The following is a 72,089-nucleotide window of genomic DNA, read 5'->3' on the forward strand; positions in this document are numbered from 1 at the left end:
TTTTGTGTTATTTAATAAAATAAAATAGATTTTATTATCTTTTGTATCCATCAAAACAATCAATATATATATATATATATGATTAATAATTCTAACTAAAAATTAAAAGAAATAATAATTAAAATTAACATTTTATAACTAAATGAAATAAGCAATCTATCAACTCCAAATTTACATTAAATGATGATTTTAATTCCAAGAAATTTATACAAATAAAATATTAATAATAGAATAATATAAAATTTATAAATTTGTGTGTGATATATAATATAATAGGTTCATATTTATGTATCTTGGGTATCGAGAATTGGATACCCTAAAGTTAAAACCCAAACCCATCCCAAATCCTATAGGTTTTAATCTAAAATCCAAAACCCTATAAGGTTTTGATAAACGGGTCCTATTAAGGTCAAGACAGGTCGGATACCCAAAAATTCCCGTGAAATTGCATCCTAGCCACCAGCACCGTCGGGCAACTCTAAAAGTCTAAATACCTTCTGTTCGGGTCATGGCTGAGTTGGCCTTGCGAGACACGTGGTCGCCCAGTTATCGCCTGGCCACGTTGGCTTAGCTCGGCCGAGCTACGCTATTATGGTGGCCCCCCATCTTCTCCTTTCAGCCACGTCAACTACATGTCACATGGATGAGCACAACTACAGATAAATAGGAATAAAGAAGATGACTCCACTAGGGAATGGGACTCTACCTCGAATACCCCGGTGGCTAATCTCATCCTGACAATCCCAGAAACCCAATTCGACCAGGACATGGATCTTCGGCTATAAAAAGGTACTCCATGCTCGAGGTAAGGGACCCCCAACTTCTAACACTCATACTACTAATTAGCTTGAACAAGCATCCATATAGCTCGGCCCAACCATCCATCAGATTGGTGCCGTCTATGGGAAACGCACAAAAAGCCTTTATCGAAAATCCTTCATTCCTCACCGCGCAATCAAGAAAGCGATCAAGATAACCAAGAACTAGTCCGAACGATCAACAGGCCGATCCCCATCTCGGGAATCTCTTCATCGCAGCCCTCCACATCAAGAAATTCCACAACCTCCATCCGCAGTTGATCCTATATAGTTCTGAGCAATGTAAGAGAGTCGATAAGATCTTCGAGATGATGCAGACACTAGGATGTGCAACACCGCCCAGCCGGGCCGTCCCCCCCCCCCCCCCCCCCGCCCCGACGCGTATGAAGGGCTATCCTCATCTCGAGGACCCCAAAACGCACCGGCTGAAAAGGAGGGGAGCGCGGTCCAAGCGTGAGAAGAAAGACACAGTAAGGTGGTTTGCCTCCATGACCCGCTCCTGCGTTCCCGACAACCACACACACAATCACACTACATAGCTGCGCTACACAATCGCACTACACAACCGCACTACACCGCCGCGCTACACCGCCACACTACACAGTTGCACTACATACCGCCACTCTACACAGCTGCGCTACACCGTTGCACTACACAGCCGACTGACCAACACAAGCACGACACATTGCATTGATTCAGCTAAATCGGCTGACCTACCAGCAGGCATAGCACGAAGCTCGACAGTGTATCACCGATTAAGAAAACCGACTCAACTGACCTATAACGGCTCGAGCCCTTAACGCATAGCTATTAGCTAACTCGGCAGCGTATAGCCGAACATCTGACTCAGTTGATTAATGGCCAGAGCCCAAATCGGAGAAGATCACTCCTACCTCCAAGGCTAGAGGGCGGTCATCATACTCCATACTTCGGCAACAAAACGTCGCAGAGCCAGCTGAACAATGGCTGACCCACGAAGGGCCCCAAAGGCTCCCAAGACTAGAAAATAAGCGTCCCAAAGATGAGACATCAAAATATACTCCAGCCCCACTAGCCAAAGACTGAAGATCTCGGTTAACCTCAGACCTCGACCAAGGTAAGACCGAGGAACCAACTTGTATGTATGCACACAAGTTCAAAACAAAACAGTTTCATTAAGTTAAGCCATTAGTACAACAGGTTAAAGCTTGGCATACCGAGCTATCAAATAAGAAAAAGACAAAAGAAGACAAAATTCTAAGAGCAACCCGCAGCTGTTCAATCCTCACTAGGGCAATCGACAACAATGCCAACCAAGGGAAGCCGCACTACACTTCGGCCGAGCACTCCACCCTTCGACTTTGGAACTGGGGGAGTCGTGTTCGGATTTCGAAACTTAAGCTACAAATTCCTCAACCAAAGAATAGAGAGTCCATCCTCGGTGTAGTATCAGGGGGGCTCGGCCCAACAGCTCAACACCTTCCTCGATGCAGTACTACCGAGCCATAGAGAGACCCAGACTTCGAAGCTCGGAACCCTCCTCGGTGGGGCATCAGAGAGGTGCAGACTTTGAAGCTCGGCACCTTCCTCAGCACTGCACTACCAAGCCTCGGAGAGACCTAGACATCGAAGCTCAACACCTTTCTTGGCGCAACGCTACTGAGCCTCGGAGAGACCAAGATCTCGAAGCTCGACACCTTCCTCGGCGTAGTGCTACCGAGCCTCGAAGAGACCCAAACTTTGAAGCTCGGAACCTTCCTCGGCGCGACGCTACCTGGCTTTGGAGAGGCGCAGACTCCGAAGCTTGGCACCTTCCTCGGCACTACGCTACCGAGCCTTGGAGAGACCTAGACTTCGAAGCTCGACACCTTCATCGACGCAGTGCTACTGAGCCTCGAAGAGGCATAGACTCCGAAGCTCAGCACCTTCCTCGGTGCAACGCTACCTGGCTTCAAAGAAGCGTAGACTCCGAAGCTCGGCACCTTCCTCGGCACTACGCTGCCGAGCCTTGGAGAGACCCAGACTTCGAAACTCAGCACCTTCCTCGGTGGGGCATCGAAGAGGCATAGACTCTGGAGCTCGAAACCTTCCTCGACGCAGCGCTACCGAGCCTCGGAGAGGCGCAAACTCCGAAGCTCAGCACCTTCCTCGATACAACGCTACAGAGCCTTAGAGAGACCCTGATTTCGAAGCTCAACACCTTCCTCAGCGCAGCGCTACCGAGCCTCAGAGAGGCGTAGACTCCGAAGCTTGGCACCTTCCTCGTCACTGCACTACATAGCATCGGAGAGATCCAGACTTCGAAGCTCGACACCTTCCTCGGTGCGATGCTACATGGCTTCAAAGAGGTGCAGACTCCGAAGCTTGGCACCCTCCTCGACACTGTGCTATAGAGCCTCGGAGAGACCCAGACTTCAAAGCTCAACACCTTCCTCAGCGGGGCATCGGAGAGGCGTAGACTCCGAAGCTCGACACCCTCCTCGGCACTACGCTACGAGCCTCAGGGAGACCTAGATTTCAAAGCTCAACACCTTCCTCGGCGGGGCGTCGGAGAGGCACAGACTCCAAAGCTCGGCACCTGCAAAGCCCTCAGCTTCGAAGATCGGCAAGCCACAACCGAACATCACAACAAGCTCAACACCTGTAGGCCCTCGAATATCACAATAGCTCACCACCTGGGGGCCCTCAGCTTCAGAGCTCGGCAAGTCATAGCCGAGCATCGCAATGGCCTCAGTTCCACAGCTCGGCACCCCTAAGGGCTCTGTCTCCATAGTTCGACGCCCCGTGGTCAGGCATCACAACGTCAATTCTGAAGCTCGGCCTTTGGCCGACAACAAAAAGCCTTTCCTCAGCATACGACCAAGCTAAGCCCCAACTTTGGAAGCTTGGCACATCATAGTCGAGCATTACAACAGCCTCAACTCCGAAATTCGGACCCAACTCCAAAGCTCGACGCACCACTAGGAGGACGGACCTGGAAGCTCAGTTCGACACCTCGGCACTCTATTGAGCTACACAACCAGGACAGACCTTGAAGCGCGGTCTTGTCCTTGTAACTCGGCCCCACCCTGTTTGCAATGACTATCTGGTTGCTTTCTTTAATTCATGCACAACCTAGGATTGAGCAACATCACCTTCTAACAGATTCATTCCTTATTCTTTCCTCATTGTATTGCGATATGGGCCTCTTGAGAAACCAAAGTTACCGAATTGAGTGTAGGAATTTGTTTTACGATGTAGACGTCTCGACGGTCCCGTTAAGTCGAAATAGAGAGACAGAGACAAAGAACTTTATAAGGTTTTGCGATCGGTTATTATGGAGTTCCCACAGGCGGGGCTTACTCACAGCCCAACGACCAGAGGTTTTCCGAATATGTGCTTGATGGAAATAATGGAATTAACCTCCAATGTCCATTATCGTACATGTTATCGACATGCCACGTGTATCAAAATCATCCTTTGAAGTTGGAGGATTAAGTTGATCTTAGGCTGTGTTTGGAGGGGATGAAATGCAGCCGATAGATGGCACTGCATTGGAGTGATGTAAGTGGTGCAATCCAGGTTGCTGAGCTCTTACTCCAGTGAGACAATGCTACTGATTTGTATGGTTATCAGGCCTGTAGAATTGGCAAACAAACTAATAGTCTTTTGAAAATACATTATAGGAACTTAGGAATGTAGAGATTGGAACCGGTGATGATACTGTAATACTTGTGTCGCCGGTGATGTTAAAGCTTGACTGTGAAGATAACTGATGTGATTAAGGTTGTTCCTGGTTACAATAGTGTTGTGGCAAGAGTAAAATCAGTGCAAAGAATAGTTTCTTGGACACTTCTCCGATGATATTTCCTTTTCTAACGTCATTTTCTGCATATTAGAACCAATGTGAAGAACTGGTTAATAAAAAAAATTAGATGACATCTAAAGGGCATTTGTATCTTTTTACATGTCACTTAACAGTTAGTTAACGGTGGGTATTAAGTTGGCACATTTTGAAAGTTTAGGGACTAAAGTGACACTAGGCCCAAACTATAAGGTGCTAATCAAGAATTTTCCCTTAAATTAATTTAAGTCCAAAGTCAACGTTTAAGACTTTGGATTAGGCTTGGATTGATCCTCATCCTAACCCAACCAACCCAAATTGCACATTGTGACATTTGTAATTGGACTAAACCAAATTGAATGCAATCCATGCATGCATTATTTTTTGGGTTCTTTTTTAAATATTTTTAGATAATATTGAAGTTGAAGGAATCATGGGGGATGTTGTGTAGCCCAATGAACAAAAAAAATAAAAGCTTTGGATAATGTATTAACAGCTTTTAAGGTTGCTTGGCCTAGTCCAATCAACAGCTCGAGTGTAATAATATTTGTCTAGTACATGGACAAGATTGCTCATGTTAATTATAAAACTATGAGTTTTTACAAATCTTTTATAAAAACTATTTTTTGTATGTGTAGTATATTGAACCCATATTTGAATCATAATATTATAAAAACTATCAATTAATATTTTTTGTATTTAAATATCTTATTTTTATTATGTTTATTAAGTTTGATTTTTAAGTGGAATTAAAATATTTTTATTAACATTTTAAGGAAAGCAAAGATAAGTGTATTTTAATTTTTACTAAGTTTTTTTATTAATAGTTTTTATTTTTAAGTGGAAGTTTAGTGGATTTTTAAATTAATGATTTCTTAAAATATATATTTTTTTTCATTTTTGTTGTTTTATGTGTGATTGTTTAACTTCAACTTATTTAGATATTTGATTTATTAATATTCTACTTTATTATGTTGTATTACTATTATCACTCTCATTCTCTATATTTCCTTCTCTTAAATGTAATAATAACATGCATTGAAATAAGAGGCATTGGAAAACCTAAAGCTCTCTCTCTTTAATAGTGTACAACTTTATTAATCCAATCAAAATTGGCAATGATTACTTTTTTTTTTATATTTTTAAAGCAAAAGAAAATAAGAAACACATGCAAAAAAGGAGAAAATAGATAAATACCTATGCTGAAAGGAGAGTGTTGCTGACATGGACTGTCTTATTATATATATATATATATATATATATATACACACATACACACACACACTACAGGGGAATAAGTGCATTTTTACCTGTAGAAGATTGGGTTGAATAGGCCTTAATTTTGTTTAATTATTTTGGGTTGGCTCTATGGGCCTTAAACTTTTTTTTTTTATTTCTTATGTTCTTTAGGTCAGTCGCCTATCTAGGGGTACCCTTGCCATTTTCTGTTTTTTTTTTCTTTTTATTTCAGTATATATATAATGATTAGGGGAGTTTAAGAGGGACGGTTCATCTCTCCTCTTCATCTTTTCTTCTACTTTCTTATTTTTTTCTTGCTATACAATCAAGATATTGTTGGACTGATTTTCTTCTTGGCATTAGAGTAGGTTTCCACTTCCTGCTTTTTCTTCTCTTGGCCCCATACACAATGTGTATGGAGAAGTAAGTTGCTAATTGATTGAAAATTGATGTTGCCCAGTCGGGGGAAATTTCTATAGAAGATCTATCACTTAGGTTGAGGCCCAAGGGAGGTCCCTGGAGGTTTTTCCTAAAAACCCTATCTGATTGGAGAAATCAGACTAAGGGGCTTAGAGACGGTTTGAAACTAGCACTTGGGAATTAAAAGGGAGTTTACTGACCTATATGGAGATCAACTCTAGTTGGAGAAGTTTCTAGAGTTCTTGGTAGGAGTGGCCATAAGTTCTCTCTTTCTCTCATTTTCTCTCATTCTTTCTCATTTTGTTGGGTGTTGTGAAACCCTAGTTTTTTTTTTTTTTTTTTTGCTACAGAGAAGCTCAAGTTAGTGTTTTTTGATTAGTAGCATCTTATTTTTATTTTCATTTTCCTTTGTTTGATCAATAGAGTATACTAGAGGTGAGACAGAATAAAATATCCTACAAAATCCGGATGTGGCTAGGGGTTCGTAAAGAACCTTTGTGAGGCAATGTCTATTATGAAGTTATATGGGGCAAACTATTTGGCATGGTCTCAATTAATAAAAATTCATGTTTGTAGTAGAGGAAAATGAGGGTATGTCATTAGGAGTAAGGCAAAACCGAACGAAGATGATTCTATCTATGAGAAGTGGATGTAGGAAAATTACACTATTGTAGGATGGTGAATTCTATGCAACCTCATATTAATCAACACTACTTTTGGATAGATACTACTAAGAAGGTACAGGATATTGTTAAAGAGACCTACTTATAAAAATTGAATGTTACTAGGACCTATAAATTGAAGAATGATGTGAATAGTTTGAGACAAAGGGAAAAGTCCTTAGCTATATATTTCTCAATATTGAAATCTATGTGATAAGATTGTTCATAAAATATAAAAAACCAATCACATCGGACCAACTCAACTTGAGAGGGTGGGTTCTAAAAGAAACTTGGTCGGTTTCGGATTAAAAAAAAGGGTTATAACCTGGGGGCTCAATTTGGTTGCGGGTTATGTCTTTATAACCCGAAATAAAAACTGACCTAAGCCGATGTATGTATGCAAAAGCCCCAACCTCCACAATGTTTATTGTTTGGTAAATTAAGTTTGTCAGCCCCTAACCTGCCTCCCTATTCTCTAATCTCGTGTTAAACTGTCAGTGTGTCAAGTTGTCTCCCACAAAACGTCACGTAAAAAGCCAAAGAAAGTAAAATTGGTAATGCAAATGAAATGACAAGTTTCTTATTAATTTTCACTAACAAGTATAGATGAGAAAATTTAAGCCACAAATGGTGGGCGCAATGTTATACTTTGACACATAAGGGAAGATGTGTGGTAATGATATAAATCTAGGCCATAAAGTGTACAATTGAACAATTCTTTTTCTAACATTTAGTATGGAAAAAAATAAAAATGCAAATAATTCATTTGTGTCAGGACATGCCATGTCTTTATCATCTCTTTTTAAATTTCCAAGGCTTATAATGGAACCCACATGGTTTAATACCCTTCTATATCTGTTTTTCCATCAAATACTTTTGCTTTGAAATTTTTTCCGATTGAATTAGAACCGATTAAATCAACCAACATTTATGTAAATTAAGAGTTTCAATTTTAATGCAAGTTGATCAGTTTTGGTTTACATGAAAATGAACCCAAAATTTTCGGTTTAGTTGATAAAATCATGTAAAACCGAATCAGTTCAATGGGAATGCACAAAAGATGCTAAAACCCATAGGAAATTAGTGGGGAGGAACTGAGTGTTTAAGTTCCTAACTGGGCTAAGGATAAGATGATTCGTTGTGAGGAAAAATAGGAGATAGGTTCAGATTATCGAGGTTCTACAACACTTTGTTAATGCTGGGACGAAGTAAGAAGGTTGTGTGTGAATACTACAAAAAGCCAAAGCACACCAAAGACACCTGTTGACAATTACATCTAAAGTTTCTACTTCCTAAATTTAATAATAATGATGATGATGATGATGACAAAAGGAATGGGAATGGGAAAGGAGGCAATACTAATGTAGCCATCTCCTTGATGGCAAGAAGGGGCAATGTGATGAGAAGTCGGTGGGGGAACAACTTACAATTTCCAAGGCTGAATATGAGAAGTATGGTTACATCATCAGTCATTTGGAATCTACTTCTTCAACTTCTGCTCCATCCGAATGCGATTCCACCTCTACCTATGCTTATTTAGGTATTCTTGCCACTACGAGTCATACCTCTACCTTAAGTAATCATAGGATCCCCAGGATAATAGATTTTGGTGCTTTTGACCATATGACCAGTGTTTCCATTTTATTCTCTACTTACCAACTTTTATCTAGCCACAACAAAATATCCCTTGCTAACGGATCTCTTGCCCCCATCTCAGGCAAGGGAGACATTAAAACCTCAAACTCCCCTACTTTGCCCTTTGTTTTTCATATACCTAAACTTAATATTAACACACTTTTAGTTAGTAATTTGACTAAATCTCTAAACTATAGTTTTAATCATTTCCCTTCTTACTATGTTTTTCAGGATATGAAATCTTAGAAGTTGATTGGGAGTGGCCATGAGATAAATAGGATATACCTGTTAGACATGTCTGAGTGGAGTTGAGTACAACCTCAAAAAAAAAAAGAAGCTTTTGGATCTACAATTTTAGAGTCAATTAGTCGTATCATCATCTGGGTCATTTTTATTTTTCTTCATTAAAGCTTTTGTTTCCCACATTGTTTGGAGGAGTCATTTCATCAAGTCTACATTGTCTGAAGGAGTCAGTTTATCAAAGCCTGCTAATACTCCTATTGATTTAAATCGCAAGCTAGGTGATTGTATCAAAGACTTGTGGGAAGATTCCTATACTCATCTATGACCAAACTTGATATTGCCTATGTGGTGGGAATTCTGAGCCAATTCATGCATACTTTTAGGGTTGTTCATCTAAAGGCTGTAGAGAGGGTGCTTAGATACCTCAAGAAGTATCAGGAAATCGGGTTATTGTTTGAAAAGAATGGTCACCTAAAGGTTCAAGTTTACACAAATGTTGATTAGGTTGGGACGTAATAAAAGCCCTATCGATGGTATTGCACCTTTATAGGAGGTAAATTGGTCATTTGGAAAAGTAAGAAGTAGAGTGGTGTGGCTAGATCTAGTGCAAAGACTGAGTACAAGGCCATGTTTCATGGAGTTGTAGAAATCTTGTAGACAAAGAACATGTTGGGTGAGTTGAGGTTTGGTGTGGATGCTCCTATATTACTTTATTGTGACAATAAAACTGTCATTAGTATTGTGGTCAATTTAGTACTCCATGATAGAACAAAGCACATAGGAGTGGATAAATACTTTTTTAGGGAAAATCTTGAAAGTGAAGTGTGTACACTACATGTTAAGTCTAAGGAACAACTTGTAGATGTTTCTACAAAGGGACTTCATCACTTGGCACAATGACCTTTGTGATAAGTTGAGCTTGATAGACATATATGCACCAACTTGAAGATGAGTGTTGTATTTCTTACTTTATGTGTCATAAGAGCATAAGTGTCTTTTTACCTTTATTGTAAAATTGCTACATATAAATAAATATAAGAACTAGAGCCACCGGCCCCACCTTTTTTGGCTCTCAATAATTCTTTGATTTTCTTTTTTTTTTTCTTTTTTAGTATGTATCAATCAAGATGAAGGAGAACATACCATCCAACATGTCCACAAACTCTTCTATGTATTCCTCATAATGTTGCAAACAAAAAAGAAAAATAAAAATAAGAGAGAGACTGCTATCAAGAAAAGATAACCATCATTTTTATTTTCTCCAAATCCTATAGAGAACAATGCAAAACATTTTAGCATCTAACCAAACTCAAGTAGAATAAATACTACAAGTACAAAATCCTAACATCTATATTCAAACCTAATAAGGCTACTGAGAAAATATCAAATTTGGCGTTGCTCCAAACCGCACCTTCTCAATTTTCAAGATGTGAGTTAGAACACCATTTTTATGGAGAAACAGTTCCAAACAAACATATGTTTTTTGGAGCACTGTTTTTTCCAACGTAACACTGATGTGTCACCATTTCCTGGAGTAATGGCATCAATGTCAAACAGACGCTAACATTGAACTTCCATATACCAAATCCCAATACAAACTCTTCTATCTGCATTCTTTTATACATTCAGAGAACACGTTTAAAAAATCCAGAAATTAGGTCCATCTCCAACCCACCCCAGCCAAGATCCAATATATTAACACTTGACATTTGATAGTTTTTTCCATTTTTATGGGTCCCTCTTTGAAACGAGGGGACCCGTTTCGAAAAAAAGGGGTCATTTACTAAAACACCCCCTATAGTTTCATTAATTTAATAAAGCCTACCCTATAGTTTGTACTTTATTAAAACATCCCTTACAGTTTGCAATCAATTTACTTAATCGACCTTTTGTTAGATATAAAAAATGACAGTTTTAACCCTAATATCCATTCAAATAAATTTAATCAAAAGAAACTAAAAATAAAAATGCCACTTTTGCCCTAAGTAAAACATGGACAACCACTCTATTTTTCTCTATTTGTTTTTTTTTTTTTATAAAAAGTGTTATGGGTACTTATGGAATAATCAACCATGGATCCATACCCTTGAATATTTTGCACTCAGTTTAGGGGTACTTTTGGAATAAACAACCATGGGTTCCATGCCATTGAACATTTTTCAGTTACTTTTAGATGATCTTGTTACTATTTTCAGATGGCAAAACAAATAGTTCTTAATGAAAGGTCCATTAACTATTTGGGTCCATTGCAAACTATAAGAGGTGTTTTAATAAATTACAAAATATAGGATAGGTTTAAGTAAATCAGTGAAACTATAAAAGGTGTTCTAATAAATGACGCAAAAAAATGAAATACCTATTTGTGCCCATTCCACGTCAATGGGCAAATTTAAAATTTTCATCATATCATGAACCACATATATATTGGTATATTACGAATATTTGTGTGTTGAGTAGATTAAATTGGATCAGTATGGATTTGGGCCAGGTTTTAGACATTGAGTTTCCATTCAATTGGGTCAGGTTAACGGGTTAGATGGATGGCTTGACGTTCAACCCAAACCCAATCCACCAAATTGCCATCCCCTAATCTGTGTAGGTATTTGTCCTGTTACTCTTAGCTTTCACAACCAAACCATGCACAAACCTTGTTCTTGTCCCAACAATCTCAATCTCTTCATGATCATCCTTTGGCTGGGAAGCTCATGCTAGTTGTGGGAGAACCTTATCATATAAGGATTTAGTACCTATTTGGGAGGGCTTTCATATAGTGGCTTTTGGATTTACAAGATGAATCCCATATGAAAAGCTTAGAAGTAATGTTAGGTGAAAACCCCGGAAAGCTCAAATATGTATTATTCTAGTTAAGAAATCGACTTTCCGATGAAGCTAATTTTAATATCAAAATGGCTCAACCAAAACTGAAGCCCTCCTAAATGGGCTCTTAATGAAGGTAGCAAAGCCCAAGAGGAATTGAAATGCTATTTGAAGTCAGTTATTCAAGGCTGAAAGGTGTCCCCATAAGTAGTCTTTTGGGCCCAAAAGATAGTTGCCACATGAGGCAGCCATAACATCATCAACTTTGCATTATTTTAAAAGACTGTCGAGAAAAAAAGAAGGCTTGGCTGTTGTAACCTTAGACTGTACTAGCAAGGCTTAGGCCTTGAGTTGTTTGAGGCTTACCCATTTTGGCCTTCAGCCTTGTAATGTCTACAGCTTGAGACTCAACCATTTAGCAAACTAATCTTGAATATGAAGGTTTATATAAGGGTATAATGGAAATTTAAGACAAAAAAGCGTACATTGTTTTATATATATTGGCATATTAAACAAATAAATATAAATATGACAAATAAATGCATATGATAATAGTTTGTTCTATTGTTCATACTTTATTCTTACCCACTTTTCATTTATCCCGTATTTGATAATTTATTATTTTCTGAAGTATATGCATCGCATAGGTGGTCATTTTTCCTTTTTCTTTTTTGATATCTTTTGAAGGGTTATACAACCCGAGGGGGGGGTGTCCAGGTGCAAGTGAGATTTGATCCTAAATCTATGCTACAACTAGTAGAAGACCTTACCAGTTAGCTGACTGCCACCTTATAAAAGAGGCTGAAATTGAAGTAACATAACTGGTCATTTTTCACTAATGCATATAGGTGCAAAAAACGAAAAAAAAAATGCTTTGCTCTTAAAGCATTGTTGGTTTATATCATTGAACTGAATAGTTAGATTTATATGGTATTGTTCTTATAGCGCTTAGTGATGGTGCGCAATCCGGTCGGTTCTAGCTGCCGGTTACCTCGCTTCCGACGAGATCGAAGGTGCTTGAAACAAGGAAGAAAATGGAGACTTCCGGGGAGGAACCCGATTGGAACACTCCGAAGCTTAAGTTAGTGCTCTTCAGAAGGCAAAGGAAATGAGAAATTCTAAGACCAGAAAGCGCAAGAATCACATACCTTCTTCCCCATGAGATGGGGGCTTTTATAGTCACATTGTATACTTACTCCCGAACCCTTGTCAGTTCGGGTATCATTACCTCTGCCAGATCGGGTCACTTCCTCTGACAGATCAGGTCACTTCCTCTGCCAGATCGGGGGTCATTTCGGGTGTCAACCTCCACTGCCAGTTGCCAGTTCAAGTGTCATAACCTCCACTGCCAGTTGTCAGTTCGGGTGTCATAACCTCCACTGTTCCTTGTCAGGGCCGTCCCTGCCACGTCTGAGATGGTGGTGGCAGGTGGCCGTTGGGGGGCGGCTGTCATGTGTCGGACCCCTAATCAGTCAGGTGCGCCGCCTCCGTGTACGAGCTTCCTGGGCGTTAGGTACGGCTCAGTCAGGTGACTTGGGGCCGAAGTGGTGTGCGAGGTGAAGTCCGTTTGGACAGAAGTATGGTCTGAACTGCCCTTGGGCTGGCAGTTCGGGTCTTTGCCTTTTGTGCCTTTTGTAAGGCTCAGGACCTTGAAGGGAGAGCTCGGGTTCCTCCTTGGGGAGCTCGGGACTCTTCAGCTCAGAGCTCGGGTTGTAGGTTCCCCTTTGGGGGAGCTGACTTTTTCCTCGGAGCTTGGGTTATGGGGCCCGCTGTCGTGCCGAGCTGGCGTTTCTGCCAAGTCACTCTCGGTTGCTTCCACGTGTCGTATGGCCAAGGGGTCGGGTCAAATCTTCCTCCATCAATTGCCCCCCACTCCCCATGCTCGGGGTCCTGACCCAGCGTGGGGAGTTCACGAGATGACAGGTGGATTTTCCTCGGGACACTTTGGCCTCGGTCTGGGACTTCTCCAGTTTGACCTGCTTGTGTTATTGGCTCAACCGAGGTCGACTTGGTTCGACCAGGGGTCGGTCCCAGGCTGCGTGTAGCTTACGCGCGTAAATGATTTCAAATTTTTGAACGTAAACAACGCACACCAAAGTGTCTTTTCCTCGGGAAGTGTACTCCTGATTTCGCGGGGAGCCATTGGATGGTTTCGATCTTGGTCGTTGATGTGCGGGTACCGTGGCTATAAATAGTGGGGGACCCCTTATCACCTTCCTCTGTCATCCTTCAGCATTTGTTCCTTGAGCTCGCGCCCAAGCCTGTTAGCTCGCGTCACTTGTTCGTAGTCCGGTAGCTTTTCCTGGTGAGTCCTCAGCCCTCTTTGTTTCGATGTCTAGCTCGGGTAGTTTAGGTAGTCTCCTGGGGGTTCGATGCTGGTTCTACGAACCGAACCGCTGCCCCCGACAGCCTTAGTGAGTCTGAGGCGGGGCCCGAGGTAGAGCTCGAGGAAGAGCTCGAGTTCGAGCCCGTATACCGAGTCACCTCGGGTAGTTTGGCATCCACCTCTCATTGAGGTCGGGTGCCAGATAAGTTCGGACCTTCCACTATGATGTCCAAAAGGCTTTGGTCCCTTATCGTCCAGTACAACCTGCCCGGGGAGTATACCTACTTTGTACCTTCGGGCGACTTTCCTTGGGAGCACGGTCCAGATGAGATCGTGATATTCCGGGAGCAGCTTGTTGCCGGGCTGCGCCTTCCCTTTCATCCTCTTATCGTCGAAGTCATGAACCACTTCGGCATTACTATAGGTTAGCTCCACCCGAACTCTGTTCGTAACCTTGTTGGGGCTATCTCCCTGTGCTGCGAACATTGCCTTCCTTTAGACTTGGAAGTCTTTCGGCTATCCTCATGCTCAAAAAACAGGTGGGTCCCCTGCCCGGGCGTAGGAGGGCGTACTACTTGTCACTTCGCCCGAGCTTCAAGCTCTTACACGACCTTCCAAACAAGGTCCCGGCATGGAAGCGGGACTACTTCGTGGTTCAAAGTGCTACGGGGTGGCCGTTTCCTACTGAGTCGGGTTTGGCCGCTCCTGACCCCGGTGTCGCATTAGACGAAGACACGGTGAAGGGGATCCAGGACTGGGCCCGGCAAGGGCTCAAATGCGAAGTCTACCTGACGGAGGACAAGCTTATTCAGACCGGTCTGAGTTCGGGTAGGTTTCTTGCTCAGACGAAGGTACTCTTGCTTTTGCTTTTATTCCCGTCTTCTGACGCCAAGCTCCTTTTTGCAGGTGTTGTGGAGGCAGGGAAGACTCGAGGTGCGAACTTGTTCGCTAGCATGAAAAGAAGGAAGCGAGCTGCTAAGCGGGTCCGCGCCGATCCTTCCCGAGTTGCGGAGCTCGAGGCACCGAGAATGGAGCCTCCTAGGGAGATCGAGGTGCCCCCTTCAGTTCAGGAAGCGGCAGGGGCTCCCTATGCCGACACTGCCTATACCCGGGCAGTGCCTTCGAGCTCGGGAAGTCACGAGGAGGTTGGGAGTGTGCTGACGCCGAGCTACGCTCTCCGAAAAAGCAAGAAGGCCACTTGCCCTGAGGAGGTCGCGCAGTGGGCCGATCTTCCTACAAATCTCTTAGGCGCTCATGCTGCAACTCACGCCATGGTGGTAAGTCGAATTAGTTTTTTTTTTTTTACCGAGTTGATTCGTCCTCGTTCTGGTAGGTGAACTCTTCTATCCACGCTTTGGCAATCCAGGCGGAGAGGGGCTTGAAGTGAGCACAAGCTGCCGAAGCGGCTTCCCGTGCTGTGTGAGCTGAGCTGTTGAGGTCTCGGAGGGACACAGAGGCCTTAGGAATGGTGGTGAGGCACATGGCCAACCTGAAGTTGGACCTGGAGCATCAGGTCGAGTACCTTCAGGAAGATATTAGGGAGAAGACTCAGATCTTTTCTTAGGCTGTCGAGGAGGCGAAGGTGAAAGCCGTTGAGGATTATATCGTTTCACCGCGCTTTGACGATATGATGGTGGGCTCGTACAAAAGGGGTTTCAAGTTGAGCCGATGAATGATAAGGAACACGTACCCCGAGCTCGATGTCAGTGCCATAACCAATTCGCGCATCACACAGGAGATGGCTGCCACAGCTGATGACGATGCGGATTCCGAAGACGAAGCGGGTCCTTTGGGTGTTGGTGAAGTCCCTTCTGAAGGCGATGAAGATTGACCTCTGGGCTTGTGAGCTCATTTGTGTTTTTTGTTTGTTTTTGGTTTTTCTTTTTAAACACTGTAAAGCAAACATTTAGCAATGAAGTACTTTTTTTGTTCAAAAGTGTTGTGCAAATATTCTCCTTTTGCCGAAGTGACTATATACCCGAGCTGCTAGACTTAAGCCCCGAGGTGAGTTATCATAGTAAGGCTATGTGCCCGATCTGTTCTCCGCTCGGGTTAGTGAACATAGGCTGGATTGGGCCTTGGGCTATGCACCTCGGGCTCCATACTTGTGCAGATTGCTTTCGTTGATGATGTGCCGAAGTCATCTTTAGCTCGGTATTCTGCCCCTTTCGGTGCCGAGGTCCTTGTTAGCTCGGCATTCAGGGCCTTAGGGTGCCGAGGTCTTTGCTAGCTCGGCATTCTGGCCCTTAGGCTATGGTAGCGGCTCATGGCCTGCTTAGTTATAGGTAAAATCGTCTTAAGTTGACGATGTTCCATGCCCAGGGTATCTGTTTACCTTCCAGGGTCTCGAGCTCGTATGCTCCCCCAAGGACTCTCTTCACTCGGTAGGGTCCTTCCCAGTTCGGCCTGAGTTTGCCAACGCCGGGCTCAGGTACCATGATTTTGCGGAGAACCAGGTCACCGATGCGAAAGTTTCGTTTCTTAACTCTGGCGTTGTAGTACCGAGCTACCCTTTGCTGGTATGCTGCGGTTTTGATGTATGCGAGGTCCCTCACCTCGTCAAGTAGGTCGAGGTTGGTACGTAGTTCGTCGTTATTAGTATTGTCGCTGTATGTTTCCAGCCGAAGTGAGGGGACTTCGATTTCGACTGGGATGACTGCCTCCGTGCCGTAGGTAAGGTTGAAGGGAGTTTCTCCAGTGGCGGTCTTCTCTGTAGTTCGGTATGCCCATAGGACGCTGGGCAGCTTGTCTGCCCATAACCCTTTAGCTCGGTCTAGCCTGGCTTTTAGTCCGCGGAGGATATCTCTGTTCGTGCCTTCTGCCTGACCGTTTGCTTATGGGTGTGCGACCGACGTGAAGTTTTGCCGGATCCCCATACCTTGGCACAACTCTTGGAATTTGATGTCTTTGAACTGCTTGCCGTTATCGGAGATCAGCACCCGAGGTAGCCCGAAGCGGCACACTATGTTCTTCCCGAAGAAGTTCTGAACATTTCGAGCTGTGATGGTTACGAGAGTTTCAACTTCAACCCACTTGGTGAAATAGTCTACTACCACTACTAGGAACTTCCTTCCTCTTGTTGCTGGAGGGAATAGCCCGAGTAGGTCGATACCCCATTGTGCGAAGGGCCATGGGCTGGTGAGGTACTTGAGGTTGGCGGCGGGCTGGTGGTGAATGTTGGCGTGCTTTTGGCACTTCCTGATTAGCCCGACGGCGTCTGCTTTCATTGTTGGCCAATAGTACCTCTGTCGTAGTGCCTTCTGAGCGACGACCCTACCCCCCAAGTGTCCACCACATAGGCCTTCATGAATGTCACGGAGTACGGGCTCGGCTTCGGGAGGTCGCAAGCAGCGTAGGTAGGGGAGCGTGTAGGATCTTCGGTACAGCCATCCGTCTATCATGACGTACTTGGCTGCCTGACGCTCTACCCTCCTGGCAGCGTTGCATTCTGTGGGGAGGGTTCCATGTAGCAAGAAGCTCGCGAGTGAGTCAATCCAGCTCGGTTCTACTTGGGCGACAAGAGCGACCTCCTCTGCCCCCCAGAGAATGCTAGGCCGAGGTAACTTCTCTATGTACACAGTTCTCATGGTGTTGTCACTGGTGTTGGCTAGCCGGGACAGAGCGTCGGCCTCAGTGTTCTCTGACCTCGGGATTTGCTTGATGAAGTGTGATTGGAAGCTAAGCAGTGCCTCTTTTACCTTTGCCAAGTAGGCGATCATAGCTGGCTCGCGGGCTTCGTATTCCCCTGTAACTTGGTTGACCACGAGCTGGGAATCGCTGCAGATAACTATGTGTTTTGCCTTTACCTCTTGCGCTAGAGCTAGCCCTACTATCAATGCCTCATATTCCGCCTCATTGTTGGATGCCGCGAAGTCGAAGCGTAACGCATACTCCAGCTTCATGCCACTCGGTCCGCGAAGAACTACACCGGCTCCGCTGCCCTGCTGATTTGAGGAAACATCTACGTGAAGGATCCAAGGCTCTTCATCCCAATTCGCGCTTGGCCTAACCAGGAGAGATACCAAACTGGGTGCAATCTCACGGAGCTCGGACTCAACCGGCCCGGTGCGATCTCATGGCCTAACCGGGAGCATCGAGCTCACCCGAATTGGGAGCCTCATGCTCAACCGGGCTGAGGACCTCGGAGCTGAACGTGCATTCTACAACAAAATCCGCCAAGGCTTGAGCTTTGATAGCGGTTTGGGGCTTGTATTGGAGATCGTACTCACTGAGTTCGATGACCCACTTCGTCAATCGTCCAGAGACCTCGGGCCTGAGTAATAATTGCCTCAAGGGTTTGTCGGTGAGGACGATGATGGTATGAGCTTGGAAATATAGACGGAGTTTGCGGGCCGCAATGAACAGCGCATAGACTAGCTTTTCTATCTCTGGATACCTTGTTTCAACTCCCTACAATATCTTACTAACATAGTAGATGGGTCATTGAACCCGATCTGCTTCCTTTATCAGTACCGAACTGACCACTTCGTCGCTTGCCGAGAGGTAAAGTTCTAAAACATCGCCCTCTTCGGGCCTGGCCAACACCGGGATGTTGGCGAGGTATTTCTTGAGCTCGTCAAATGCGAGCTGTCAGTTTGGGTTCCACTCGAACCCTTTGCCTTTTATTGCCTTGAAGAAGGGCAGGCAACGGTCTGCCGATTTAGACATGAAACGACTCAGAGCAGCTATCCTGCCGTTTAGCCTCTGAACCTCTTTTACTTTTCGGGGTGGTCTCATATCTAGGATGGCCTTTATTTTGTCTGGGTTGGCCTCAAAACCGTGCCGATTGACGATGTACCCTAGGAACTTGCCCGAGGTGACACCGAAGACACAATTGTTTGGGTTTACTTTCATGCTAAATTGACGCAGAATTTGAAAGACGGAATGCAAGTCTTGTATTAATTCATGCGAAAACTGTGTCTTGACGATCATGTTGTCTACATAACATTCTATCTTCGTGCCAATTAAGGGCTGAAACAGCTTATTCACGAGCCTTTGGATGGTCACCCCAACATTTTTCAGTCCGAAGGGCATAACCTTGTAGCAGTAAAGGCCGAACTCGGTTATGAAGGTGGTTTTTTCCTCGTCGGACAGGTCCGTCCTGATTTGGTTGTAGCCTAAGTAGGAATCCAGGAAGCTTAGCAACTCGTGTCCCGAGATCGCGTCCACTAGGCGGTCGATCCTGGGGAAGGGGAAGCAATCTTTCGGGCAAGATTGGTTCAGGTCAGTGTAGTCGACGCACATGCGCCACTTGCCGTTTGCCTTTTTTACCAGAATTGGGTTGGCTACCCAGCTCGGGTAATGAACTTCCCTTATGAAGTCCGCTGCGAAGAGCTTCTCGACCTCCTAATCGACCACCCTCCTGCGTTCTGGGGCTAAGTTGCGTTTCTTCTGTCTAATGGGTCTGACTACAGGGTCAGTATTGAGCTTGTGAGTTATGAGCATAGGGTCTATGCCGGACATTTCTGCTGCAGACCAAGCGAAAACATCTAAGTTACTGAGTAAGAAGCGTACCAGTTCAGATCGCAGGGGTCCTTCCAGGGATGCTCCGACCTGAAGTAATCTGGCGGGGTCTTCTGCCGAGATAGAGATGGGAACAATTTCCTCTGTTGGTGCAGCTCGCTCCTTGTTCTGTTTCGTAGGTCGCTCCAGTTCAAGGTTGTTGGTTACCTTGGCCTTTCCCTTGAGGGCGGCAACGTAGTACTTGCGGGACTCGAGTTGGTCACCCCGCACTACCCCGATGCCGAAGTCCATTGGGAACTTCATGGCCAAATAGTAAGTGGACACGACAGCTCTTAAGGCGTGGGTGATCGGCCAATCTACTATGGCATTATAGGGGGAGGGGGTCGCGACCACCAAGAAATCGTGACTGAGTTTTACTGTGCTAGGCCACGTGCCGACTTCCACAGGTGCTGTGACCTTTCCCAGGGGTCTGGCCTCTTCTCTGCTGAAACCGACCAGCGGGGTGTTTGCGGGCTTCAAATCACTCTCTCGGAACTGGAGCTTGTCGAAGGCCGCTTTAAAGAGGATGTCTGCCGAACTGCCAGAGTCAATGAGTACCCGTCGGACCTCGAAGTCGTTGATCTTTATCTTTATGACAAGTGCGTCGTTGTGGGGGTAGTGGACCCTGCGCGCATCATCTTCGGTGAAGAATATGGGGTCTTCCGTCCTAGGCCGCTTCGGGGGATTTCGTTCTTCTTTGGCGGCCTCCCGGGTTGATGCGCGAGCTGCTGCCGAGGTGCACCCTGCCACGATCGATCCTCCAACGATCACGTGGATTGTTCCCCGAACTGGTCTTTCCTTCGGGGGCTGCTTCTATGGTTATGCTGGCCGGCTGCTGGACTTGGGAGCGACTTTGCTGTGCTCTCCCTGTCGACCTGGCTTATAACTATTGTTATTATTATTGTGCTATACAAAATTTCGTTGATATCCGCGACGGATAAGTTCCTCTATCTCATCGCGGAGATTATTACAATGTTCGGTGCTATGGTCGTGATCCCTATGGAAACTGCAATACAAGTCCTTGATCGTCATTAAGATCTCGGCCTGCTTCGCGTTTAAGGGTGTGTAGTCCTTCCAAGCTGCTAAGGGAGCTCGGAACGGCTGGCTTGGCTTCGTCTCTCGAGCTGGGTCTTTCCTTCTTTTGTCATCTGGGTTGGAGGGCTCGCCTTCCCTCTTCCTTTTCTCGATCCCGCTTTCAGTCCTTTGGTTGATATCCTCCTCTGTTCTCATGAATTTGTCCGCGAGCTTGAGGAATTCAGCCACGATCGCAGGCTGGTTAACTACCATGTGCCACTTGAACTCCTTGTGTGTCACTCCTCTCTTGGCTGCCGCGAGCTGCACCGCGGGGTCTAGACGCGGTATCTGCAAGCATGCGTCATTGAACCACTTGATGTAGCCCCGGATGGACTCTCCTTCTCTCTGGACTACTCCGAAGATGCTCTCCTCGGTTCGGGGGCACCGTTTATTGGTAACAAAGTTCGCGGTGAAGACCTACACGAACTGGGTCCAGCTTCTTATTGACCCGAGGGCCAGGTTCCTGTACCAGGCCACCCCCCTGAAGGTGGTAGTGAAGGCCACACACATGCAGGATTCACTGGCCCTTGCCAGGTGCATTTGGGACTAGAAGGCATCGACGTGGTCATTGGGGTTGAAGGACCCATCGTACTTGTCTAGAGAGGGGAGTTTGAAATCTCTGGGCATGGGGACTGCAAGGAGTTTTGATGAGAGGGGGGAAGGGACTGAGAGAATAGGGACAGCTTTTACCTCGTCCGAGCTCGTCTCTTCTTTACCTCGGAGCTCAGGCAGGATGCGGGTGGTAGTTCGGCGACTTCGTCGGCGTCTTCGTTGCTGCTTAGAGGGCTTGGTATTGGCGCTGCTAGCCTCGGTGTTGCTGAGCTCGATGGGCCTGGACTATTGGTAGTCTGCCGCTAGGACGCCGAATCGGTTCTCTGTGAGCGGGAGCTCAAACTTGGAGTGCCGAGGTGCTGACTTGACTGGCAAGGAGGTTCCCGATCCGCCGGCGAGCTACGAGGCGGGGGTGATTAGTCTTTCTCTCCTGCCCGGGGATGAGGCCTGGCTCTTGGAGGGGTTCTGAAGTTGGGAGGCTTCTCCTCGGTGAAGGCGTCCGCCCTGAGGGGAGGGCTTAACCGGCTTCGGAGCGGGGTGCCGAGGTGGAAGCTATGGTTGGTTCAGAGGCAGTTGGGGGAACTGCTATTGATAGTGATACTGAGAGATGTGGTGCAGTACTTGCTACTGATGGAGTTGATGTTGCTGGAACTGCTGCATTTGGGCTTGCATTGCTCGCATGCACTACATCAAGTCATCAAACAGGTTTTGGCTAGTCGTCAGAGGGACAGCAGTTGGTTTGGCAAAGGTTGTCTCGACAGGGAGAGGAAGGGGAGGCTTTTTGAGAGAGAGAGAGAGAGAGAGAGGGAGAGTTAAAGGTTAGGGGAGGCTTTTTGAAGTCTTCCCATAGACGGCGCCAAATGATGGTGCGTAATCCGGTCGGTCCTAGCTGTCGGTTACCTCGCTTCCGACGAGATCGGAGGTGCCTAAAACAAGGAAGAAAATAGAGACTTCTGGGGAGGAACCCGGTTGGAACACTCCGAAGCTTAAGTTAGTGCTCTTCAGAAGGCAAGGGAAATGAGAAATTCTAAGACCAGAAAGCGCAAGAATCACATACCTTCTTCCCCATGAGATGGGGGCCTTTATAGTCACCTTGTATACTTACTCCCAAACCCTTGTCAGTTCGGGTATCATTACCTCTGCCAGATCGGGTCACTTCCTCTGACAGATTGGGTCACTTCCTCTGCCAGATCGGGGGTCATTTCGGGTGTCAACCTCCACTGCCAGTTGCCAGTTCGGGTGTCATAACCTCCACTGCCAGTTGCCAGTTCGGGTGTCATAACCTCCACTGTTCCTTGTCAGGACCGTCCCTGCCACGTCTGAGATGGTGGTGGCAGGTGGCCGTTGGGGGGCGGCTGTCATGTGTCGGACCCCTAATCAGTCAGGTGCGTCGCCTCCGTGTACGGGCTTCCTGGGCGTCAGGTACGGTTCAGTCAGGCGACTTGGGGCCGAAGTGGTGTGCGAGGTGAAGTCCGTTTGGATAGAAGTATGGTCCGAACTGCCCTTGGGCTAGCGTTTCGGGTCTTTGCCTTTTGTGCCTTTTGTAAGGCTCAGGACCTTGAAGGGAGAGCTCAGGTTCCTCCTTGGGGAGCTCGGGACTCTTCAGCTCGGAGCTCGGGTTGTAGGGTCCCCTTTGGGGGAGCTGACTTTTTCCTTAAAACTCGGGTTGTAGGGCCCGCTGTCTTGCCAAGCTGGCATTTCTGCCAGGTCACTCTCAATTGCTTCCACGTGTCATATGACCAAGGGGTCAGGTTAAATCTTTCTCCATCACTTACATTTATGAAAAAAATCCAGTGCAAATTAATGCCTAAAATATCAAACCAGTCATAATAAAGTTTCGTATTTTTCATGTCTTTATTATTTGTAGATTATACTTTTTTGCTCAATAATGCTTACACCTCAAAACGCCAGGCCCCTATGTCACCCAACCGCCTCTCCTCCACTTTCCTTTTAGTACTGTTCATCTATCTTTCTATATAGCAACTTTTCTTCCAATAACTCTTTGCCAACTGGCAAGAAAAAAATCACCTCCTTGTCCTTGTTTGCTAAAGATTAAACAAGAATAATTGTAAGGCTATTATTTGCGGGGGAAAAGTGCAATATAGGGCATATATCGAGCTGAAGTGACAAGGACATGATAGAAAAAGGCCCACAATCAAATCAAATCAAATCACGGGTTGCAATCCCCATAAAGAGTAGGTAGAGATGGGGGACTGAGTGTTGGGATCAGAACATTGAATTGGAACATTCGATCCCAGTGATTGGAAGTATGAACTACCACTCTGCAACAATGATTGTGTACCAACCAACCCTTTTGATTTTGAGATAAGATGGTCAAGCCCCAGAGGATTTTCCAGAAGATACACTCAAAATAAATTATTCCAAATTGGTGATTTTTGCATCATGTGCATTCCCTCCAACCTCTAGATACCAAGAAATCTAAAATGTGGCAGCACCTAATGTGATCGCATCTATTTATGAGGCAAGTGTAGCCAAAAGAGCCCCTCAGTTGGCCAGATAAAAGGGTTCTTTTCAATTATTTTCAAAGTAAAAAACAATGAATGAATCATTGAATGGCCTCCATCATTTACAAAAAGACCTCAAATCCAAATAATTCTGACCAGCTGAGGCATGCATGATATGAGCTGGGAAATGAAAACAAATTAAGTGCTTCATCTTGTAGTGTTATCCTTACAGTCTAGAACTAGGAGCCTCATATTTGACACAAATAATTTGAAAAATAAAGTACTTCAGCTTCCCCCCCCAGACCACCTGTGTTGTCTCTCAATCACATGATAATAATGGCTAATCCATACCCATATCAATTTAGGTTATTATTATTGCATTCAGAATAACCACATTAGACCTTTTCACTCAGTATCATTTAGTCCTTTGAAAGCAGATTTGATTTGAAACTATCAGCAAATGATAGGACAGTTGTCTAAGTTTTCAAAAAGGGTTATTTGCATAAACATCTCTCTAATTTCACATATTTACTACAACTTAGAGTAGGAAGTGATGTTTTTGACCCTAATGTGTATTTGACCAAATTAATGAAAAAAAAGGCAACTGATAAGTAATTGTCTCAGCAGTGATTGTTATTATCATCTTTATGATAAAAAGAATTATATGATTACTTAAACTTGTTTGATATAATATTGTACTGATCGCTTAAAAAGAGTAACGGTCCTTATAAAGTATCATCTTTATAGACAGTGATTAATACCAAAAAAATAATAACAAGAGGCATGACCCTTCTAATAATATGGAAGCTATGAGGTAGGTTTGAGTAAATACATGAAATAAAATCGAAAGATTCTCTAATTAAATGACCTTTTTAAAATATAAAAATTTAAGATGGTTTTGGATTTAGGCATGTGGCCCATGATGTGATTCTCTGTGTTTGAGTGTGACACCTTTTTATTTGAACAATTATCTTTCTTAGCATTCTTTGTATTAAATTGGTGAATGAAAAAATACTGATGAATTATTTTTATTTCTAAATGAAATTATATTAGATTTGGTTTCTGGGTTCATAATTCAGATCAAGTAATTATGTTAGGACTTAAAAAAGGGGAGGGAGACTAAACTAAAAAGTTGGTTGTTTTTGTTTAAAAAATGAAACAGTTATGAGGACTGTACTTTTGATCATTCACTTGTTCAATTTCCATCCCGATCACCTGCAAGCCTTGGCAGGATTTTTTTTACCAAAAAATAAGTAGGATTTTTTTTTTTTTGTCCAGACAACAATATTTGATACTTTATAGCAATAGTTGATAGCAAGGGTTCTTTTAAGGTTCCAAGCAGTGTATTAAAAGTTTTAAACCCACCCAGTCTGGAGCTTGAACCGTTTTTACTCTGGCTCAATGTGCCAGTGGTTCAATCGTTTAGTTCAAATACATCAACCCATAATGTTATCAACAAAAAATTCCAAAAAAAAGTCCCAATAACCTGCTGAACCGGTCAAATAGATCAAGGGGTTGTTAATTTTATCGACATTTTCTTTTTGTAAAATAGCTGATTGGAGGTTGACCAACACCGGTATTGTGATCGGATCACCGGTCCTTTGATTCATTTAGAGACTATTATTTATTACTTATTACAGAAAATCTATGATACTGGGAAGACATGATACCAGGAGACATTTGGCTGGCTGTATTTTTTTTCCGAAATTCTATTTTTTTCGGTATCATATTCGAACGCTACTTATCATTATATATTTTAATGAATGATTTTCATCCCACTATTTTTTCCATCAAAATTACTTACGCTCTCCATCAAACCAATTAATCAAGAACCCAGACAACAACATTATTTGACAGACCAGCATAAACTTTTGTCCATGAAGACTTAATCAAAAGAGGACAAACATGATTTTTTTTTTGCAAATACATTAATTGTTTGTTATCGCTTGTCATTTTGTGATTTAAGGGCTCAATGACCACAAAGGCACTACAACCAGTGACTTGGTTCAAACTAGTTGAAAGGACCATCACTTTTGGCCGGTTCCTTTATCTAAATCACACGGAAAATAATCTGTGGATGCCCTTGTCAAACAATTCAATGGGGTACAGGCCAGAAAATGTAGGGCTACAAATCCAATCCAATGGGTGGCTGAAAAAAAGAAGTGTTTCAATATATAGAAGATCACAAACAACATGATTGGGATAATATTTTGTGTAAATACATTCATGTAAGCCCACCTAGGCACCTATAAACCATATAGTTCCCCAACACAGTAAACTTCAGTCCTTAGATTGAGGTGGAGATTGGTTCATTGAGCCTCAGCCCTGCTCAACTTATGCTTTGTAATCTCACATCTATTCTATTGTTGTATAGGCGTTTTTGTCTTTTGGAGTTAGTGCAAAGCCATTGAGTTGAGATGTATATAATTTTTAGGATTATTCTTGAATTTTTCATAAATTTTTATAGAGTCCAATTACGATGCATTTTGTAAGTTTTATTGCACATTACAACAATATTTCAATCAATCATGTTAAAAACGTCACATGGTCTACTTATTTTTCATTAATTTATATTTTACAAAGATGTATTTATCATTAAAGACTTCTACCATATTAAAAATGTTATTGTGATATGCCAATTTATCATGATTTATGTATAGTTTTTGCCATTTTTTAATAATCAAATATCTTTTCAAGGAATTACCAAATTTGCATGTATTTTGCTAGTACTTAATTGAATTGTCAAATTTACCTATACAACCTTTTAAGTTTGTGTTTTATTAAGCCTAACGAATTATAAAAAAACAGTTTTGAATTGTATGTCTTCTTCTTCTTGCAAGAAATCCTGGACACAAAAAAGTGATGACAGAAAGAAGTAGCTGAAAATCACTTCTTTGCCTAAAGTTTTTAAGGGCTCTTAAATATAGCTAAAAGTTGAAAAAAAATCTCAGTTGAAATTCACAACCAAACACTACCTAAGCGGGATTTTGGGAGGAAAAATCTAAAGAATATGAAACCTTCCAAAGAACTCCATGGCATAGGCTATAGAAGAAGATCAGTATATTTGTGCTTAGTGTCCCCAAGAGGTTGTATGAAGTACAATTACTTGAGAGGTTTTCATGATAGGTTTGCAGGTTTTTTACTTATAATTAAGAGTGTTCAAGAAATTTTCTTGCTTCTTAGATTAATCAATGCAATTTTCCAATGTCTTTTTAGATTCTATGCAATTTCTGATTTTCTGTTATAATTCCCTTCTTCGGGTAATTAATAAATAAATAAACAAAGGTAATCCTACATTCTAAATGGATAAACCAAGGGTAGCTTTTGTCTTCTCAACGGACATGCCCCTCTATAAAAAATGGGAAGTGCCCCAATTACTTTTGGCCAGAAAGAGAGAGAGAGTATTAGTAGGGAAGGTGGGGCCCAGATGATCAAAACAAAGGGCACTAAATAGGCCCTTCTCAATACTGTTCAACTCATATGTCAAGAGAGGATCTGCCAATGTTAAGACCCAGTGACCCCAAAACAAATAAAAGGAAGATGAGAAGACAAAACAAAAAAGAAAGAAAAAAAAAAGGAGAAAGAAAGAAAGTTTATAGTCTGTTAGGATTTTATTGGTTACTTCTTTTGTTAGTGAGGCATTTCCTTGTTATTATGTTGTGTATGCTTCCTTGGTACTACCGTCACCATCCTTTATTAGCAATTCTGTACATAATGGTAATCATAAAGCTCTATTGGGACAAGGAGTAGTTACATGAGATTGAAACCCCCCCCCCCCCCCCCCCCCAAAAAAAAAAAAAGGAAATAAGAGAAATAAAAAAATAAATTACATCAAATTAAAAATAAAAATACAAATAAGAGAAAAAAAAAACCTATTTTTGTTTCCATCTTTGGGTACTTTGTTCCACCTGTCCAACCTGTTTTGACCAAGAGAAGTTTTCCTAAAATGGAGACTTGAGTACATCATCTGACCTCATTTTTCTTAAGAAGTGCCCAAGTCTATTTTCAGCCAACCTTGATTTATAAGCTGTCTTTTTATATTCACACCATGTGAACTCTTTGTACAAGCTCTCCTCTCCTTCTTCCATGAGTGCTGCCAAGGGGACTATTCTCTCACTCAGAGGTGGCCCTCCAAAATAAATCATGGAAACCCTAGATTTGAAGCTGTTGGCCAGTACTCTATGTCTCACACTTTTAAACCTTCCATTGGTCATAACCTGCAAAACCCATCAAATCCAAGCAACAGGGAAATTAATGCAAAGAGAGAAATTGGGTACTTGGGTACTGGATGGAGTAGAGTCTCAGAGTACAGAAACAGAGAAGGGCCAGGGGTAGGGGAGACAGACTTGAAAAAATCCATCACAACAGTAGATAGAATCTTAAGGAGAAACCCATTAAAATGCTCAGAAATAATTTAAAGAAAAACCCATTAACAAACTTCGATTCATTAAACTAATAAATATACTGATTGCCACTTGGCAAATAGGCTTAAATTTCCTGTTTGAGAGATGGTGGGAGGAGACTCTGCAAGGAATGAAGTAATAACAGTAAGTGGTTACTGGTTGTACCTGGAGGGAATCACCAACGTTGATGAAGAAGGAAGTCTGATCAGGCGGGACTGAGACCCAGCTCCCATCTTTTAGAGAGATTTGCAGGCCCGACGCGTTGTTGGAGCGTAGAATCGAAATTATATGTGGGTCTGTATGCTCCCCAAATCCAATCAAGTTCTGACCACTCAGTGCTTGAAGCTCTGGACATGGAGGGTAGTGGTTTAATCTGAAAAAGGAGTCACTTTTATCATCCATCAAAAGCCTACTGAACACATTCCTCGGTTGAATCATCAGCCCTTCCGCCAGTAATTCAAGAACTTGGAAAGCCATCTTCCTCACTGCTGAAATATAATCATTGACAGCAGAGCTGAAACAGACAGGGAAGAACAAATTCAGAAATCTCTCCAAGAAAGAAATGCTAAACTGATTAAGAAGAAAATGAAACAAATTATAAGAGTTTGTTTCTCCTGCGTTTCTTACCAGAACATTTCTGGGTTTTCTCTGAAAATGGAAAGAGAGCTCTGATAAATGGTTTCGGGATTGATGTTGAAGAGGAGATATTCAATCCAACCCACATCACCGTTGGATCCAATTCTCCTGTTTCCATACCCAAATGGATCAGGAGGTCCTCTTCTTTCTTTCTCAGATTGGGGTAAAGAGAAGAATTTGACGGCTTCCGATTCCAATCTGGAAACAAAGTCCATTGGAACACCATGGTTGATAACCTTGAAGAACCCAAACTCTTCACAGGCCTTCACCAGGAGGGTCTTTGCGTCTGGCTTCGAGAGGTCTATTACAGGAATCCCAGGGAAGAAGAAAGTTGATTTGCAGGTTTTGATCAGAGGAAACTGGTCGAATGATGGTTTAGACAAGAGCACCATGGCTTCCTTCTGTTGCAGAGGAAACAGGGGAGATTTGCAAAGAAGAGCTGGTCGTAGAGAGAGAGAGATGGAGAGAGAAAAGAGGGGGAGATTGGGTGATAATGCAGATTTGGTCGATGAGGGTGTCATTTAAATGCGCAATGGGTGGGTTGGGAACTTGGGATTGCATGAACAGAGGCGTTACGAACTATAACGCTCATACATCTGGCTTTCGGGTCTGTTTGGCGACTCAACACGAGAAGAGAAAAGAGATAGAGACAGGATTATTATTTTATTAAATTTGTTTCTGGGTTTCTACTTTGTAGTAGGACTTCATTGAAAAGAAGTCAATTGGAGGAAGAAGAATTAAATTAAGGTGACGAATTAAGGAAAAAAAGCAGAAATGAATCCATTTTTATTAGAGTGGTTGAGGAACTTGCTTTGCTTATTAAAATGGGTTGGAATTTCAAAAGTGTCTACGCGTCTTGGTGTGAAATGACAACTGGGATAATGGAGTCCTTGTGTGAAAAGGACCGTAAAAGGGGCTTAACGTGAGAAGGTGTATAGCATGCACAAGGAGTTTGTGACATCACCCTCACCTTGATTTCATTGGTTTGAGATCCGGGTCGGGTTGCCCCATTCCCATTTTCATATTCAGCAACCAGAATCAGTTGATTAGTGATTTTTCTTTTAATTTCTTTTTGATAATTAGTTGATTAGTGATTAGTATAGCAGATCTTGAAACCAAGGATGCAACTTGGGTCGGGTCGGGTCGGGATGAAAATGCGTTAATTTTTAAATGAGCCCAGATTCTATCTCAGTTGAAATTCTTCAAGTTGGGCAGCTCCACTTGTAATCCTAGTGCCAACTTGTTTGCTGGTAAATTTCCATGCTTGTTTTAGGGTTAGGACCTTAGGGGGTAGCCGGGCAGGGCTGTTAACAGACTCCGACAATCAGATACCTGATCCGACATTTGTTTTTAAATAAATCCAATATCTAGTCTGATTATTTGGATTTAGATGTTTAACTGCAGCATGCGGATTTGACCCATTTGATCCATAAAAATCTAAATTGTATTATATTATATAAGTTAAAAAAATTAATATTTTAAATTTTCTTTATTTCAACGGCAATAGAGAATTTGATTAAAGTCTGATATTTCGAGTTTTAGGTCGGATTTGGATGTAATTGAATCCTATTTTGAATCTGACTTGATTATCGCTCTATGAGAGGAGTTAGTTAGGGATGCAACTTGGGGTGGGATTGGGTTGAACATTTTGTTGAATTATATTTTAGATGGGCCCTAGCCTGATATAATTGAAATTCTTTTGATGTATTTGAGCTTAAACTTATGCAACCCGAATTTCTGGCTGTGGGGTTGGACAGTGAAACTCCAGTAAATTCTAAATTTTAAATCACTATTAAATATTAATTTATAGTTGATTTGTTTTAGAGGGTGTTTGCCATTGTATATGATTTTGTTTTTTAAAAATAAAAATAAAAGTGCCACAATAATAAAAAAAGTGATTTTTTTTTCTCAAATTTACAAACTCTAGTAAAGATCCAAAGGATCTATGTTTAAAAGGGGTCATTACTTGGTGTAATAGTAAAATCTTAGGTGGGCAAGCGTGATAATATGGGTTTGAATTCGGGAGAAATCACTTTGTACCAAAAAAATGCCAAACATTAGGACTGTATCTACTCTACTCCTCCCAAGACCCCAGATAGTTAGAACCAACCTTGGATGATGGCCTTTTCTTTTCGTTGTTATTGAATTATTTATAGAGGGTGTTTGCTAATGTGTATATTCTTGTTTTCTAATAATAACTGCCAGATCAGCAAAAATGTGAATTTTGTTACTTACAAGATCTGTGCATCTAGTAATATTTGTAATTTGTAGATGGAATTAACTTATTTCACTAATAACTTGGATCTCAACAGTTACCTAGTGAATGGTTCAAGAGGCAGAGGATCCATACATACACGACTGAACATCCGGATTCGATCTATTGAGGGAGTTGAGATCTTCTGCCAACAAAATATGTTCCGACCCTCCACTAACTTGATCTAATACCACACATCTCACTATGAGACTGGGACCCATCATGCATGAGATGTGGGGTATAAGATCATGTTGATAGAAGGTTGGAACGTGTTTTATTGGCAGGTGATTCGGACTCCTATTCGGGTTGCCTTTGATCTGAATAAACCTTACAGAAAACAAAATAAAGAAAGATAGATGAAGTGGGGAAGAGACAAGGTTTAAAGCATCAGTGTCACAAAATGCATTAATAAGGTTGAAATTGGATATATATGGATGCATGTTGAGATATTCTTTGGATTCAGTGGAAAGATCTGGATATGTGAAACATCAAAAAATCTCATGAATTACATAAATATATTAATAACAATAACTTGAATAAGGAACAAGCATATAATTAACCAAAAATAAATAAATAAAGTTACAAATGCATAGGAAGCACATCAACAGTTTATATAAAAAAAATCACAAAATGCACTAATAATGCACCAACCAAGAATCCAACACACATACTATATAGCATTTTATAAATTATTACATGTATAAAGTCATTAATATGCCATTATTGGTTTGTTAAGTTATTATTTAAAAATAACTAAAATATACAATTAATAAAAATTATATATTAGATCTACAAGAATGTAGAAGATCCATAAATCCAACAGTTCAAGACACACATTATATGTTACTAAAAAATAAGGCAATTTAATCTTAAGTTCCTAATATACATGCTAAATGTAATGGCTATATAAATTCTTAAGATTTATTAGCATAAATAAAGATAATTTTTAAATAATATATTTTTCATTTCTATAAATAATAAATTTGTGGTTATTTAATTATTGTAAATAAAATTATTAATCAATAATTTATAAAAATATATAATCTTAATTAAAATTATATCAGATCCATTATATTTTCTATATTTGTTTCTTGAAATTACCAAAAAAAATGAAAAATCATCTTTTTTGACAAAAAGGATCAATGGATTTGATAGATCATTCACAGATCCATCTTCTACTTCTTTTCCTCCATCAAAACAATTTAATATAAATTATTTTCTTTTTTTGGATTTCCTTACTTTTGGGGGAAAATCCATAGATATGAAAAACATAATAAACCCAATAAAAAATCAAAATATATATCTTTGGATTTCAAACACCAAAATAGATCGATTGAAGGTTTAAAAAATGTGCGCATTCTTCTTCTTCTTCTTAGCTTTCTTCCTTGCTAATGTTAGACCTCAAGTCTTTTTTTAGATAGGAATTGTCTGAAGTGAGAAAACATGCTGGAAAAATGGAACTAGCAAATGTAAATTATTTCGCCGACACATGGTCCATATTAACCTGTATCAGTCCATATCGACCGATACAGGTTGGATATAGCATGATATGAACAATACCAACTGGCACATATGGAATGAAAGGTCACCAGCCCCGTTCTACTTGTGCCATGTTTTAGTTTCTATGGAAATGGATATGATACACCTTGTATCAGGCATATTGTGTCGATATTTTAAACCTTGGGAAGAGAGTTATTAGATGAGAAAATTTTGTTGGGCAAAGAAATAGTTGCCACCTAAAAAGCATTAAAGACTTTGTCCTACTTCCTGCATTTATAGCATACCCTAATTTTGTCCCCAAACATGCCCATGTCCCCCAACTTGTTTAAGAGTGGTAACCTCATGAGCTCTCATTGGATACCCCCTAGGTGTGTATCACTTATTGAGTTGAAAATAGAGAAAGTTCAATTTTGTTTTTGTAAAATATTTGAACGAATGGCTGAAAGGCTGAAGTTTTGTGCTTTTTACTTATTGTTAAAATGAAACTTAGCCTTTTTCAAATTAAATCAAGTAAAAATAATTTTATTTTGTCTTTGTAGAAAGGCACACTAAAAAAAATAAAGCAAATATATTACTTCTTATTTGGTGAAGCTCTCCATAACAATAATAACAACCAATGCAAAAGGCTATTGGATGCCTAAAATGTCATTTTATTAGCACAGCAGAGGTTGAATTTCAAGAAGAGGTTGTTGTTTTTTTCTTTTGACAAGTAGAACAGGACCTAGTTGGCACAAGTTTTCATTAGAAGAAAAACTTATTTTCAAAGAGTTTTACCCCAAATTCTCTAATTGTATTAAAAGCTTAGAGGTGCCCACATCAGTATATTTTCAAGATTTGTGAGGCAATAAATGATAAGAGCTTAGGACATTCATGATTTAAAAAGAGCACATTCATAGGATCATGGCATATTCTTTAATCCTTGTTCATATTTCTCAGTATAATTTCTTCCAATGTTGTCAGATAGGAGCGGTAGAATTGTTGACTTCATCAAACTTATTAAAATTTAATATTTAGGCCCCGTTTGGTTTGTTAGAATAGGGGTTTGGAATCAGAATCAGAATGGGCTATTCTGATTTCAACTGTTTGGCTGGGTGAATCGGAATCCCATTCTCATTTCTGTTGGAATGGCATTCCCCCATTTAAGGGAATGACCATTCCCTGTTCCTCCCTGCTGATTCCAATTTCCATTCCTATTCCTGCTGATTCCAATTTCCATTCCTATTCCTGTTTGAACCAACAGACTATGGGAATAGACCATTCCAATTCCAAATTTGAAAACCAAATGAACTCTTTTTGTTTTAAGATTATTTTGATGTAGAACAGTTTTAAAAGATTATATAAAACTATTTGCCTTTTTGTTATTTTTTATGTAAGTGAACCGGTTATCACACAATGGTCAAAACAATTTTTCATCCAATCCAAGTCTCAACAGTGATTTCTTCTATTTCTTTTTCCCTCTTATGCTAGAAGTCCCAAAGTGAAATCCATCCACTACATGAATTCAAATAAGCCATAGAATTTTCTCTATTTTTCATTTAGGTGGCATTCAGTAGCATGTATATATCGTGGATAGGACCGTTCTGGTCCTATCCACAATAAGATATGACATTCTGCTATGTGTGGACGGTCTCCATCTACAAAATAGTGTGGACATGGACGGGTCACACTCCAATTTATCATCTACAGTATTTTCTCGTGGATGGTCTATACTATGGTGTGGACAGTTTGTTGGGAGGTTTCAGTGTAATGCACATGTGTTACATTGGTCAAATTACTCTCATTTTATTTAATATTTTAATAATTTTAAAATTTTAAAATTTTAATATTTTATCAATAAAATAATAATTTATAATGTTAATTCTAGCACAAGTCCAACGGTTCTCCTTCTGAACTCTTTTTTTTTTCATTATTTAAATAATAAGTTTTAATATTTTTATCAATAAAGTAATATTTAAAATCTTATTTTTTTAATTTTTTAATTATTTAAAAAAATGCAATTGTTGTCTACATATTGATGCTTTTTTTTTTCAATTTATTTATCATATGAAATGCAAAAACTAGACATTTATGATTGACTATGTAGATCTCTCATAAAATGTATATGAGATAAGTGGAATAAAAAAGTGTGATGTGGGCTATTCCACACCACACCTACAGAACACTACCATGGGACTCCGGTCCACACAATCTATCCACAATTTAAAACAACTGTGTACTATGGTGTGGTATGGATTGGTCCTTGCCACAAGGTGTGGTGTGGATCAATCCACACCCATCAATTTGTCATCCACACTACAGAACACCCCCTTAATTTTTGGTAAAGCAGGTATATAACAAAAGATTTTAACTAGCCAATGTGACACTCTTGCATCATCATCATCATCATCATGAGATTCATCATTATCTCAAGCCTGACATTGGCCAGTCTTAAATCCATCATCCTTCAATTAGTTAGTTATGAATCTAATTATCTTCATCAGTTTAAGGGAAATCCAAATTACACCTAACATTTCATTTGTTGGTTAGTCGATTGATGTTGACCTATATTGTATGTCAAGGAGAAGAAGAATAAGAAAGAAAGAAAGACAAACCCTAGTTTGACAATGCGTAAATAAATTAGAACCATAGAAATTAAACAAGATGTCAATCCAGCCCAATTCTTTAATATATAGACATGCTTTGCTTTAGTCTTGTACACAATGTATTTCAATTTATCTCTTTTCAATGGTAGATAACATAGACACATCACCCATGTTATCATATGAATAAAATTGTTATTCTTAGCTAGAAGGTTGAATTAATAATAAAAAAAGACTCTCCTTGTCAAGATTATTTGCACTAATACAAATGCATGAGAATGCAAATGAAAAGACTGCAAATTATAGTTTAGTTTTATTTTCTTTTGCTTCAGTTCTTATTTTACTTTATTTGTACTGTAATCAAACAAAATAAGGTAAAATTTGAAACAAAAGTAAATCATAATTTGCACTATAATAGTTTTGCATCAATGCAAATTTATTTGCATTACAACCAAATGCAACTGAAAGGAAACCAGACTAGCTACAATATTGTTAATTAATACCATGTCATCATCAAATAGTTGTTCACCCTAAAGTAGCCGAGATTAGTAACAGTAACCATTGCATGTTGCATGTTTGGTCAATCATCTAATCTTCAGCTTACTACTCTCTTATTAACTTAGTCAAGGAATACAAATAATTTTCACATTAGCCTATCTCTTACTTGATTCTAGTGAGACTTTTGATGTCTCATTCTTGGCAATACATAGAGTCAATACTTGACTCCAGGTCCATCCCATAATACAAAAATAGTCTCATTTCTCCAAGGGGTATGCTAAAGCTACAACTTTTTTCTTCTAAAAACTGTTCATGATACAGACACCTTTTATGTGAAATCATTCTCATATGGCATAGTGGGCAATTTGGATTACAAAGAAATCTTCAGTGAAAGTGATGAAACAATTATTGGGAAATAGGAATGACAAGGGCAAGCTCCGAATCACAGCTTTATCCTATCTTCCTTTTACTACAAAAGAAAAAAAAAGAAAGAAAGAAAGAAAGAAAGAGCAAAAGTAGATAAACATGGATAGTATAATCTGAGATGTCATATTGTCATATGAAACTCATCTTAGTGATCTACAAAGAAAAGATATAAAGAAGCCATCCCAAGAGACAGATATAGTATGTTTGGATATAACCATAATTTGGACTTTCCGTAAAGAAATAAAATCCCCAAGAGATGCTCTCAAATATGGACCAATCTATATCTAGATCCAAATTTGGTTGGTTAATATTTGGTCTCGAATTGAATCTTATCCATTGGATTTAGTTCGAATTCAGGTTGAATTTATTTTGACTTTTGGATATAGAATTGCATTAATAAATTAAAATGAAAATGATCAAAAGATTATATATTTTAATAAAGTAAACTAAAAATGACTTTGTCATTGTATATCAAACTTAAACATTATGAACCTATATAAATACATAATATCTAAACCAAAATTATTAATATACAAATTTTATATACAAAATTATTAATAGAGAGAGAGAGAGGTAAATCAATCCATGAATCAATCCACTTATATACAAATTGAAAATCATATTGGATTTGAATTTGAAGTTGGAAAAAATAATACCATTTAATTACCTAAAGTTGGAAAATCATATTGGATTTGAAAATCGAATTGTTAATGAGACCAAGGTTTAAAGTATCGATACTCTTTTCATTTTTATTTTTTCGAATCTGGTTCAGAGGGACCAGTTTAAGGCTGGTCTACCCCCTGAACCACTTGTCAACCCGAAACACCTCCTTTAGGGACATATCGGGAAGAATCCGATACGATACGTATCGATATTTTAAACCTTGATCAGACTGCTACCTCAGCTTATCACATGTAAAATCCAATGCTTATTTTGATCCAAATATCATACCTTGCCTCTTGCATAAAAGAAATCTATCTATATCTATATATTCTGAACTTTAAAATGATTGAACGGACCTGGAGTGTTTTTGGACTTTTTCTTGACTGAAACTGCCTTATTTCTGAATTTAGCCTTTTTCTATTTTGAGGGTAGAAAGCTTTATTTGAACTATTACTTTTCATTTCACCATACCTTCTCTCATTAATTTCTATATTTAAGATACTAACTCCCATGGTCCTCTCAAGGAAACATTCAACTTAAAAGCTTAATTTCTATTAGGTGAGGTTGTTGAATAGGTTTTTATTCTCTTACAGGCCCCCTCATGCAAAAATCTATTGGTTTTGAATGATGGACAAGCACAGGCCCACCCATACCTTGTACTGAAATTTAATTAACTATGATGGGGGCAAAGAGGACTGAACACTAGATCACTTGGTCAAATGAGCCCACCCATTTGGGTGGCAGGTCAACGATTAATTGTCTGGGTCAAATGATCCAACTTGTGACATCATAGTTAAATAACAAAGTTTAAAATATAAAATTTACACTAAATACAAATAAGAACTTAGAACATACATATATACATATATACATACATACATACATATACATATTATTATGATAAATAAATATTATTTTTATTAATGACAAAAATGTTAAAAAACAAAAAAAAAATAATATCTAACTTATGACACCGCTTATTAGGTCAAATGATTCAATCAGTTGAATCACTATGTCATTAATTGAGTCAATGATTTTTGTAGGCAAGTAGCTTGGTGGTGATATGAACCTGAAATCCTGATCATTAGTTCAACCATACAGATTAAACGAGGCAAACCTACTGTCATAAATTAGTAATAAAAATCATAAAATTTGTTGAAATTGGACTTATTTCTAATATTTTATGTTCATCATCTTAAACAAAATTATATGCGATAAATTTGCATTATTGTTATTAATGATGGGGACGACTAAAATAATTAAAAAATGAAAAAGAGAATTGACCAAGACAATGTTTTCAACAAAAAAGGTGGTTTTGGGTGAAATAGATAAAAGAAATATAGCCTAATGATAAGTCAACTAGTCCAACTGTTCTAACTATTCAATTCAACTGCAGGTTGAAAATGTTGATATAAACTACAAGTAGAAAGATTTAGAGTTGGGGTTTTAAGTTGATGGACAACAGATTGACCACTGTGCCATGCTTCAATTATCTGTTTTTGTTATTGGGAATTCTAATAATAATAATAATAATAATAACAACAACAACAACAATAATAATAATAATAATAATAATAATAATAATAATAATAATAATAATAATAATAATAATAATAATAATAATATTGATATATTATTATTATTATTATTATTATTATTATTATTATTTGCATATTGGCCAGTACAAGAAAAAAAAATGAAATTTAAGAAGTTGGTAATGAGTTTTAGATATTTGCATTAATACATAGGTGGGTATTATGTTTCATCAGTTATTGCAGAAGAATAAATATTGATGCCCTCCATGTATTATCTTGAAATTAAATGTGTTAGAAATAGCCCAATTGAAAGGTCGTTGATCACTTCTCAAAATTTCTAGGCTCCCATCACCCTTTGCTTACCTACCAAGACATAAACAGTCCTCCCCCTTTTATGGGTCCCAAGCACTATTTGGATTTGGTCAATGTTAAATCACATTAGGGCCCATTAAATAGTACAGTCACAGTCGGCAGTTATGAAGACTGAAATGTCTCACGTGTGGACCAACCATTAAAAAATGGGTAGAAGTAGAACCCCACCATAAAGTCCTGACAATTCACAAATTCAAGAGAGAAAAATCATAGTACTGGACCCCTCACATGAGGAGGTGGTTTTTTTAACCTATGACATCATGGATTATGTGTCAGTAATGGCTTTTTAATTTATCATGCCATGACGAGTCAAAATCATCAGTCTTATTGGTGGATATATATGTATGTATGTATATGTATTTGATTGTCTAATTATGTAAGGTCCCATTCGTTTTTTAAAAATTATTTATTTGGGAAATATATATTTTTTATATTTTTTAGGTAAATAAGGTAATAACCTTTTTAATTATAAAAATTTATTATTAAAAGGGGTATTTTTATTTTATTCAAATGTTAGTGATTTTCTTTTTAAGTGATAAAGTTATTTATTCACCTAGAAGATATGTATCGCTTACCCGAGAAATTTTTTTTTTTTGTTCTCTAGATAAATATGAAAAAAGGATATTAGTTTATTGGTCAATGAGAACTAAAATCCCATTAACCAACTTTCCCCTCTCAAAATCCGAAAAAAAAAATGCCCCACTAAGAAATTTCTTGCATTGCATTCATTTGATAAAGGAATTAAAGAGAGAGGCTCTCACTAGGGATGGCTTTTAAGCATGCATCCTAAATTAATTAAGCTAGAGGGACTTTGTACTATATGGAGTGTGACAGCTCTTTGTACCTTTTGTTGTGATACTTATCTCTTTATATGAAAATAAAGGATATGTTTGATTTGATAGAAAATAAGGGGAAAAACAGTTTCACAATTTTTTTAGGCTGTGTTTTGGTTATTTGCAGTGCAAATATTGATCAGATGGGTGCAAGATTTGTAAATTTTATATTCCAAAAACTGATGCAAAATTTGCACCACCCTTCTAAATACTTTATTTTACTTCCTGCTTTATTTCTCACAAACAAATAAGGTATTACACTCAACCCTTTTACACTCCCATGCATTTACACCAAACGGAAATGAAATTTGTACTTCAAGTCTTCAACCAAACAGTCATAGGAAATTTCCTTCAATTTGCTTATCTCTCACTCTCTCTCTCTCCTGTCAAACCAAAGACGGCCATAATGTCAAAACATCTAGCTATAATATAGTGGAGCCAAAAAAGAAGCTCGTAATAACCCTTATTCTCCTTTTTGTACACTTTGAGGAAGAGTGCAAATACGAAAATGTATTGTATAAAAACTTGTACATGATACTTCTAAACCTCATATTTGCATTGTACATATTTACATTTGTACTATTTTCAAATTGAACCTCATGAGCATATAGCACATGCTATCTAATATTCTTCTTATAGATTGATAATGAGAGGTGTCAAACTGTCAGTTGCTGTAAAGGCCATTACCCTACGTGAGTCCCAGGCTCCTAGCTTGGAAGGAGTAGACTGGATATGGTTAATATAAACATTTTTTTCTTCGCACAAAGTAACCACTCTCAAACTTGAATTCGTATTCTCACACTTTCCGGTCCAAGATTTTACTATTACATCAAGTAATGGCCCTTAAGGGTATTAATTGTTATTTATTCTTTTAATAAGTTGGTTTAAATTCAAATCTATCATAACCTTGTGATTGTCCAATAAAACATAAATATATTTTCATTTAGGTTCAGTTTGGAACGAGTATAAATACAAATTTGTAGAGCGCAAACCCTTATATTTTATATTGTTTTGTAGGCATTTGCACTATATGTTGTATTTATACTCCTTCCAAGCTGAGCCTTAACTTCAATTCAGAAGATGAGGGTGGTTTGCTTTTTGGCTGGATTGTCAGTGCATTGGTTTTTTATTAACGGGCAATCATAGGATTTTACTGCAACCATAATGGCAGCAGATGTAGGCTAATCAATTAGGTAGAGAAAAAGAAAGAAGATATTCATCTGTGGATCTTTCTTGAATCAATCACTAATTCCACAACTGTCAGAGCAATTGCCTTCAGAAAAAGCAATCACAACGTGGATGTAGTGAGTGAATGTGTTAAGTGGGGCATAGGTTTGTACGAACCCCTAATCCCATGGGACAAAACCATGGGACTGTGGGAGATGGAGTCCAAACCAACACACGTGTTGAAATTGCACTTTAAAAGCAGAGGACCCCACCAACTGATCTATGACGTGGTTGATTGTCATTGGTTTTCAGCGTCGGTCATATTAGGGTGGTTTTGTCTTTTGTGATGTAGCTCTGCTGTTACAGGTTGGCCATTAAGCCATCCATAGACCATAGGGATAACAATATTGCATCTTATACGTCTCCTCTTCTCTATATCAATATCACTGCTTATTTGCTTTGCTTTGCTTTGATTCACCGAAAACTTTGCTTTATTTGCTTTGCTTTTCATACCAAACTTTGGCATTCTTGTAAAATTGTGAAGACGAAACTGAGAATTGCAAAGAAAGGGAGGGTTGAGTTACCATCACATTTGTCATTTGTCCTTATGATGTACAGACACAAAATGAATAGGTAAAAGAAGACATAAATGTTTCAAACAGAACTTTCAAATTCAAAAGTCAAAACAGTTTAAGCTTGTCAAAGACAAAAATGTTTCGGTCTAACATGTATATACACACACCCACACCCTACCCTGACTCAGCTAGGCTCGATGTACATGTGCCTGAAAACACCCCCAATTCCCATCATATGTATGTAGAGATATATATTCCTCTCCTCCTATACTCATGATTAAAATTTTGAATCACCCTCCAACAAAAAGTCTAAGATGAACTTGAATTTCCTACCCACAAACTATTCCCACATCCATACCTATGCTACAAGGGCACATTGGAAATAGTTTATAGTTTCTATGGATATGGATATTGGAGCAGTTTGTGGGTGGAAAATGGGGAGTGGTCTAAGACCTATCCCCCTTGACCAGTTTTGATAAAAAAATTAAAAATAAAAAAAAGAAAAGAAAAAGGGTTTTAGGCGGGGTGTATTTATACTTAGAATCTTTCACATTTCTATATCATAACCTTCTCAATACAATTCAACAACTAGTGGAGAGGGGTTTGTATTGGAATTGTCACATTGCTATTTGCTACATCAAAGAAGACAATTTTTTGTTAATAAAAAACTTGCAATTGTAAGTACTCAAGTCTTGAAATTCGTATAAAGACTTAAAAGAAATCATCATGTGCTTGGTTTTTAAATATTGCTTCAGCAAAGCATCTCATATAAAAGAGCACAATCATACAATGTCCGTTTCGCCTAGGAATTGTCTAGGCAATCGGTTCCATTTTACCCCAAACCTGATCCCTAGCAAAAAATCTTTGAATCGATAAACGACCATTGACTCGAGTGGTCGAACCATCGACCCGTCGACCTGTTCAATGATTTTGGCCATTTTTATTTTTAATTATTATTTTTTATTTTTTATTTTTAATTTTTATTGTTAGAACAAGTTGTCCATTCAAACCAGACGGTCGAACCGTCGACCTAGAAACAGTGGTTAGAACAGTTTCATTTTTGGGTCATTTTTTCTAGATGTCAATAATTAGACAAAATAACTTTATAGTCATAGTCATGAGAATGGTGGACATTGCAAGGGATTCCAAAACCTTGAAAAATAAATCCAAAGTGACCTTAAACACAGAAAAAAATGGTAGTAAATCCATCAAACTGGAAAACCCAAGGAAAAAAAATCAGAAAATCGAGTCCAAAGTTCCAATTTGAGACAGAGCTAAACACATATGTAATCAAAGAAAGAGACGGGGCAAATCTCCTTATGGAAAAAAAAAAACATTGCACAAGAAAACCCAAAGAAAAAACAAAAGAGAAGAAATAAAATGGTGGTAAACCCTAGACCGTTTTGGAGGATCTTGAAGAAGAAGACCAAACAAAAAAAAGCAGAAAATGAAAAAAAATGGAACATACCTTCATCAAACTGTACACGCTCGAATAAAGCCCGTAGCAGAAGAAACCTTTGAATAGTGAGAATCCAAAAACATAAAAAAAAACATGGTTTTCGAACTGCCATTGACTCGAACGGTCAGATGTTTGGACCATTCGGCCTAGGAACTATCTAGGCAACCGGTTCCATTTTACCCCAATCCCGGTCCCTAGCCAAAAACTATTGAATCGGTCAACGACCCATTGACCCGGGTGATCGAACCATCGACCTGTCGACTTGTTCAATGGTTTTTGGCCATTTTTTTATTTTTTAATTTTTGCTATCACAACAGACCGCCCGTTCGAACTGAATGATTGAACCATTAACTAAAAAACCGATGGCTAGAACTATTTTAAGATAAGATATAAGATACTATTTCATTTAATAAATAATTATAATTTACCTAAAAAGTTATATTTTAGGCTGATTTTAGTAATCAATTTATTGATTTCTTAAAAATTAGCTTTGATTTATATTATGAATGGAAGTACCAATCCAACCTATCAAAGAGTCCAACCTATTTGATGCTCTTAAATGTTGTCAAAAGTTTTGTTGAAAGTTGGATTTGATCACATTTTAGTGCATGAATTTAGCTTCTTTCATGGGAATAGAGAAAAATTGTCAAGCTGCCTTTAGTGGGTCCTGATTATTTGTGTGGAAAACTTCTCAACAAATCTAATATTATCGAAGTCCACAAATCCCCTGAGACATTACATTCACTAGACCAAAGGTGAGGTTACTCTAGCTAGAGCCATTATAAGAACAACTAAAATTGTTCTGTTCTGCTAATTAAGTCTGAAATGATTGAACTGAGATTTTTAATTTTGAACTGATGGGATGTATATCGATCTTATTGTCGGATAGTTTTGGTTTTAGCATTTTATTTCTTAACTGGAGTCGTACGGATTTTGGCAAGATTCTAGTTAGAGGTGAAACGGAACCAGTTGAATAAAATGATACACTAGTGTGTTTTTGTCAAGAACTCTCTTTATGGGGGTAGATTGGAGTGGGTTACTTTGGATTTGAATATTTGTCTCTACAATTGTTGGTCAACACTTTGGTTAATTAGTTAGAATTGAATACTTGTCTCTATAATTGAAATCCACAAATAATTGGAGTACATTGATTAGACCAAAGTGTGGTTACTTTGGTATAACCATTATAATAGAACACATAAGTATTTTTGAGTGGGTCACTCTGGATTTCAATATTTGTCTCTTAAATTGTTGAACATTTTGGTTAGTAGAATTGAATACTTGTCTCTAAATCCACAATCCATTTAGTACATTGATTAGACCAAGTGATGTTACATTGGTCTAACCATTATAAGGAGGAGAAGGAGAACAACTAAAACTGTCCTCTTGCTAAAACAATTGGGCAGATTTTCAATTTTGGACTGATTGGATGTATATCAATCAATCTTATTGTTCAATATTTTCAGTTTTGGCATTTTATCCTTAGCTGGAATGTCATACAGATTCCGCCCATGTAAAATAGAACACACAAGTATTATTGTCAAGAGTTCTCTTTATAGGGTAGACTAGATAAGGTTACTTTGGATTTGAATATTTCTCTCTGTAATTCTTGGTGAACATTTTGGCTTGTAGAATTGCATATTTCTCTTTAGATTCAAGGCTATATTTGGTTGCAGTGCAAATAAATTTGTACTGATATGAAACTATGGTAGTGCAAATTGCAAATGATTTGGATGCAAATTCTAATTTATTTTTGTTTCTAGTTTTATTTTAATTTATTTGATTGCAGTACAAGTGAAGTAAAATAATACATGGAGCAGAATAAAGTAAAACCCAAAGCAAAATTAAACCAGAATTTGTATTCTTTTTACTTGCACTCCCATGCATTTATACTAATGCAAATAAAATTACACTGCAACCAAATACAGCAAAATATTTGTGAAAAAAAAAATCAATGCAAAATATTTCTTGATTTAGTTTTTTATTTTATAAAGGATAAGTCAAAAAATTTCTAAAATCTCAAAAGAAACTTTTGAATATATATATTTTTTTTGAATAAAACCAACTTCACACTCCAAAGATGAGAGTGAAATTTTGTCATGTGGAAGAAGAATGATGTGGAAGAACACATGGACTCATTTCTTGATGGTTACATCAAATGCCATAAGCAAGCATGTGCATAAACAAAACATTGAATAATGTGTTTGGCATGAAAAATCATCTTTTCTTTGACTTGATTGTTGAATAGGCATTCTTGGTGGTTGATACATGCATCATTGGTGATAATGAGAGTTCAATTTGTCTGCAAAAATATCAGCAATGGACCCAGAAGATCTTTCTTAGGATGGGCTAGGGTAGAGCAACTTCAAAAACCCATTGTGGCTATGTCTTTCAAAGATCACATCTGCTGCAGCAGTGGTCATAGTGCTCCCTTGTGGCTAGACCTGTTCATGGGCTGGGTTTCACTCTGTATTATAGATTTTTCTAAGGCACGAGTTTGAGTCTGGTTTGACCATCGGGCCTACAAATTAGGTCCGAGCCCGGCCCTCATAAAAAGCCTGAAGCCCGGGCTTGGGCTTGAGCCCAAAATTGAGCCCATACTGTTACTACTGTTGAAGTGGCTGAAGAGAGAGAGAGAGAGAAAATTTATAAAGAAAATAATAAAAAATGTATATATATTTCAATAAATATTATATCATTTATATATTTTATAAAAATATATAATGTTGAATCGGGTCGAGCCAGGCCTTTTTGACAAATCCTGAGCTCAGCCTGAAACACAGCTGGGCTTACTGTGTTAGGCCCGAGGTCAGGCCTGCGAGCCTAATTACATGAACAAGCCTGATCGGGGTGTGGGCCGGGCTGGGCCAGGCCATCGGGCTACCCGGCCCATGAACAAGTCTACTTGTGGCCCCCCTAATGAAACACAAACACACTAGTGATGGAAATAAATTCAAAACATCCTATGAACTGCTCTTTCATTTTCGGGTCGACTATGATACCAGAAAGACATGACATCCGAAAAATTTCTGACCAATCAACTTGTATCATAAACATGGTGACCAATCATGTGTTATTTATCAAAATTCATGGATAAGTTTTGATTGATCAAAACTCTTCTGATATCATGTCTTTCCTGCATCATAATTTTCCTTTCATTTCCGTCACTGGCGTGTGCCTGTGTTTCATTTGGGGTCTACTCGTGCTGATATTTCAGAAAAGAAATGTTGAAGAGGTATTTGGGAGGAAAACCATATCTTTCGCGATCATAAAATCTATGATGCTGAAAAGAGATAATACCGGAAAGGATTTGATATGAATTTTGATGAATCTTGAGTTGAGGCTACTAACAAAACACAGGGCGATTTCTATGATCCCAGAAGGTATTATTCTAGAAATTCTAGAACTTTAAGCAATGAGAAGCCCCCAATGAATGAAGCTGCAAATAAATCAAATCGAATTCAAACAGGGATATATGCAAACCTGATGTGAAAAGATTCCAAGAGATCCAAATATAATTGCTTACATATCCAAATACTCGATTTGATTAAAACAATAATTTAGTATAAATTATAAATTGAGTATGAAATAAAAAATATATATACCATTACTGAAAAATATTTATCCAAATCTGACATAATAAAGAATTTTAAATTTAAATTCAAATATTGCTTGATCCAATCCTTTAGGATATAACTCAGTCTGATTATGTAAATGTTTATTATTATTATTATTATATATATATATATATATATATATATATATATATAATCAGATCATATCAGATGTATAATGTCCGTATCAATGTATACCAAATTGCTTGGATACGATACCCAAAAAAAAATAGTTTGGGGGTTTTAATAGCATTCATCTAATACTTATGAAATAAAAAAAAAAGATAAAGAGTATCACTTATATCAATATACACCAATACTCACTTGAGTTTATTGGGCGTATGGGTATTTTGATTCTTGGATTGGTTAAGCAATATTCATTGATATTTTCTAGTGTTTAGGAAACCGGACTAGATGAGTGATGAATCACCCGACTTTCCTATTGGAGGATAGTTTGGACGATTAGTGGCTGAGGTCGGTAGATCAATCTGTAAAGAAAATAGGATCACAGTATCTAGGGGTTTGGGTCCATGCTGAGCACTTTGATGCTTAAGTTAGACGAGTTGTGTGGGATTGTTAAGAAAGCAAAGAGTAGAGAAAGAGAATGAGAGCAAGAGAGTTAATTTTGCACTTAATCACATGCATCTTGTGAAGACATGGAGGTACTTTTTTATATGCATCGGGGTCCAAGAGCCATGTTTGAGATATTCGGGAGCGATAAGCCTTATCGGCCCATTATCTTGGGGCACATTATATAGGCGTTGGCAATGATCTTCATTTAGTCCCTCCGTAGCATGTGGGGACCAGGGTCATCATTGCCAGGTGGACAATGTGTCGCTGTTTGTTTCAGAACCGATAGGCGTGCTAACCAGATAAGGACATCTCGACATGTAGGTCGATACCCCAAAGGTCGGTCCGCTACTCAAGTTGTTGGCTGCCGAGGTTGGGGAGGTCAAGTTGGCATCTGAGGTCATCAGCTTGTTCTCTCGAGGTGATGTGCTCTGCTCTACTGTGGAACAACTCGTCGGTCTTCCATTGGTTGAGACATAGGTTGGATTGGTCGGCTTGGGCTGATCTGGCCAAGTGTGACCTGCCTCCACGTGGTGCCGAGGTGTCATTAAACAGTTTGGAATTGCTACATGACGCTATGTAATTGGACGGCCAAATCACCCCTTATTAGAACTGGATTAGTCGGTCCGATTGATTGAACCATAACTTGAGGCCTTACTTGGCTTAATCACACACCAAGAACCACAATAGTTAAAAATCCAGTGAAAATTGGATGACCGATTTAATTGGAAAACCTATAAACTAGGCCCAATTTAATGAAATTGCCTGGGTCATTAAATAATTAAAATTTTATAATATATGAGTAAACTTGAACGCATGACCTCTTATTTTCTTTATTGTATTACTTTTCCACTAGTTTACCTCTTTAATTGTATTAATTAATGACTTTTTATTGTATATATTATTTTATTATATATGCATTTAAAAAATATATATAAATTAAGATACTTGAATCTTTATCATTTACTTTAAAAATAAAAGAAACGTATCATCCATGCACCACATTTAAATATAATAAAATTGTAAAATATATTATCTAATATTCATATGAACCGTATATATGGTCAAATTCTCTCAACATTTATATTTTGAAATCTGATTTATATATATATAAACAGATAAATGAATTCAACTTAAGGAATCAAAATTTTTTTTTTTTATAACATAACCAACAGGATTAAATCCAATCAATTTGCAGTCATATCCCCAAATGAATTTTATTGAATAGAAAACCGATATAGGTCTGTACCGGCCTTGTATCGGTCCGTTTCGGGTATGTATTGACCGATACAAAGGTAAAAAGTTTTGAACCCAAGTCATTTGCTTGCAACACTATTTAATTAACTATTATGCTAACCTCAATTGCTTATTAGAATAACATGTTTTTTTATACTTAAAAGTAATCTTTCTTACCTTGGTGGATGTTTCCCAACAAATGCTATAAATTTGATTATTAATATTTATATAATAATAAGATGGATACAAGTTAAATTTATTTATTAAAAATTAAGGAATATATTAACTTATATACATAATAAATATCATCTAAACCTATATATAATAAATATTAATTAATAAATGACTTCAAAAAACTATTAACTAATAAATATTAGTATGTATGCACATATATTTTAGTTCTTTTATTATTTTTCAATGGTTACTAATTATATCCCAATACTTCATATAAATCATTAAATAATGATTTTTTATATTTAAATAAATTAGTTATAATCATATAAAACTCATTTTTATTATTATTCATATTTTTTAAAGATTTTTTGAATTTTTTAGTATATCCATGCATTTCTTAAATTTTCGTCTATATTTATATATTTTCAAAACATATCTTAATATATCTTTTAAAATTACCTTTCCGATATTGTTCGTGAATACCCGCGTCCAACGAGCCCATTGATTACCACTTTTATCAGTTTTTATAGGTATCATGTCATATCATAGTCGGACTCAAAAACATTAGACATGACTCTGCTTTATTGGGCTTACATTCAAAATTCTACAATGATGAAGCAACAGATGCCAATTGCCAACTGAGTGGATGACATGGGCCTTGGGCCCACGCGTAGTGGTGAATCAAATTCAAACACATGATCCATGTTTTAAGAAAATCCCATGTTGCAGCAGATCATACAATAATCATTACTTATTAGCCGTTGGATTGAGATTTATATCAATATTAGGGTGAGATATTCCAAATCCAGTTCATAGTACGAATCTTGGGTGTTATTAGAGTTGAAAACAACCCTATCTTCCAGGATTTTAAGCATTGGCATTTCATGTGATCCGATGCTGATACAATTACACTGTATCATTTCTTCTAACAAATTTAAAACACAAATATTATTTATTTACTCTTGACTGTGGATGGGCCGGACTGGGGGTCCACAGATCAGACACGTACGGAACACGGCTAATTCTTAGAAGCGGCGCTGCAACTTGATAACGATTAACGAACGTAGTAGGGCCCATCACCCTTCACCATAATTTAGACACTTGGCAAGCTCATCACCCATGAAAGCAACTTTCTTTTTACTACTGTGAATGGGCCCCACAATCCAACAGGCCTTGATGTTGGCGTCGTAAGATTGGGCCGACGCTGAGCATTCAATCTGTCCACGGTAACCCAGGGATGGTCCACATAAACCCAAACACAGAACGCGACTAAAACGTGGCAAGCAAATCATCACAAGGCCCAAGAAAAGGACGGACTAGATCATCCGTGGTAGTACAGCTGTTTGGTCCACTTTTGAGAGGTAATGACACGTGGAAGTCAATGGGCCTTGATGGAACGTAGAATCCATCAGACAATCTTACTATCATCATACTTGGGAAATAAGAGGTGGGCTGGTGGGTGGCGGGTCCGGGCCACGCTGTTTGCGCGTTGAATATTTGTATCAGGCGTGTCTCGTTTGACTCATACATGTGCTTCAACTGCATGCACTCTGAACCTTCTGACCGCCTTCCTTTGATCTGAAATCCTATTGGTTCAAATGGATAAGCCCGGTCCACGGCCGACCATGTGTGCGTACATGATTATGGTCGCAATCTAAAGTTCAGCTTCAATCACTGCATGGCCCGTTCAAAATAGCCTTGGGAACATCTCCGTACTTCTATGTTTTATTTCATGGAAGATATTCCCAATGCAAGGTTGTCATAGTTGTTTGAACAGACTTTGCAGTGATTGAATCCTATTTCCGCAATCTAGCAATTCGGTCGGGTGGAAAAACTCTGACAAATTCGATCCATTTATTCAGTAGCTCCAGGAATTGACCGGGCTTTGGGGGCCCCGAGGGGGGGGGGGTGGTCTTGATTCAACTCTTGGTTAGGTCCAATATGGTTTAATCCGGCTAGAATTGTTTTCATCCGAACCCATATAAAAAGGTCCGTTTTTATCATGAGTGTTATGCCTAATTGGAGATCATGTCCTTTCATGACTAGGCTACAAAAAGTATCTAATTGTCTAAATTCCAATTAGATCCCAGTAACGATTATTTGAATTTGATCCATTTAAAATCTGAATTCAATTCAAATCTGATATAAATCCGACAGATATAATTTTCAAATAGAAATGAATCAAATTTGGATGTATCGAAATATTCGATTAGACTTTGTACAACCCTATCATGATCTAATCCTATCAAATAAATTGGAGAACCCCAATTCAAAAGGGTTTTCTTACTATATGTAGTCAAGTTTTGGGGTTTTACTTTATTTGCAATGAAGAAGGTTGAACTGGTTTTTAAAACCCGGTTTCTTCATCAACCCGGAAAACTGGTCGGGTGGTGGGTCATCAGATCAACTATCCGGGTCAATGATTGTTCAACAATTCTGATATCAACCGGCTTGATGGGTGCAATGTGCATACTGAAGACATGTGGTTGTCAATTCACAGTCCTTTAGCACTTGGCTTGTTGCCTTATTGAACCAGAAGCCTAAATTACACAGACCTTGAGCAGAGGTGATGGGATCGTATTCACGTTCCTCTGTTTCCTTTGGGGCCATGAGGGTGTCTTCTATAATCGGGTAAATTCATGGGTAAACCGGATCCAGATGGATTGTGAAGGGAGTCAGTCTTGTTCATGGGTATACCAGTTTTTCAGGTCTTGTTCCTGGTCAGAGAAGGAATTTTTTTTAACACGTTCTATAATTGATATATTTTGGAGGGGTCCTTCACGATCCTACTGTCTTTTCAGTAGTAGAGGTGATTATTTTTTACCCGGCCCTGCCTGGCCCACAAGTTTCTAGGCTTGGGACTGGGTTTTGTGTGCGGGGTCTACTCATATCAGGACTGGAAATCTGGGGGCCTGGGTTTTAAGTCATTTTACTACTTCATTCTAAGGGTGGCAACGAGTCAAGCTTTTCACGAGTTGTTCGAGCTCGACTTGTGAAAAGCTTGGCTCGACTCGGTTTCAGTCGAGCTTGAGCTTGAGCTCGAGCACAATTCAGTGGCTCAATTGTTAAACGAGTTGAGCTCGAGCCTAGTAGAGTTTGGCTTGTGAGGCTCGCGAGCCGGTTCGAATATATATATTTGATATTTAATATATATAATAATAGATATATATATATATATATAATAAAATTATAAAAAATAATATATATAATAAAATTATTATAATTCTTAATTTTTTAAATATAAAATAAAAAAATTTATATATAATTTTTATTTTTATAATAAAATATTTATAAAATATAAAACGAGCCAATCCGAGCCAAACTCGAACTTATGAACTCTTGACTCAAGCCGAGCTCGAGCTCAAGGTTCTAGCTCGAACCGAGCTTGAGCCTGGTACTATTCGGCTCGGCTCGACTTGAATCTACCCCTATTTCATCCTATGTCCTTTTCGATCTGTCTGCGTTTCTTTTAGCTCTTTTAACTTGTAATAGATCACTTTTTACGAGTATTATAGATAAACCGATCCCTCTGAACCGATTCAAAAAAAAAAGCACCGATACTGACGTATCAGCTTGTATCGTTATTTAGAATTTTGCTGTAGATAATTTTTTACTACATGTGATCAATTAGAGCTGTCAATCGAGCGGATTGAGTTTGATGTAGGGTGACCCAGAGACCTTTATATATACAGAATAGCAAAAGCAGGTACCCAATTATAATTGGGACATAAAACTTAAAGCCAAAACAGGTATAATTGTTTTGATTTGGTTTATTTCTATTGGATAGGCCTGACCCAAGATTCAAAGTATTGAGACATCTGTACACACGAACTTGCGTATCGGGTGTTGAAAAGGCACTCTCTTCTGTTTTCTAGTATTTTTTTTTTTCAAAATTTTACGGGGGATCGATCTTAAGCATGCCTATTCCATGAAAGTGGTCAAACCCAAAAATAATTGTTATTTAGCATATTAATGGGCCAAAGATACAATTTGATATATGCCAAATCGAATCAATACTTTAAACCTTGGATAACCATATGCAACGGGGTATTAATTGGACTGGATTTGGAAGGGGTATAAATCAAACACTACTTAAAGGTCTCCCAACCTTCTTTTTCTTCATTTTCCTACCTTTTCTTCCAAATCAAACACAACTTAAAGGTCTCCTAACCTCCTAGGAATGGTCTGATCACCATAGAACCTACCTTAGGATATCCTAGTGTAGATTCCAAATGGAGGAACATGACTAGCCCATTTTGCCCACCTTTTAACCAATAATATCTATGGTGTGACAATTAATGAAAATTATATATACCATTAATCTCCAAATGGTTTTATTTATCAAGTAACCAATTCTGATTATCAAATCAATGCTTTCATAAGCCCTGATTATCCCAATTGTCTGTTGAGGATGAATATCCATTGATCCATGACTTGATTGCATAAAATTATGGAGGTTAGGACTTAGGAGTGATCTCCATGTCTGGGGAGGCTAACCATCTCTTCTTCCTTTTGTTCCTATTTTGGGGAAGCCCTGTTTTAGGCTCCTAACTCCTAAGCCAGTCTTTTCCTTTTATAGGAAATCCCCCTTTTATGTTTGTTACATAGTTACCGGATTTGTGCCACTTGGATTGATTAAGATTTCACCATGTGTCAAACTTAATCTAAGCTGATTATGAAGTTGGGGTATTGTGAGTTCACATCTGCACCCCACAGCACATCCCAACTGTGTATAGAAAAGATCTCTCAATGATAAATAGGAGATGTTTCCAATGCACGTTGAGATATGCATGTGGGGCATTTGTAGGGCACAGATGTGAACTCGATATGGTTGGGTTTGAATCCTAGCTAGCCAGCTGACCCATACACATGCAACCACATTTTGCCCATAAACATGATACATGGACACCATATACTACTGATATTTTGCAAAAAATGCCCCAAGTAAACCCTTCTCTATTCTACTCTCATATTTAGACAAATATGTATTTAATAGCTTTGTTGGGTCTCTCAGTAAGCTTTCCTAAATGACTTCCAAGTCTTCCATGTAATTAAATTGGTTATTTGGAGCCCCAAAAAACACTCTCCATGTTCCTCTAATCCTCTCCCCACCCTATATTCATTATCCAACTTTCGGTCCAAAAAAAAGGCTTGCCATGTCTTCAAAATAGCTCCTATTTTATAGGCAAGTTTTACATTAATATTAGTTGTCAAAACAACCAATAAAGATAGAATATAAGACGCATATGAAATGTAGGATTTTAACAAACAGACAATCCAATAGGTCCCCTATATAATGGAGTGTCTAGATTGGTCATAGGATCCCTCCATGTTGTACCATGCTCTAAATGAAATCCATATCCATATTATATAGAGGAAAGAGCTAGGGAGGCCAAGAGTCCTCTTTACTCAATGCTCACATGGACCTCCTTATCCTCTCATTTCTCACATGTGGTTATTTATTTTAAATTAAATTGTTAAAAGTACAAGAGAAGTTAATCTAAAAGCCCTCGTTACTCTTTCTCTCTCTCCTCCCTGGGATATAAATTAGATGAATTGGGTCAGGTTAAGGACCGACCTACTAAAGCCAACCCCAAATATGGATGATAGGCCGGACCCAAGCTGATGCCAAAACCCAAATTTGTCAACTCAAACCAAATCAAATTTCTACTTAATCCTTTACTTGCTAGTTAAAGGGAAAAGAAAAATAAAATAATTCACTTCAGACACAAATTCTATTACACAAAAAAAAAAAAAAGTCGAATATAACACCTTCAATGATAGCCCAAAAGAACTCCATATTTCCAAAAAAAGTTAATGTGGTTAATGTGGAAAGTATTAGCCCAATAACCCTCTTCTCCATGACAAAATTAATTATCTTCTGGCCATATTTATGTGAAATATTAAAAATATAAAAGGGAATTAAATAAAGATTGGGACAACAATTCGTGGGAAATGACTCAACATAGAGTGTGGTATGGAGCTTATGCAAATAAGGGTTTTGCAAATGAGATTAATTCATGCCAATGTTCCCTTTTCAACTACACACATGGCTTGGACCTGTCATACCCTGCAAATAGATAAAGAAAACACTGTAGGTCTGTATCTGTACAGTTTTGGGCCTTCCCTAAACCCTATCTGCTGCCAATTTTGCTTCCTCTTATCCATGACATATGTTGCTAAAGATGAAACCTTCTGCTGGGAGGTAGGGGAGAGTCTGGACCGCACATTAAATCAAGTATTCTAGTCAAAGAGACATACTTGAACTTATACCTTACTTGCATTAGAGATTTGGTACAATGAGGGCACCCTCATCATACCAGCAATGAATTCCTCCTCTATGTTGTCATGTGTCTAGGTAAAGAGGATGGAGACCTTTCATTAGATAGGTCCCACTTTCAAACATATCTACATCAACAATCAGCCAAATCAGTCTGGTTTAAGGGTGCAACTTAGGTCGAGTTGGATTAGATTAATTTTAGATAAATTTTGAATGGGCCCAAGCCCAAGCCCAAGCCCAAGCCTTGTATAGTTTAAATTCTTCAAATGAAATAACGTGAGATGATATATGCATATATGTTGAAGGATGATGAGGATTCTCTTATTGTAGCATGAGATAAGCCATGTTTGGTTGGAATAGTCAGACGGCCCAAATAAGGCCTAGCCCAATCCTTACCTTGGTCAGTCACTTTTGGAATTGGGTCTGACCTAAGGTTGCACAGTCTAAGCATCTTTTCTTAAAAATAATAATCTTGAATTCTGATGATAAATGGTTTCTTTCTTTATTTTTTCTTTTTTATTCAACTCCATATAACATCTGATATGGCAGCCTCAGTTTGGTCCCAATGTTTCAAGAGATCACCCTCTTTTAATTTGACAAGTATGGGACCTATAGACCTCTTCAACAAACCAAACGTGTCACCACCTCAACATTTTTATTGGAATCTCTTCAGTGCAATAACAAATAAGAATTTGTAGGGCATTTATACAAGGAAAATGACTTGACATATAGTGTGTTATGGAGCTCACATCAAAGCAAATTTTGCACACATGATCTACCCAGAAGGTTCCTTGTCAATGTGTGTACCAGTGCCAGTCACTGGCTTCTAAAGATTTTATCGATCTTTCTTTCTGTTCTTCACTAGAAATAATAGTACACTTATGCTGTTTTTTGATTAAAATTCCAGTGCAAATGATCACTGTTTGAGGAGTGAGTTCTGAAGCCAAAAACTTCGTTTGATGTGAGCTCAGAGAATCACTATGTTTTGTTCAAATTCGGTTTCAAATTGAATCCAGTAAAGGATGATCCAATCAGACAGTTTTTTTTTTTTTTTAATTTTAGGAGAAATTACTGATATAAGCATTCCTAAAAGTAGTAACCAATCAGGTGGGTTTTCATCAAATTCATGGGGAGGGGGGAGTTGTGATTGGTCAAAGCCTTTATCACGTCTTTCCGGCATCACAGATTAATTTTCCCCATCAATTAACATGAATTAGTTTTTTGTTTTTTTTTTTTATTTTTTATTTTTTTGTATTTGCTTTCTTGCTTTGTATATTTCTGATTTTATTTTACAAAAATTAAACTGCTAAAGTATATTTTTGATTTTATTTTATCCTTTTATATTTATTTGATTAATATCCATTTACGTTTCCAACAATATGATTCTGTGACATAACACAAGAGCAGAATGTAAATAAATATTCTACATTTTGTTGTTAACTGATAAAGGTTTATGCTAGATTTCGGACTTAGTGGGAACTACCCATAACTTTAAAGATGGTGAAAATTAATGCAAAGAAGCTTAATGCATTATCCTTGGTCGGAGCCTTTTTTTGGTAATTTCCCTTTATTTTATTAATAATATATAACATTTTGGTCACTTTTAGTCTAATATATGAATGTTATTTATAGGTATATCTGATTTTCTCTGATCCATTCTGTAGATTGCTTATAAAATTGCTTTACAAGTTAACTGGACATTGGTGCTGACACCCTTGAGAGATTTGACCACTAAGTCTTACTTGCATGTAGGGGTGCCAATTGGACTGGATTTGGTCCAATCCCATCCAGTCCAATGTGAATCCACTACAAATGGACCAGGTTTAACTCAATTCAATGAATATTTTGGATTGGTCCAATTAAATGTTTATACTGTTCAACCAATCCATTCAAATTGGTTTTGATTTCGACAGGTCCAATCCAAAATCGGTCCATTGACACCCCCTAATTGCAGGGTCCTTTGCAATACAGTTTCTGCCCTACCATGCATTAGATTCTACAAATGTATTAAAGTTTAATTTGATTTTGATAGAAGCGTTTATTGAGGGCACATGCTGGAAGGTATGTCCTTATTAAGAGGATTCTCTCTTCAATTCATGGATACTATATGGCTTGTCAACACTGTGTGTAATAAGATTGATGCCATTTTTATAAGAGATTTTTGGTGGGGATATAGAGAGGGGAAGCAACACATTACACGTGTTTGAAAAGTTAAAAATCTTTATTGCAGAATATGGAGGACAGGAGGAGGGTGGTTTGGGTTTGCAGGAGACTTGGTTGCAGAACCACACACTTGTCATGAAGTTGGAGTGGAGACTAGAGAGCAGAGAGTACTACAATCACATAATAAGCTTTTGGGATGATGTCTTATTAATAGCAAAAGTATTTGAGCCATTCAAAGAAGATTGATAAAGGGTTTCATGGGGGTCTTCCATTTCACCATTATAATGTTCCATTGGACATTAAGTGTGACCTACATTCATTCAGGGGTGCAACTTGGGCGGGCTCAACCGGAGCAAAGGCTTTGGACGTGGAGTGGACCACTCTGATGACCATTGACCGTCTTCCTCCATTCATTATTGAACTGCCCCTTGCTAAGTCACGTCTGTATCGCTGCTCGATTGTCACACTCGAGTTAGCTTTTCTTGGACGACTTCCGGCCTTGAGCCTGTAACTCTCTCCCAACTCTCTTTTCCAACTTCTCCCCGTAATCCCGGCCTTGAGCCTGTAACTCTCTTACTACCTTAACCAAACCTCCAACCAAATCACTCTCTAGTAACTTAAGCCTTCACACAACACACAGTTCCTACATCACCCTCTGCCTCCAAGATTCCCTGTGGAAAGTTTGTATCTCCACTCTTTTTCTCTTTTCTTTACTGACCACATATTCCTTCACCTGGGCCCCTACAAAAAAAATCTGTTTTTTTTTTTTTTCTATTGCATACAAGCTCACCAGATGGCACTGAAGTAAAATAAGGGTAAAGAGATCATCGACATGGCACAACTTTTTGCACATGCAGTCACTGTAATAACAGACCAAGAATATCTCTTCTTTGACCCAGTAGAAGATGCAGTAAATATCATGAATCTTACACTAAAGGGACGCATCTTCCCAAACAATAGGTAAGTGCCGAGAACTTAGTCACCCATGTGAAAAACCTATGGGGGATTACTCATTCATTAACAGCAACCTTTATTGAAGGAGGCAGCATTGAATTTACTTTTGAAGAGAAAAACGACAAAAACGCTGCTTTAAATGGAGGTCCATGGTTTTATAGACAAAGTTGGATTCTACTCGGATGAACAGATATGAACTCAAAAAGTTTGGCTTCTGATGCACATGGTTCCGAAAGGTATGGTGAAAGAAGCCCGCATCAACTTCTTGGCAGCTTATGTAGGGAAGGTGACACCAAATCAAGAAAAAACACGCATAGGCCAGCTCATCCGAGGTCTTTATGTTCAGAAAAAAAATAGAAATAAACCTTCGTAAGCCACTATACCCGGGTTGTTTCATCTTCTACCAAGGTAAGCCAATATGGATCCTCTATTGCTACAACAATTGCCTAGAACTTGTGCAAATTGCGGATTAATAGGTCATGCTTGGACCACCTACAAGAGGCTGGACCAACAGATCACAGACTACAAAAGCTTTTTGGAAGATAGATCTATCGATAATCCAGGCAAGTGGCTTCGAGCCGAGTACTGACCAGAAAAACCACTGTTAATCCCGGTTTTCTCTCAGTCTACAAAGAAGAAAGAACCTTGCCACATTAGACATGGTGACTATGGCTCGGACGAGGACTTAGAAGATGGAGTTGGAGGAAACAAATGGAGATGCATTGATCAATCTGGCAATGGCTACGGGTTTCAGTCCAGCGGGTCAATGAACGAGTCAGCTCCTGTCAACGAGTTAACTCACCAAGAAAGCGACACCCCAATGCAGATGACACGTGGACTTCATGCAAAAGCACCATTAAATGCCCCTTGCAATAATAACATGAAACCCACAAATGGAGAACATGCATCCAAGCAAAAAGCAAAGCAAGTCAGCCACATAACTAACATGCACACCATGCATGGTAATTACGTGGAACCCACACAACCCATGAAATCTTTCTCACCACCCCACTCAAGTTTTCGGCCACAGGAAGAGAGGACCAAACCCAAGAAGGCATCAAACTCGACAGCTGGACATTGCCTCGAACCAAATGGTTGTGAGCTCACTGCACCAATGGATTGGCTTGAGGTCTTCGACAAAGGAAGCAAATTATGGGCATTGTACATCACAAAAAAAGGAGGGATCGGTGCCATTGATCTTCACACAGGCAAGAAGAAGAGAGGACACCCATTTTCAACACTGCTCGATGCCACTACAAATAACATCCTAATGGTTGAGAACGGTGCACTGGTAAACTTCTTCACAGGCCCAGGACCCCGCCAAGAATTGCCACCCCAACCACAACCATCTGCAATTCATGACAATCTCCCTTACTGGCAACCGGATTGGATGCAAACCGAAATGCCAAAGGTGGTAAAAAAAGTGGAGTCAAAGCTTGCTTGTAGGGAATCTGGAAGGCGGAGGGCTCAACCAACTTGCTCAATACCTTACATCGGAACCATTCCCCCTCCCCATATCTATAGGACAGGTAAACTCTCCCTTCGTATATCATTTTTATTTCTCCTTATTATTATTTTCTCACTCATATTATTCACAGCAACATTGCACTCACCCCACTACTACAATGAAAATGTATTCATGGAATATCAGAGGTGCTAATAAACCCTCCAAGCTCCGGGATCTGTACAAAACAATAAGAAAAGAAAATTTGGACATGTTTTCTAAGAGAAATCAAGATGGACATGAACAATGGTAGGAACCTGGTGCAAAAATTACAATATATGGGTTAATTAATTCACCCATCAAGAGGCCAATCAAGGGGTTTATTATGCTGCTGGTCAGGAAACATCATAGCAAAACCTCTTCACATATAGCCAAATTTTATCATCCTTGAAATGGAAAACCATCCCCCAAACAAACCTTGGATCCTCATTTGTACATATGGACACCCTCAAAATAACCAAAGAAAATTCATCTGGACCCAATTAACAAACATCTTACAACAAACCGGCCTCCCTTGGCTTTTAATTAGAGATATCAATGACCTCCTCACAACTCAAAACCAAAAGAACTACAGAAACCAAATTCCCAAGACATCAAAACATCTCCAAAATTCCGTACAACTTTTTAACCTAATCGGTATAGATTATATATGTTCACCTTACACATGGACAAACGGACAACATGGAAGAGCCAAAATCCTAGAAAGGCTAGACAGAGCTTTCGCCACATACTCTTGGACCGATCTATACCCCGACTCCATAGTTCATCATCTACCAATTATCTCATCAGACCATGCACCCATCATGCTAACCACAGAACAAATCACAGTTAACAAAACATCCTATTTCCATTTCTTGCCTTTTTGGATAGAACACAAAGAATGTGGAGACATTACCACTTCAGCATGGCAAACATATATACCCGGATCTCCACATTTCCAAATAGCCACAAAACTCAAAGATTGCAGAAAACACCTCAAAGTTTGGAATCATCAAACTTTTGGAAAGATACAAGACCATCTCAATAAACTATAGAAGGAAATCTCAGATTCTCATATACAAATGAAAGTCAACAAAAACTCAAAAATCTCCAAGCCCAATACTCATATTGACAAAAAAAAGAAGAGAAAATATGGAGGCTAAAATCCAGGGAGCTTTGGCTTACAGCAGGAGATAAGAACACAATTTTTTTCACAAAACAGCAAAACAGAGAGCCATCCAGAACCATTTTCAATGGTTGAGGAAACCATCGGGAGAATGGACATGCAATAAAGAGCAAGTTGCTCAACTGTTCATCAATTCCATGCAAGAGGTGAGGACACTCAATGAAAGTTTGAACACCAATCTCTTTTCTTTGATCACTACCCCAACCCTCACGGAGCAACATAAAGAGAATCTTTTACAACCTCCAACCTTCAAAGAAGTAACATGGGTAGTGAAACAGATGGACCCCCACAAAGCACCAGGACCAGATGGCTACATAGATTTTTTTTATCAACACTTTTGGGATGTCATAGGAAATGACATACATCAAATGGTGCTCTAATTTTTTCACTCTAAACATCTCCCCAAAGAAATAAACAATACAAATTTGGTGTTCATACCAAAAGTCTATGGCCCCACAGCTACCACACATTTCAGACCCATCAGTCTCTACAATGTCCTCTACAAGATTATCTCTAAGTGGTTAGTGCTCAAACTGCAGGCAGTGCTAGAAGAGGTGATCTCCCCTTATCAATCTGGCTTCCTAAAAAATAGACAAATAATAGACAAAATCATACTAACTAAGGAGATATTGCATCAAACGAGAAAGCAGAAAAAAGGAAAGGGTTTCATCGCCCTAAAATTAGACATGTCCAAAGCTTTTGATAGAATGGGCTAGCTTTTTCTCAAAGAGACACTCAACAAAATGGGTTTTTCACCTAAATGGATTTTAATGATTTATCAATGTATCACTACCCCAACATTCTCAGTGAAACTAAATGGCAGATGTTATCCTCTCTCCTCATATCTATTTATCATGGGTATGGAGATACTAACACAATTGCTAACAAGTGCTGAAAGAGAATGTCTCATTGAAGGAGCCAAGATTTATAGGAATGGCATGTCTGTTACTCACTTTCTGCAAAGCGGATGTGTCACAGGTTAAAGTTCTATGTCAAATCTTATCCATTTTTTAGTAGCTTTCGGGACAAAAGGCAAACTATGAGAAATCCTCTATCATGTTTAGCAGCAACGTCCCAAGACACCACAGAAAATTCATCTCCCATATTCTCAAGGTCAGAAAGCCTCTGCAAGGCACAAAGTACCTAGGTACCAAACTAGGAGTTCAAGACAATAGGATATCAACGTATCAGCCACTAGTGGATTTGGTGCTATCAAAAATCACATCTTGGAACTCCAGATTCCTATCCCAAGCAGGGCACACCACTCTGATCCAATTAGTTCTACAAGCCATGCCAGTTTACTCAATGCAGACAACAATTCTCCCCAAAGGAACATTCTCCAAACTGAACAAATTGATGAGGGATTTCTGGTGGCACGTGGGTGACAGCAAGTCCAAACACACAATACAATGGAGAAGAGCAAATCAACCGAAACAAAATGGTGGTTTGGGCTTCAGAAAAAAGCCAAGACATGAATAAGACAATTTTTGGGAAACAAGTTTGGATAATGGTATTTTCTCCAAACACTCTATGGAGCCGAATCATCAAACAAAGGTACTTTCCAAACCAAAGCCTATTTCAGGCCAAAACCACCCGCACTTCATCTTTATGGTGGCGATCCACACAAAAACTACTCAAAGAACTAAAGCCAAACATAATATGGCAAGTCAGTTCGAGTAGGAACATTGCAGCTTTTACGGATCCATGGGTTCCAACAATCACGGGGGGTCTTCCGCATCGCCTCATGGTAACCATCATGTTTCATCTTTTTTGAACCCAAATCCAAGCTGGAATCACCAAATGCTGGCCCAAATTTTTGATGAACAAACGTGCTCCCATATCCTCCAAATCACACCAAACCCAGAGTCTAGCCAAGATAATATTTTGTGGAAGCGCAACACCTCCGAAATATACATAGTGAAATCGACATACAAGGTTTTTGAAAACCAAAAACCATCGTCCTCCCAAACACATTTCCCATGGAAGGATCTATGGAAACTAAACATTCCCTATAGGTGTTCAATTTTCATTTGGAAAGTGGTGTGGAATGGTCTTCTAACTCGGAATAAATGCACAAAATGGCTTCACCCCTCTAAAACAGACTACCCTTTTTGTAAAAGTCAAAAGGAAACAGCCTCACATCTTCTCTTTACATGCCCTTTTACAAGAGCAGTTTGGTGTGAAGCACAAGTAGGGTTGAACCTGAATGACATCAAAGAGGAAGAGGAAGTTTATATCTCCATCACAAGGTGGTGGGAAAAACTGAAAAAGAACTCACCATCGCAAGAGGCTATACAACTGTTAGGGAAGGGTTGTATCTTATTATATCTCATATGGAGAGCCAGAAATGATCTCATTTACGATCACAAGAACACAAATCCAAGGAATATCATATTTTGAAAATATTAATACCACCTTTCCCATAGATGTGAGAAGGAACATTGATGCACTGATGGATCATATGACTCACTCCTAGGTCTTGTAGGACGAGCTTTCATCATCCAATGCATAGATAGAGGTACAGTCTTTGCTGAAGGAGAACCATGCTGGGCCATCGATAGCTATGATGTAGAACCCCGGGCTCTAATCCAAGGGCTAAAAATAGTCAGCCAACTTCAGATATCCAAGATCATGATATACAATGACTCATCCCAGCTAATAGATTTTTTGCAAGATAGAAGTCAACCAAGGAGATGGATAGACCGGTTACATTGGGCACAACTATCAAGACTTTTATCTACTTTTGATCAACTACAGTTTGTACATATAAATAGAAACTATAACAAGGCCGCTCATAAACTAGCCTACCTAGCATGTAAAGGCCAGATGAAAATATCTTATAACCCATGCTTATACTCATTTGTGCAGTTCAGTTTACCTTAATGAAAAGGCTGACTATTTTTCTTTTGCAAAAAAAAAAAACTTGGGCGGGCTCAGAATAGGCTAAGTTTGAACGGGCTTGTCCCAAAGCAATGTAAAATGCTAACTCGACCCAATTAAAAATTTTGGGTTTGGTTCTTTAGGTTGTGCCTATTCAAATTTTGACAAAAGCATATTCTCAGCCCGCCCAAGTTGACAAAAGCCTATTATGGCTCTCTCCGCAAAAAAGTATTTGGGTCTCTATAATGAAAGACCAAAACATTTTTATTTTTTTTTTCAGATAAATCACAATATGAATTCAGTCTATTAAAGGAATCTTTGGTTTCTTAGAGACTTTTTCTTCTACATTTTGTTGAAACAATAGAGGGGGAAAAATCCTCAAAACCTTCCAATAGGGAATCTTAAATTCCAAGCACAATGCATGTTTTTCCACATTGCATTTATAAATTATATGTTTCATTGTTTTCTTTGCTTCACAACACCAATTACAGTTAGAGGTGAGCAAAAAAAAAAAAAAACTGAAAAACCAAATCAATCGAAAAAACTGAACAAAACTGAACCAAAAAATCGATTAACCGAACCGATCGGTTCGGTTTCGGTTAACCAATATAGAAAACCGGCGGTTAATTGAACCAATTGGTATATATATATGTATTTTATATATATTTATGTATACTAGTAATTAAGCACGTGCAGTGCACATATGAATTTTTTTCATATTAATTACTTGAATTTTAGATATATCATAGTTAGGATAGAAATTGAAAATTAATAAAACTAACAATATGGTTAAAAATTACATATTAATTACATGCAGAAATTTTAAATTACAATAACAATTACTACTACTACTACTACTACTACTATATAACATTAGAAATGTTCCAAAATGTCTTTGACAAAACTCTATACTTTTTTATCTTTTGTGTTCTATCTTTTATTTAAATATTTACTATTCAATTATGACATCATGAATTTCTTTGAAAAATTGGATCATTGACCTACCATTTAAATAAGAAAATTCCTTTGCTTTCAAATCAATTTTAAATAATGTATTTCATCTACACTATATATATAATTTTTACTTATCACACTTAATTTTTGTTTGACATAATTAAAATATAAATTTTTATATATTCTTTTGATTACTTGTACTTTTTATATTTTTTAAATATTTATTATTTAACTATTATATTATCGATTAATCTATTTGACCCGAACAACTAACTCACGACCCAAAATGAAAAATAGTTTGATTTCTAAGTTGACATTAAACTTTGCATTATGTTTCCATTATTGATAAAATTATATCTTATGTATGATATTTATTTTTGTTCAGTATAATGAATGTGTAATATTATATATGTATCCAATATTTTATTTGTTATAAATATATAATATTATATCTTATGTATAATATTTATTTTTGTGTTTCTTTGTATTTTCAATTTTTATTATTTCACTATGACATCATTTCATTTTTAGGTTGATTTTAATTTTGGCATTCCATTTTCATCATTCACAAAAATATTTCTTACATTTTATACTTATTTTTTTTCAGTATAATAAATATACAATATTAATGACATGCCCAGTTCCTTTTATTTTTTTGTATTATATATTTTATTTATTTTAATTTTTTATTATTTAATTATTGCATTATTTTATAATGGATTTGATCTCAAATGGTTGAATTGCTTACCCACCACCAAGAGGAAAGAAAATAGTTTTGTTTCCAAATTATTTTTCAAAATATTTATTTTTATACTATTAAAAAGAATGTTGTTGATTTAATAACAGAATATACCTTAGATATGGGATTTAATGAGAGATAATAGGAAAAATAATTTTACTTCCAATTGGTTTTAAATTTTACATTTCATTTCCATCATTGATAAAAGCATTTTTTATTTATCATCAATGTTTTCAACTTGTTGTTGACCTGGCCGATTGAACCATTCAAACTGTCACTCGGCCTTGATTCTAGGTTTGGTTCTATTGAAAACTCCCCCTTTTGGTTAAAAACCGTCTAATTTAGGCGGTTCAACCATTGACCCTTTCGACCTAGTAACCAAGTTGTAGGTTGCACACTTAATTATGTGCAAACTTTTGGAAGCCATAACTTTGCACTTTGATGTCCAATTAGGGTTATCTTTTTTTTTTTAATAACTTTTCAAGATCTATACGTCCAAATCTAGAATTTTCTAAGGACAAAATTTACCTCTCTATATTTAAAGAGGTAGTTTAAAGATATCCAATACATCCAATTCTCTTTTCATTAAATCCAACATTTAAGTTATTAACTTGCATTTAAAGTATAAGTTTTTATGTTATTGAAATTATTATTTTATTATGTATGTATTTAATTATAGAATTTAATGATGAGAAGAAACAAAGAATCCTTAAATATATTATTTAATGAAAGTGAATGCAAATTAATACCTTAAATGTTGGATTTGATGAGAGATAATTGAATGCATTGAATATCTTAAAATTAACTCTTTTCAACTCATTTAATATCAATAACTAATTATCCTATTTGCCCTCATTTTTTATCAATAAATATAAAGATAGAGGGGTAAAATTTGTCATTACAAAATTCCAGAAATATTCTTGAGGCTATTCGTACTTTTTAAAGTAGTATAGATTATATTATATTATATTATATTATATATATATTTATATATTATAAATTAATAAATGTGCTTTATATATATAAATATATATTTATAATATATGATATATTATTTATTATTTAAAATATAATGTGTTATATATATATATATATTTATATAATATATATTATAAAAATTAAAAACTCAAGAAAACCAACAAATCAGACTGACGATTAACGGAACCGATCAACCAGTTAACCAATTGGCTTCAATTCAATTTTGGTTACTGGTTTTTCAAAAACCAGTAGTACCGGTTTGGTTACAAGCACCCCTAATTACAGTGTCAACATTCTTGCCTGTTGCTTAGAAGCACCTAAGTGGGTAGTTTCCCTCTCAGTGGCAGCCAAATAATATCTTTTATTCCTATTATGAGGGCTTAAATTAGTTTGCATTGATAGATTTCCTTTTGGAAATTTCCTCTTGCTGGCTTTGATTTTCTCACTAAGATCATCACCAACTGTAGAATGAGAATCAACCTTCTTCTCTTTACGGTCTGCGTCTGCTATAACTTTATTCTCCGTTTTGTCACACACCCCACCCTACAGAGTTTCAATTTATCCGGACGATCCAAAGCTAGCTGCGACCTTGAATCTTGATCGCTCTCTCAATGACAATGACAGTGAATATATATATCAAAGTGCGCACCACGAAAAAAACCCCGTCAGCCGAGGTCGCCATGACTGACTTACCACCAAAGCTCACAACTAACGATGACGAAATAATGACAGAAACAAGAAAACCCAAAGCAATTGATTGACGCAGAGATGAATTAGAAATTTTCCTCCCCATCAATCCTAGTTGTTTATAAATCTTGGAAAGAGTTAGAATCGGCTTCCAACAGGGGTTATATTTTAGAAACTTCTATATATGTTAACATACTTTGTATCGAAGTTACAACATGGATTAGAAAGTATTGACAAGTGATAACTTTACTACCCAAATTACTTTGCCGAGGAGCCGTTGCTCGATCAACTCTCTTCTCACTCTCTGTTCTCTCTTTTACTCTATTGTCTCTTCTCACTTTTGAGTCGGTTGGAATGAATTTTCATTCGAGGGAGAGGGAATGGCCATTGAAATTCCAATTCATCAGGCATGGAATTGGATTCCAATTCCATCCAACTAAATTGTTGGAATCATACCCCTATTCCCACTAATCAAACTGACCCTTTTGCAGGCTGGTCAATGATGGTTTAGCCCAGGGTCAGAAATTTTAGGCCCAAAGTACTGTTGGGATAGGTGCCAGTTCGGAATTGATATCGATTCATGAGCGGGCATTGATGCAAAGAGTACGAGTATTTGACATTTTGAATATTTATAGATCTACAGTGGAATTCAAAAATCTACATTGGACCTGTCCGTACTTTTCCATTTATTAGGCTTTGGGTCTAGAAGATTTCAGCCCTGATGTGGACCCAGGCTAGACCAAACTTAGAGAAAAAACCAAGGCCTAAACCCATATATTTCTAGGTTGGGCCTGGTGGGGCTGAAAATGATCAGCCCTAATTCATATTTTGAAAATGACATTGGACCAAAATGATATGCGATGCTAGTTAGACAAGTAGGATTCACAGTTGGATCTAGCTTTCAAAACCACCAATTTTTAGTATTAATTAATAAAAAACATCCCAACCTTATTCCCAAGTTTCAATGGTGTTGAGGTGGATTTAGTCGATTGTCGAGTGTTGCCACCAATATGTTGTTATTAACTTATTATCCATGACTTAATTGACTTCTCTCCCATTAATTCTATTCTTCTATATAATCTTAGTAGAGGCGTAACTTGAACAGGCTTAATCCAAGCCTAAACCGACCTAGCCTATAATCTTACATGGACTGAACTTGGATTTTTGGTCCTCAGATTAGGCCTAGCCCAAAAAATTTGGGCTTTTTTATTTTTTGGGCTGGGCCTGGGCCTTGCCCTTAGGTAGCCCAAGCCCTTATCTTAATCTTGTATTTTGTATGTATTTGAAAAGACTAAAAATACAAACATGTACAATACAAATACATACAAAATATAAGGTTTTATACTCTACATATTTGTATTTGTACTCATTTGATATGCCATATCAGTTAGACAAGTAGGATTCACAGTTGGATCCAGCTTTCCAAAGCACCAATTTTTACTTTTTAGCATTAGTCTATATCTATCTATACTATTTACAAAAGTGTGAATGGGGTGTAATTTTTTGGAATTTTTATTGGACAAAATTTGGTCCTTCAACTTGAGTTATCTAAGGGGTAAATGTGTATATTGATAAAACTTTAATTAAGATGGTTGAAATTGCATTTATCATCTATACTATACTATTATTAAATTAAAAGTATGAATGAGGGTACGCAACTTTTCTTGACTAAAATACCCATATTTGTGAATTTAGTCCACTAATTGTGAGGGTTGAAAACATAATTTCAACTATTACTTTTTACTTCATTTAATCCTCTCTCATTAAGTCTTATATTAAGGTATTGACTTCCATTATCCCTTGTTAAATCCTATATTAAAGTTATTTGTTCACTAATAAATGTTATTAATTAGATCTACTTTTAATACTTTTAACAATATGAACCCATGTATTTTAAAAGTGACTCATAAATAAAACCATTCTTCCATCTAAATGGTGACTAAGTAATCCAACCATTCGAACCAAATTTGTTAACCCATGAAGTCATAGATAATAAAATTTTCAAAATAGAAATAAATATAGAATATTACAAAAACATGTAGAAAAAATTGGACATATTTATGACATTTTTATTAATCAAATTAAAAAATAAGGGTAATAAACAAAAAAAATATTTTTATTGACAATGAAAATGAAATACATAATCTAAAACTAACCAAAAATGAAATTATTTTCCTGTTTGGAGGAGATTAATAATTCTACTTTTTGGGCAAATGTGTTTACTTTTAATGTCATAATTAAATAATAAAAATTAAAAAAATATAACAAGACGAAAAAATACATAAATTTTGCGAAAAAGAATCGGGCACATGTATAATATCGTATATTTATCATATTAAACAAAAAACTAAGTGCAACATATCAAAATTATTTTTATGCACATAGAAATGTAAAAAATTATAGAAACAAATTGAACACATCTATAGTTCAGATTTTGCAATCTGTATCCAATTAATAATCAAATTGAATTCAAATTTGGCTCTATTAGATCCCGAATTAAAATCCGAATTCAATTATATTGTAATATTTATAGGTTTTAATATATAAAATTTATATTTATATTTAAAATTATATAAAATATATTTTTATAAATTATGTTTATATGAATTTATATATATAATAAATTTGATATGTTATATTTATATTAATTTATTATATAAAAAAGTTGAAAAGTAATTAACTTTTTATTTTTTATTTTATCAATGAACGTGGAGTCAGATTAAAACTGATGAGGGCAGATTTGGCCCTCCAGTGAAATTGCGGCACATGTTACCTCGTGACAACTAGGCGACACCCAAGCAACAACTTACCAAGTTGGTGTCCCACCCGGGCACCGGCCTGGCGTGGCTTGGCGCGACCTGCACGCAGCCTGCGCGCTGCCTGGCGCGGCCTGCACGCTGCCTGTGCGGCCTGGCGCGGACTGCGCAACCTGGCCGACCTGGATCAGCCTGGCACATGATCCGACCTGGTCGACCTAGCCGCCCATAAGACGCCCACCAATAAACTCAGCATGCATACCCCACGAGCTCGGTAGCTCACCAAGGAGCTCACCAAGGAGCTAGACAGCTTGACAGAGTTCGCCACAAGCAGCTCGGCATAGCTCCCCCGGGCAGCTCGCCACTTGTAGGGTAGCTCGGTATAGAAGAGTGGCGTATCGCAGGAAGATCTCCTGCCTAACAAACTGGCCCAGACACCGACCTGCCAACTGACGCAGGCGCCGACCTGACAACCTGGCCCAGGTGCCGACCTGGCCGCCTGACACAAGCACCAGCCTGACGATCTCAAGGAGTTCACCACCGTACCCCGGTTCTGACGGGATGTGACGAGTCTTACCGTTTGGAGGCTTTTCACCCACCTAACCCGCGAGGACTCCAGTATATAAAGACCTCACCCCGCAAAGGGGAGGGGGAATGAAAAAGGATGGTAACCCCTGCTCTCTAGCTCTCTCATCCTCTAATGTCATCTTCAAGCTCTCTACTATAAGAATGCTAACATAGGCATCGGAGAGTCCCCGCCGGGTAAACACCCCCGGGTCCTCTGATTCAGTTCTCGCAGGTCCCTCAGCTCCCACCGCCTACAAAGGAGAGGAGATCACCTCATGCAGCGGGCAGTTGGGTTGCGCTGCACCAGGGAGCTCCACCATCCTCTGAGTTGCAGGCTGCCTAGGAGCAGGTCAAATGACGAGTCCACCAAGGTAGCTCACCATCAGGGAGCTCGGCATAGCTCTCCCCCGGACAGTTCGCCATCAGGGAGCTCGCCACTAGGCAGTTCACCATTAGGGAGCTCGGCATAGTTCTCCCCAAGGAGCTCACCAAGGAGCTCGGTAGCTCACCAAAGAGCTCGCCAAGGAGCCAGGCAGCTCGGCAAAGCTCGCCACAAGCAGCTCGGCATAGCTCGAGCAGCTTGGCATAGCTCTCCCCCGGGCAGTTCTCCATCAAGGAGCTCGCCACCAGGCAGTTCTCCACCAGGGAGCTCGTCACCAGGTAGCTCTCCACCAGGGAGCTCGTCACCAAGTAGCTCTCCACCAGGGAGCTCGCCACCAGGCAGTTCTCCACCAGGGAGCCCGTCACCAAGTAGCTCACCACCAGGGAGTTCGCCACCAAGTAGCTCATCACCAAGGCACTTCACCACCAGGTCAAATAACGAGGTACTTAGCCAAAAAAATTGATACATCACAAAAATTCGGTACGTGACCAGAAACGGTTACATCAAAAACCAAATCTGACTGGACTTCAGATTAGATTCAAATGCACGTTTCAATACCAGGTCAGATTCGTATACATGTTTTCAATAATCAGATCGGATTTGAATTTTGCTCAATTTGAATAAAATTTGATTCATTTGTAGCCCTACAAGGAGGGGGCTTTCTCATATACAACATTCATTCAAAAGTCTAACCTTCTAGGGTATAATATGAGTAGGTTTAGTGAAATGTCAAGAGTTGTAAACCAAAGTAACAAAAGAAAAATGTTTAGCAAGCTTCCTAATTTTTCTTAGAACCCAATGGGCATTTCCTTTAATATTTTTTTTTAAAATGGTGTTATTACCATCTTTCCATATGAGATATTAAATCTTCTTGCCTCTCTATTTAAGGTATTTTTTTCTCATAAATAAATTCTATTAATTAGATCTATATCCAATACTTTTAATAATATAACTCATATTTAGAAAAATAACCCAAAAAAAAAACTTTCTTTTGTCCGTGTGGCAAGTAAGCAATTCAACCATACAGGTCAAATGGGTCAACCCATGAAGTCATAGTTAAATAATATATATATATATACATATAAATTTTATAAAAAATTTTAGGTACATTATTATTACCATTATCGTCATCTAAAATTGTCATGTGCATACTTAGTAGTACTATTTATAAAAGTACAAATAGGGTCTGGTTTTTTGGAATTTTCATTGGACCTAAATTATCTCTTTAATCATTAAATTTCTTGGGAGAAATGTGTACTTTCACAAAGCACCATAGTTAAGAGTTTAAGATAGTTATTTTCTGAAATTTTCAGAACATGAATTACCCCTTTAATCACTGAATTTCTTGGGATAAATGTGTACTTTGACAAAGCACCATAATTAAAAGTTTAAGACATTGTTTTTTGGAATTTTAAGGCATCAATTACCCCTTTAATCACTGAATTGCTTGGGACAAATGTGTACTTTGATAAAGCACCATAATTAAGAGTTTAAGATAGTGGTTTTCTAGAATTTTCATTGGACATAAATTATTCCTTTAATCAATCAATTTCTTGGGACAAATGTGTATTTTGACAAAGTACCATAATTAAGAGTTTAAGACATTTGATATTGTAATTATTCAAAAGTCATGCATGTGGATAAACTCCACCTCATCCTTCCATTAAAATTCACTCAATCAAAAAGAAATGCATCCTCACCTTCACATACACCATTATAAATGTAAATTTTCTTCTCATTCAAAAGGAATAAAATTTACAAATAAAAAATTAATTGTAATACATTACAAGAAATAATGATTAAATGAACCAAATCTAAATTTGATCAGTTACGTATCATATAGCATTTAGTTTTTTTTTCTTGAGAAATTTTAATGGAACATGTCATCCCTTTTTAAATTACCTTTGTTTGGTTGAAATAAAAGGGCTATTGAAAAGTAGTTCCAATCCAATGCAATTGGACTTCATTAGGTATTTTTCCAAGCCCATTAAATATGTGACAAGTTGAAAAGGTCTGACATTTGCCAAACCT

The 72,089-nt window shown here is 38.2% G+C and overlaps 1 protein-coding gene across 1 annotated transcript; it reads right to left on the reverse strand.

Moving 5' to 3' along the window:
* Positions 1-25,908: 25,908 nt before the first annotated feature.
* On the reverse strand, positions 25,909-29,152 carry LOC104610036 (gibberellin 2-beta-dioxygenase-like). The gene is made up of 3 exons (XM_010276494.3): positions 28,586-29,152; positions 28,124-28,472; positions 25,909-27,772 (listed from the first exon to the last, which is right to left on the reverse strand). The coding sequence occupies exons 1-3, from the start codon at positions 29,113-29,115 to the stop codon at positions 27,497-27,499; spliced, it is 1,155 nt and encodes a 384-aa protein (XP_010274796.1). The 5' UTR covers positions 29,116-29,152; the 3' UTR covers positions 25,909-27,496.
* Between the last annotated feature and the right edge of the window lie 42,937 nt (positions 29,153-72,089).

The sequence above is a fragment of the Nelumbo nucifera genome, chromosome 4, assembly GCF_055504915.1.
Source record: "Nelumbo nucifera cultivar China Antique chromosome 4, China Antique-T2T, whole genome shotgun sequence".
In the NCBI taxonomy this organism is placed as follows: Eukaryota; Viridiplantae; Streptophyta; class Magnoliopsida; order Proteales; family Nelumbonaceae; genus Nelumbo; species Nelumbo nucifera.

Coding starts and splice junctions, on each gene's coding strand:
- LOC104610036 (XM_010276494.3), bottom strand. CDS start 29,115: ATGACACCCTCATCGACCAAATCTGCATTATCACCCAATCTCCCCCTC. Junction 28,473..28,585: donor GAAAACCCAGAAATGTTCTG/GTAAGAAACGCA, acceptor TGTCTGTTTCAG/CTCTGCTGTCAATGATTATA. Junction 27,773..28,123: donor ACGTTGGTGATTCCCTCCAG/GTACAACCAGTA, acceptor TGGGTTTTGCAG/GTTATGACCAATGGAAGGTT.